General features: G+C 42.3%; 3 protein-coding genes and 1 pseudogene across 3 annotated transcripts; 2 read left to right on the plus strand and 2 right to left on the minus strand.

Moving 5' to 3' along the window:
• Positions 1–1,172: 1,172 nt before the first annotated feature.
• LOC115798329 (arf-GAP with dual PH domain-containing protein 1) lies at positions 1,173–30,632 on the minus strand. Its single transcript, XM_030755148.1, has 11 exons — positions 30,304–30,632; positions 17,135–17,262; positions 11,667–11,758; positions 8,284–8,366; positions 5,380–5,492; positions 5,135–5,281; positions 3,556–3,639; positions 3,319–3,381; positions 1,846–1,917; positions 1,542–1,770; positions 1,173–1,360 (listed from the first exon to the last, which is right to left on the minus strand). Exons 1-11 carry the CDS (start codon positions 30,392–30,394, stop codon positions 1,332–1,334), a joined length of 1,131 nt encoding a protein of 376 aa, XP_030611008.1. The 5' UTR covers positions 30,395–30,632; the 3' UTR covers positions 1,173–1,331.
• Positions 30,633–31,593: 961 nt separating this feature from the next.
• On the plus strand, positions 31,594–32,876 carry cox19 (cytochrome c oxidase assembly factor COX19). Its single transcript, XM_030755669.1, has 3 exons — positions 31,594–31,753; positions 32,371–32,482; positions 32,564–32,876. The coding sequence occupies exons 1-3, from the start codon at positions 31,672–31,674 to the stop codon at positions 32,655–32,657; spliced, it is 288 nt and encodes a 95-aa protein (XP_030611529.1). The 5' UTR covers positions 31,594–31,671; the 3' UTR covers positions 32,658–32,876.
• A 3,773-nt stretch (positions 32,877–36,649) lies between these two features.
• On the minus strand, positions 36,650–41,340 carry LOC115798653 (RNA-binding protein with serine-rich domain 1-like). The gene is made up of 7 exons (XM_030755576.1): positions 41,300–41,340; positions 39,869–40,015; positions 39,559–39,741; positions 39,284–39,386; positions 37,214–37,367; positions 36,973–37,114; positions 36,650–36,853 (listed from the first exon to the last, which is right to left on the minus strand). Coding segments are annotated over exons 1-7 (831 nt in total). The 5' UTR covers positions 41,302–41,340; the 3' UTR covers positions 36,650–36,753.
• Positions 41,341–41,431: 91 nt separating this feature from the next.
• LOC115798556 (solute carrier family 2, facilitated glucose transporter member 11 pseudogene) lies at positions 41,432–44,093 on the plus strand (annotated as a pseudogene).
• The last annotated feature ends 27,996 nt before the right edge of the window (positions 44,094–72,089 follow it).

Genomic DNA, 72,089 nt, shown 5'->3' on the forward strand with positions numbered 1-72,089 from the left:
ATTTACCATCTGTTTGTACAAACTGCTTCAGTTTATATTAATGTCCTTATTCTGCTTCAAGGACGGCACGCTGTCCCCAGCAGATTCACATCACCCTGTGAGCAGAGGCAGAGGTGATTAAAGTGCTCCATCTGCTGGAAAAATTGGGGATGACTCAAAAAGACTGAGTACTCTCAGCAGCTATATTTGTGTACAAATGGAAAATATTAATGTCAAAAATGGTTTAGTTTTGACTTATGTGCACCAATCAGGATTCAAGATCTACTGAAAGTGACAGTGACTGGGTCCGTGTGTGGAAAACTGTTCAAAGACCACAGAGAAGAGTCGATTTTAGGATCATCTGTATTGATTTTTATAATGAAACAAACTATCACCGTGATTTCAGGATCAACACAACAATGTGTCTTCGAAACAAGATGCGAAAAGTAAACCAAACAGTTGTAGAAGTGTTATATAAATTACAATCCCGTCACATTACAATCCTGGAAAGCAGCAGTAACCATCTACGATGACTCAGTACGTTCAACAGTACAAATAAATAAGAGAACATCTGTCAGATTGAGGTTTGAAAAATAACCCTGCCTGGATGCAGATATGCCACCTCCTGCTGCTTTAACAGCAGGGGTGTTCACTGAGAGATTGTGTATGTGTGTGTGTTTCGTATGCATATTTGTTGTTAACAGCACTTTGCAGATTCAGGTTTACCAGGGTTTTAGTGCCAGAGGTTCAACCTCACAGTGTCCTCAATGAAAACATCACGACTCCATACACGCACACGGACGCGCGCACACACACACACACACACACGCACAGAATAAGCCACTGTCATCAAAACTGTACATTCAATAAATTAACAATGCATTGTCTTTGTTAAGCAACCAGTGAAATGACTCTAAATTACATAATTACATTAAATTACAGGCAGAATGAACCATTCACAAGACAAAAATCCTGGGGGGGGGGGAGCTTGTTGTAGGGGTAGGGTCCACATGGCTGAGGAGAGGAAAGCGTTTCTGGTGTGATAATGTGCAACACAAGGTTGGTAGGCGCAATAGTGGTGACATCATCTACCCTTTGGCCTTGGATCACCCCACGAGGGGCCTCGAGTCCCGTTAGAGTTTTAAGCTTTCTACACAAGGACAGACAGAAGTCCCTCCGTCGTTTTCTTTCTCTTCTTCGTGTTTTCTCATCTTGGCTCATCTCTAAAACCCCTTGTGACCCATAAGACCCACCCCACCTCTTCTCGCCATGGTCGTTGGTCGCGTGCTGGGGCCGTCTCTGATCTGAATGAGACTGGGCTGGTCCAGTTGAGCTCTGGTTTCCTGCAGACTTCAAGGCTTGTGTTTGAAATGGGCCTCCACTGCATGGACACACACATAAACGATGTACAGCAACATAAAATCAATCTATCTTCTTGTTTTAGCTATAGTTGGCAGATTATGGTAAGATTTTCATGTTTTACACACACACACCCCAACAAAATGCTTCAGTATTTAGAAAAAAAAAAAAAAAATTATGGCTCAAATATTCTAAATAATGACCTGCATATTCCTGTGGCCTCATTGGTCGATTGATGACTCGCTGGAAAGCGGCTATCCAGTCCTGTTGCTCGGCCTCAGTCTCACAGGCAAAGAGGAACTTCCTCTCTGGCGTGACGATGGTGATGCCGTGGTTCCAGTGGTAGCCCTGTGTGGATGGGGGCAAGCCGGCCAGGACAGTGTAGCTGTTCTCCTTGCTGCCGATGAACACCTCGCCACGGGCATAGGCATCCTGGGGGACAGAAAGACTAAGTGACCAACAAATCAAGTGAATCAGAAGGTCAGGACGGTGCAGGACTCTTCTTACCAAAGGGTCTTTGAAATACATGAGCCGCCTGTCATCCATAGTAAACCACCTCTTCTTGAAGCCCTCTGTGTGCTGATGCAGAGTAAGACACGGTACATTTGTCAAGAGATGGAACAATAAAGGCAGGCAGACAAATGCACATTTAGTCATTTATAATAACAGAGGAAGTATAACTTTTAATAATGCAACAGTCATTCCTCCTTAAACTCTTCCAAAAATGACTTCAAACAGCTTAAAAAATATCATACATAAGTCTGGAACTCATAGACTGTATACAAAGGATGGATGGAGATTCCAGGTCTGAAAAGTGAAGTCAATGTGGAAGAGCCTTAAACTGCCATTCTTTCTAATGGCCAGCAGGAGGTGACTATTACAAACTGGGTTTGGAAACATGGAATAAGCACAGCAAAGCCAAATACTGATTTATTTATTTCAATAAAATAAATACTGGAGAGGAACTTAACCCTAAAAAGCTGGGCGATCACCGCTGAAGCACCCGTTACCTACCCCTAATATATCAGCATATCGTGGCTGAGGCGGCTGATCAAAGAAACTTGGAATTATCGTAATTCCGCGAGCGTTTGTCCTATTGGAAAAATTCAAACAGTTTCTGAAAGCTGAGAAATTGCGCTTCACACCCAACAGGGTTATTATGGTAATTGCTGCCAGAAGTCCGCTATGGGGTTAAACCAACAGGTGTAGTCAGTCAGGTTCAGTGACATGAGAGAGTTTATTTTTGGATAGTTCGAAAACAAAACCAAACAGCAACCTAAATCCAAATGGGAGAGCCAGTCAGCAATGGATACAACATGAGGTTCATTTCGTAAATAATGGTCCCCATTAGAGCCAAAATGGAGGACTAAGCAGGTTTTGTTTTCGGGTAAATCCCTAGCCTATAAATGTGCAGTGTCCCTAACCTTCTTAGCCTCATCCGCCCCTTGATTGTCAGGTCGGGTTTAAAAACTTTACGATGGCAAAAGCCAAAACGCTCAGCTTCACAACAGGACTTCATTAATAATGTCTTTTATTTGCTGTCTATGTTGCAACCAGATGAGTCGCCCCCTGCTGGTCCTTAGAAAGAATGCAGCTTTAAGTCACTTTAATTTTCAGACTCAGCAAAATATACCCATGTTTTATCTATAGTCTATGAAAGCTCCATTTGTTCTCTTTCAGTTTGATCTCACAGGTATTCTTAAATCATTCATTACAAATTAGCACACAGCCAACCTTGGCTTTACTCAGACTTCATTAGGTCAATGAGGCTCTTGGCTGTAATGTTTCACAGAATAGGAAAGAAGAACAGTTGTTAGAAGACATTTTAAGGGGTTGGGAGGCTAAAAGATTAGGGACCAATGCACTAGTCTGAACCTGGACACAGTTTGGTTACATTTAGGTCAATTTAACACCAAAGCTGAGGTGTAATTGATACTATCAATCCTTATTTCACTTTAGAGGGGCGAGTACAGCACAAACCTTTGGACCTGTTTTCTCCATGAAGCCCTCCTTCATAAAGTTTCGGGTCAGTTTGGGCACCAGCTGGAGAAGCAAAAAAAAGACAAAGGAGAACCATGGCATCACAGGCGTCAAGACTGTCGTGCAGGTTTAGAAAAGCATCACGAACAGACATCTCTGAGAATGCTGCTTTTTTTTTAACAATACAACAGCTAACAATAATCTCAGTAACAGCGAGCTGCATCACACCATCCTCACCTCTTCATCACTTGCTCCAGGGAAGGCAACCTGCAGATAGTGGAACCTGGCCGCTCTGATAGCATTGAACCAGTCAACCATCTCCTGTAAGGGACAAAACACTCTCAATAGCAACATTTCCAGCTGGACTTCATATCTTATTTATTATAATCTATCATTTTTGTTCTGAGTAAATAAAGAGATTTTGGATTCCAATAAAAGCACCTTTTACACACAGTAGAATGCAGTCGAAACCATGTGTGCTGCCTGGATGCTGCAGAGCTGTCAATAAATCCACCACAAAACAGAGAGTGGCAGCGACGCTGAATGAACCCAGTGAACCCTTCCTGTGAACGCTGTCAGGAACACTAATCCACCAGCAGAGGGGGCAGTGCTCCCTCCTGCGCTCACTCTTACTCACTCCACTAAATGGCTATTAAAATCTGTCTCTTCTTCTCTTTAATCTGCTCAGTTTTAATTAAGTCTCCCTCTACTTCTATTTTACCCCAAATCCCTGTAATGTAGCAACGTTGTGAGGCTCAGCGCTATAAAAACCTCAGCAACACACACTGTAAATTTAGATGTTATACTTGTTTCACACAACATCCAGGGAAATTAAACAGAAACAGTAAAATGATGTGTTGCCAGGCTGGTCGTGGTGGTGTAATGGCACATTTTGGGTCCCTTGCTACCAACTAAGCATCGTTTAAGCGTCACAATCCACCTGAGCATTTTTGATAACCATCTCCATCCCTTTATGTCCACAGTGTGCCCATCTTCTGATTGCTGCTTCCAGCAGGATAACGCACCACATGACAACGCTCAGATCATCTCAAATTGGTTTCCCGAACGTGCCAGTGAGTTCACTCCACTCAGATGGCCTCCACGGTCATCAGATCTCAATCCGGTCGAGCACTTTTGGGATGTGGTGGAACAGGAGAGCTGCGTCCTGAACGTGCAGCGGAGAGATGCGCAGCAACTGCGTGATGCTGTGATGTCATTATGAAACTAAATTTTTTCAGCACCTTGAATCTGTGGCGTGAAGACTTAAAGCAGCTCTGAATGCAAAAGGGATCCAATTGAGTACTAGCAAACTGTACCTAATAAAATGACCGGCGAATGTATATGATATAAAATAAGGTAAACCTTAAAGGTCTGCTGTTGGCCTACAAACTACTTTACCCACCGTATAAGCGTAGATAGAGGAATAAAGCTAAGAGTTAAAGAATGATGTGCTTTATGACCACTGAGCAGGACTGCTGCCTCAGGATCAACTGGTTAGTTGTTACGCTGTCATCCAGCCAGCTTCTCATTGGCTGTTACAATCACTGATTTTACTTTCATAGGATGAAAAGTGCCTCATCAGTGGTTTTCTTGTACTGATCCCATCACCCTTGGCAGCAGGAGGGCTGGACTACCTGTGAAGGCATTCTGCATTTCTCCTAACCTAACAGAGCCTGCTAACACTGTCCAACGCATGTCCTTAATATTAATCAGAATCAGCTCCAAACTTAAAAACACATAATCTGCTTCCATTTCTTTAGGTGGAAAATATGAAAAATGCCAAAGGCCAAGAAGTTTGACAAACATGAAAGCGTACCTTGGCATCATTGTGGTAAACAAAGATGTTCCTTGTGCTGTTGTCTTTCAGGTAGGTGATCTGCAGTCCGCAGGGGTTGCCAATCTTGGCCGGCTGGAAGGTGGCGTTGAGGGTTTCTATTTTCATTACTGCCTTGGGATCTCTGGCCTTGACAGGAGCAGGCATAAACAATAAATTGTAAAAGTGTCAAACTGTTTGGAGCTGCTGGTGAGAAATTCTGCTATCGACCGCATCGTGTTTCTTACATCCTGTTTGTTGAAGTATTTCAGCGCTCCCTCCCTCTCTGACAGGACGAACTTTCTGCTGAGGAACTGACCGTTGTCTCGTCCTCGTTTCCATAGAAACCCCTCTCGGTACCCTGGGTAGAAAGAAAAAAAATCAAGCGTGTGCGCGCGCGCGCACGTGTGTGTGTGTGTGTGTGTGTGTGTGGTAGGGAAGCTGGTACCACAAAGCCTTCAGAGGAGACAGGAGATCAAACAGAGGAGACGTTTACAGCAGTGATGGTGAGACGTTGTAACTGGTTGTGTCAGATGATGCTTCAGTTAAGCTCAGATCAAAGATCGTTTGAAATCTCGTTTATAAGAGGAGCGAGAAAAGAGAGACGACGTGTGAGAGTACGAAAACACGGCAGAGTGGGAAGAAACAAACAAGGGGGGGGGGGGGAATTCTCCAGAAATGCAGCATGAGTCAGCGCAGACATTTTTATTGTTTCTGTACATAGGACATCCTTTCCCATGTTAGCAATATGCTGCTCTATTTATAGCCTGTTATGTCTTCTTCTTCTCCTTTAGTCTATTTCAGTAGAGCGCTCTACCCGCACTACCTCTTTTTTGGCTTTTATCTTCCATTTCTGTCGAGCTATGAAGTGTTTTCTGTATAATCTGGATCTATTTTTGTGACTTAAATTATAAGAAGCATAATCAGGTAGTCCTCCAAAAAAAGTAGCCAATCTGCATTCAAGATGCTGAATCTAATGACTGATGTCAGACAAACTGATGTTCCTACACTGGAAATGACAAATAAGGAGAATAAGTGGGATTAATGTGTCATGAACGACAACAAAGGAAAAATATTTTTCTCACATATCTGTGGAGTCAAAGAATCCATGAGTTTTATTTGTTACGCTATGAAGACATGAGTGAAAACATGACATTGTGTCAAAAATATCACCAGAGACAGCATCACAGATTCTGTGGGTAACTCGAGGGCCTCGATATCAACTGAATATCGAATATCATTTAAATGAAATTTAAAAGGACTAATCAGGGTGAACTAAAACGATACGTTTAAGGGCGATAAATAAAACCAAATACTACTGCTGATATAGAAAGTTAAGTTCAAGTTAATATAAAAATATCAACTGCAGCCTTAAAGTCAGATTTAAAGAGCTTAAAGGGTCATTTTCATGTTCACTCAGATTTCTTTACTCTCCGCTCTCTTTTCATTCTCTTTATTCACAGCCATGGATTACCTCTCTTCTATCCTTTCATCTTCTGAACTCATTCTGCTCCATTTATGTGTGTGTGTGTGTGTGTGTGTGTGTGTGTGTGTGTGTGTGTGTGTGTGTGTGTGTGTGTGTGTGTGTGTGTGTGTGTGTTCATCTTTGTGTCTGTGACTTTCCTGCATGGAACATTCACCTGCACTGGCATTACCTCATCAATCAATAGCCCTCCTTGTCCCCACCCTCGCCTCCTGCTCTGACCCTCTTTTTCCTCCTTCTGTTCTCTGCATATCAGATCAATGTTGGCTGGTTACTGCATATAATCAATCTCACAATCTCAGCCACACACACACACACACACACACACACACACACACACACACACACACACACACACACACACACACACACACACACACCAGATAAATTATATGTACATGCACCTCACAATGAGTGATGAAGTTACCACAAAGGCACAAATAGAGATGACAGAATGACTCGTATCATTACAGTCTGTTTGCATGTGTGTGCATGTGTGTGTGTGTGTGCGTGCGTGTGCGTGTGTGTGTGTGTGTGTGTGCGTGTGTGTGTGTGTGTGTGTGTGTGTGTGTGTGTGTGCACGATTCCTCACCGTAACAATAAACGAGTGAGGTCAGTGCAAGCCAATCAGAAAGCACCCTCTTCATCAAGATGTGAAATGTATACCGGTAAGCACACAAGTACTGCACCCCCAGCCTCCACACACACACACACACACACACACACACACACACACACACACACACACACACACACACACACACACACACAAACACACACATACACACAACCACACTCCCTTTAATGGCAGTTCCATTCACCAGCAGTGACAATTACAATGTCATTGCCTGAATATGCTTTTAACCGCAAACATATACCACAGCCACTTAGGAGGAGAAGAATGAAAATGAATGTCTGAGAGTCGTCAATGGATGTTTGAGGGTAATTGAATTTGCGCTGCTGGCATCTGCGGGGAAATGTTTATCCAAGGAGTTTTCAAGGTTTTGCTTATCGAAGGGTAAACAGTGCAAGCCTGGCACCACAGCAGACCGGCCACTTTGCAGGAGCATAGATATGTTCATCTTCCATACTTTTAGCTCGTGCAGCACATTTACTGCTACAAAAGCCTAAAAGCAGCCATATAAATTTGAATTTGAAGACATTAGAAGTAACTGGTAATGCTGCAGATTCAGGGCACACAAAGTGCTGTAACCCCCCCACCCAAGAACTTGTCCCAGCCAGAGTGCACAACCCATGAGAGCAATTTTTTTTGAAAGACGTGTTAAAGGAATATTTTGATATGATTTGCCCATCTCCGTGAGGTTTCCAGGCAACCAGTGATGTGCAGATTAAACGAACAGGATATCTTGATTGATGCTGATTAATGATTAATGTTGATACCTATCAACAATTATTCCTGGTTCTTACATTGGTGAGATAAAACCGCTGCAGTGCCCAGCCGATCTTATTTTGCTCTGGTTTTCAGGCGTTACCAGGTCAAAAGATTCGAACTGAGGTCAGTTATTAAGTTTCTGTTTCTGACTATGGAATATTGGAAGTGTCTGCAGTTTTCACAGGAAAAAAAAAAACAGCAGTTAGAGTGATGTGTAGGAACATCTGGACCGATGAGGACTTTTACACAAAGCCTTCCTTATCAGTATGCACGTACCTGCGGAGTATGGCTCCTGCTTCTCGATAAACTCAAACTCGTTCCTTTCATACTTGGCTCTGATCCACTGCTCTCTCAGCAGCCTGGAGAAATGATGAAAACACACAGTTAGCTTTTATGTGAATTGCACACTCATCATCAATTGCCCTGATCTACACACACTTCAAATGATTTTTTTTCTTTGTCAGTAAGATACACTCACTGTTACTTTTTACTGCTCAGAAATAATGGACCAGTCTCACTTTGTGTGCTTTCAGCTTGTGCCTATAGAGTATGACCTTCGAAGCAAGAGGTGCCATGACCTTTGACCACCAAAATCGAATTATTTCATACCTGACTCCAAATGGACGTTTCTGCCAAAGAAATTCTCACAATGTGGATGAATGGATAGACATGAAAAATGTAACTGTAGCCAGCACAAAGGCTAACAACAAGCTGGGGTATTATCAGGGTTTAATATTTGAGATTTTAAAGAACATTTTAAACCCAATTTCAAATAAACTTAAGACCAAACTTAAGTTGGAATTACACATCCATCTATCCATTTTTTTATTAGAGCCCGACCGATATTATTGGCCAGTATTAACTATCTGCCTATCTATCTGCAGCGGCATTTAAAAGGTAAAGAAATGAAACACCCTTCAACCATGTTTTGAGTGTTGACATACTTTGTCCACCAGAGGGCACTCTGCAAATTTCCTTGCTAGCAACACTGATCCGAGCAGACATGAGGAGAGCATAAATGAGTAAATAAATAACTACATATAAAAACTGTTACAGAAACCTGTTTATATTTCGTGTGTCTGAAAGCAGACAAAATATTGGCCTATGTATCGGAATATAATATTTTTAAATCACCAATATCAGTATTGGTTATCTAATTCAAGGCTGCGGGGAGCTGGAGCCTAGTTGTTATTGGATAAGAGGTGGGGTACACGGCAGACCTATCACCAGTCCATCACAGGGCTAAAGCTGCATCCATTTTATTGTTGCTCTGAAGCATACGGCTGGTTGCTTGTGGATAAACCAATCTCCGGTTGTCTAGGCAACCCTCTAATATATTTACTGCCAGGTCATATGTCAATCAACGGTCTCCTGCAGTCTCATTGGTATTTGTTTCAACTGCTTGCCTGGAAGCAGAGAAACCTTTCACCTCCAAGATAAACTGCTAACCTGAAGCCACTTGGGTCACTCCATGCTAAACTATACAGCTGGAGCCTGTGTGAAATATAATATTTACTTAATCAAAAGCAGCACAACTTTTTTCATACTCAATTTTAAATTCATACTAGTCAAAGCTATGCATAAGATAAAATCAGCTTTAACAATTTTAATATAACCAAGGCAGAAAAGTGTCCGTTCAGATTTGCAATTCCGGGCGAAAACGGGAAGAAATGAGCATGAAGTTTATTAGGAAAGGCATAAAAAAAGATGTATTTAAACTTGCATCTTCTTATTTTCTAACAAGCAAAGCTGGCTACCAAAGGCCTTCTCTATTACTGGCAGTTCACAGGCAGTCAAAAGCATTACTCCTGGCTTCTGAGTTCAAGTGCTGATTGGAGTGCCTACTATTGTAAAAAATAGCACTGTCTAGGTTAAATCCAGCCAGTAGAGAAAAATATGTATTCCACAACTGATTGGTGAGTGGTTGTGAGAAGCCGTTTGCTGTTGCTAGGTGAAACTGGTCAAAAACAGGTATATGGTGCACCAAAAACCTCCTTGCAATTTCTCTAGTTGCAATTATAGTTTGAATGAAAGATGCCAACTGGTCTGCAAGCACTCACAAACTACTTGCTAAGCATTTGTGAAACTGTGCGACCTAAACCGGAAACAGAGAGCATCCGCCTTCAGAGTAAAAGCTGTTCCGGTTGAAATGTGTTTGTTTCAGTGATAAGACACAACTCTTACTGTGGTTAGTTAGCAAGTATTTGCTGAGGAGTCTGCGTTGTCTTTGCTAACAACCAAAGCAGGGAGGTTTTTGGTGCAGCACCCTCTTTGCAACTTATTTCACCCAGCAAAAGCCAGCAGCTTCCTCCAACCGCTCACCATCCAGTTGGGGAATCCTTAGTTTTACAATGGCAGCACTTCTTAAACTTCTTAATTCATCCCTGCTGCCTCTTTACATTTGTTACTTAATCCTCAATATACAGAATAATGGAATATCCCTTGAGCTTATGCTCTCATAACACTCATAGATAAGTATTGCAATACAACACAGCAGCAGCCTTCTCCTAAAGCACCATGTAAAGGTAGCAGCTCATCAACATGCCAACAATCTTTCCTTCTCTGCCTCTCCTCTGCAGGCTCTAAACAGCTTTCACCGCCTCTTTTTCTGCACAGAGGAAATAAATTAACCATTCTATCAGCATTTAAACATTCTTAGCAAATGTTCCTTTAAATAACACCCAATTGTGATGCCGACTCTTAAACACTAAACCCTGAGTTTCTCAGGGGAGTAGGGTGTGTGAGCACAACCACACAACCGACACCGAGAAAGATATTTCTCTCAGTTCTGGGTTTTCTGTCAATCTCTTGGTTCTGGATGTCTATTTTCACTGAATTTATTGGGAGGCAGAGACAAACAGAACAACAGTTCTAAAACGCCAAAAAAAGCAAAGAAAAAGGCTTGATACCTCAAAATGCAATAATTCTTTGAGGCTGATTCAAAAGTACATGTTAGTGTAGTGTGTACTAGACAGCAGCCTCAAAGTGAGGTTTCCTAATACACACAATCAGAGATGTTAATCACAATATAACACCTCAATTTCCTCTTGCACAGTGCACGATCAGCACTAAGCAAACAGATCCAGGAATGAGCAGCACTAATGCATGACATACAATCTACAACTGTTTCCTGAACAAGAGCACAGCTGTTTTTAGCTCAGAAGCTATAAAAGCTGGCTGCAGATCGCTGTTCTGGGGAAGAGGGGAACAAAATGGGGTTGGTTCCCTCCTCCTGCCATGTGGGCTAACTAAATGGCAATAAATTGTCAATAGAAATATTAGAAATAATACTGGTGGTCACAGAGGACAGAAATTACAGTTGTTGCTTCTGTTGTTTTCTCTGGGTATAAGCCTTGTCAGTAGTCTTCCAAAACAGCCCTGGAAGAGCTCCTAAATAGTGGTTCCTGCAGGTCCATAAAAGGCCCATAACTTTGAGCACACATAAAGATGTGGGCTCCTGTAAAAATGAGTTTCTTGAACAGGAAATGTCCTGACCTTAGCTCACTTAGTCTTAGCACACAGTCACCAACTAGCTAACATGCAACATTTTTTCAATAAACATAAACTGCTTATACAAAAACTACCATTAAAATTATTTTATAAACATAAGGCTGAGCTTTGTAGTGTTTGTGTTTTGAAAGGCAATTAAAAGAACTTACTTGCAGTCAGTGTGTGTTGGTCTATAGTAGAAAGCAGGAACCTTCTGCTCATATTTGGCCTTGGCCGCACCGTTTCCCATTGCAGCCATTAACTGAAAGGAAAACAAACAGAACCTGGTCATCAAAACACTGTCCACAGCTGAATATTCAATTCAGAGTCATTTGTTCAGTGGTGCATTTCAAGTATGAATGGAAAACCAGATAAATTTAATCTAACAGCATATTAAACGAGCTGTTAGTGAGCCATATTTTGACTATAATTTATTTGGAAAACCCATTTATTGTAGTCCATATGGGGACATACCAGCATTAAACACTATAAAGATTATTATAAAAACATTATGATTAGTAGTACTAACAGAGGCTTTAATATTATCACTATCATTAGCAATAATAATAGGAAGAAAAATGACACATTTGGATTTATATGAGATTAAACACAATGGGCTGTAGCACAGAAAACCTTAAATATGTCACAATTTGTTCACTTGACAATAAGGCCCTGGCTTTCTTATGGGATTAAGGGTGGAAATGGCAACTCTGCGCTGGGACACAACTTCCTCCCGCTCTTGTTCCCTCCATCGTACATTTCATCCAGGGATAATCCCTTATAGCTCAATCCAGCTGGCAGAATCCCTCAGTACGCTTCTTCTTATCCTTTAGGGGATTCTGGGGACTGATGCAGCACTGTGGCATTTTATTTTGAAGGTCAAAGAGCAGCAGAAAGCGTACAGTTCCAAAGAAAGCCGCTGAAATTTATATGTGACATGATGTGATGAATTTGACACCTCGAATGAAAACGAAATCAATCAGCATCAAAAGAACCATTTCTGTCATTTAGTATAACACCTCTGCTCCACAGCCACTTCACTGTGCACCTTCTACAGAGCATGACATTTAGTTACTGTTGGACCTAATCTTCATGATATGATTTACATGGCAATAACATATGTGGCTGTATGACTTTTCCTTATCTATAATCTAATTTATTATACATCCATCTGCTTAAGCACATACATATCCATCTAAATGGGAAACCTGATTCAATTTATTAACTGATAAATAAGCAGCGGTGTATCATGTGGTCTGGGTAAGGATAAAAAAATGTAGACTAATGCAAAGTGTAACTGAGACTGGGATTAGAATGCAAATGAATCAGCCGGACGAAGCAAGCTGAAAGGTCCCTGGTAACTTATGAGATGCCCAGTTAATAGTAGTGATGATAAGAGCCCATAAAGCAGGATAGCGTCCTTGACCTGGGACACTGCATGTTTTCCCCTCACTTTTTTCGATTAGATGTAAAACAGTAAGAATTAATAATATCTGGGTTTCTGTTCTGCCACTTCCCATTTTATTTTGTAATCTTTAGTGTTCATGCATCCTTGTTCCCCACCAGTTTTCACCAGTTAAACAGTCTCCCAGTCTACATAATAATTATTGATCTCCTGCTGAATCTGTAAGTTGTCTCTAATTTCAAATCAATTCATAACGTTTATGTATTTTTTTCTGGACTTTTGGTTTTTATTCTGTCTCTCTCCATTAAAGTGAAGCTACCATAAAAACTGGAGACTGTTCATTTCTTTGTAAGTGAGCAAAACTCAAGCAAACTTACAAATTCATCAGGGGATCAATTATTTCCCCACTATATACTCCAGTTTCTCTCTGTCACATGCCAGATAGTTTTCTAGCTATATTCCTAGAGAGGTATTCCCCATGCTTCTTGTTAATATCCTCATCATTATCCTTCAGGATTCTTTTATCTTTTGTCTGGTCTTCTCCTGGTTTGTTTGCCCTGCCCTTGTATGAGCAGCCTCAGATTTAAAATGAGATTTCTGGAGTATCATGTGGTCTCTTGTGTCATGTTTCTGAGTCTACTCATTTGCACCATTATGACCAAGGTTAAGATAATGTGTCCAGATACAGATTACACATTAGAACATGGTCTAAATGGTATTATGTTTTTAAAGCAACACGAAGCAATATCCATGCAGGAGGTTCGTGGCACCTAGCTGAATACAAACCTCTGACGCATTTGTACTGATCCTTCTGTTAGCCATGTTCAGCTAATAAAGCGAGTACTGCTGTGGCTCCTCCGATCACTGACGTTTTATTGGAATGGGACCAAAAACGCTCCAGAGGTCTCAACAGTAATCTCAAATTGATCCTTAAAAACTCCCAATTACACTGACACAAATGCACATCACAAAGCCCTCACGTATTCCAGCACCTCAATCAAATGCTTCCCCATCCTCCAATAAATGTGCTTCCATTCAGCTTTTATCTCCACTCAGTCCTCCTCCTCCGTATTGTTCTTCCATTTTCCTTGCTAACACCTCCACTGCTCACCCCTTAAGTCAAATCCCCTTAACATCCCAATTACTGTCCTCCCACATCTTCAACCTTCCCTGTGACTCACATCACCTCCCCCTAAGTCCCTTTCTGTCACAGACTGACGGCCTTTCACTGCAACACTCTTTCATTAAGGGACAACTTTATTTATTCTCAGCAGAGGCTCAGAAAAGTCCAAACGTGTATTTTTGTGTTTACACATTTCCACAGGAGGTATTCATATTTCTGGCAGATTCTGATCAGGAATCTCAAGGCACAACAGGGAAAAGTGTAAAGTATTATTACTAATAACCCTTATTGATCCAGAAGTCGGAGTGAGCCTGAAGGTCAGAGCTGTGGAGTTGGTTCGAATTCAGATATCTAGGCACAGGCATCACAGCAAATCTAAGTATTATTGGAAAATCAATACTGGCTGTATCAAGCCACATGAGACTCTGATCCTGATCATGCACCCTTTTGTTCTGTGCTATATCTATCTATATCTATATCTATATCTATCTATCTATCTATCTATCTATCTATCTATCTATCTATCTATCTATCTATCTATCTATCTATCTATCTATCTATCTATATATATCTCTCTCTCTCTCTCTCTCTATATATATATATATATATATATATATATATATATATATATATATATATATATATATATATATATATATATATATATATATATATATAAATAAATAAAGAATGTGTCAGCAAGCAGAGCTACTTCGGGTTTCCAAAACCCACCACTTTTCTTGTAAGTGACATCTTTCCTCTTCCTTTTTTAAATTCTGTCATACTATTAAGCAAATGCCCATTGACTGGGTTGTTTCCATAGAAACAATGGTGATGCTTCAGCTTCAGTTACCATGGTCTTTTTGCCTGAATGCATGCAGTACAGTCACATATGAAATATGATGAAATCTGCACACTTATATGGCACATGCTGGGCTTTGCAAACATTTAATTAAGAATTCAGACAGAGTTAGAATATTAACATTTTAATTAATTCACTTCTGATTTAAAGAATTCATATTTCATTAACTTGTCTGAGTCTCTGCTGTTTTGGTTTTATGAAAAGTGATCATAGATACTGTGACATCATCCACTGATTTGTGAAGTCTTGTTTTGAAGCCTTGAGATTAACATTTTCACTGCTGCCATCTTGGTTCAAAGAAACTGGATGTGGCGAACAGGCACAGGTCCATCACCCACAATGAGTGACTGAGCCCATAAATTCCTAAGGAAAGTTTTTCCAGAGGTCAAGACAGAAAGCTGCTTTCCCACAGACTTCTACTCAGGTTTCTTGTGTGCTAGCGACCAAAGCAATCGCAAGGAGGTTTTTGCTAACTGGTTGAGAATACATATTTTCCAGTCACTGACTGGTCTGTAGGCCTGTGTGAAGCGGGCTTTACCAGTCATGTTGCCATCAACCTCCAGCAATTATTGGCAACTAGTTGGGGAATACTCCTTTTTCCCTGTGGTCATGGAGCGGTCTGTACGCCTGTGAGACTTGTGCTTCATTCACTTGACCCTACATTGTCACCATGATTGTCACATGTCCAAAATGGCAAGTTATCATCACGTGGTTAGTGGTCAAATGTCAGCAAAACCTCAATAGGAACAGAAATATCACCATCAGCTGGCCTTTAGACAGAATCCATGTTTGAGGTACTTTGCACTGGCTTACTTTCCTGACACGGCAGATATGTGTATCTTTATACTGTCCATGGTTTTGCTGAAAAAATAGCCTGAGTCAGAGTGTCGCCCACCTAAAAACCAAATGCTAGTGTTAAAAAGTGGACTTTTAAGGTATGTGCAAGTTTGGAAGTGACACATTTCAGACCACACTTATAAAATGTAAAACACTAGAAGTCATTTTACTAAAACAACTACAAGAGCGATTAAAAAAAAAAAAAAAAGCTAACAAAGGGGACTGTTTGCTACAACTGTCAACCATTTTAGCCTTAATGTTAAAACTAGCTAACAACAACAACACCACGCAGCAGTCTCTGGTGCTGAAACACGAAGCCACAAGTACGAAAAACTGAAGTTCCCCAAACGGTCATTAATTTCAAAAGTGAGTCAGTCAGATATTAAAAGCACAGCCTGTTACATAAAGGGTTTTGGTCTCTATAGCTACGATCCACTTTTTTGACAACAGAGATGATTAATAATATAAGTCACCCATTTAGATTGTATTAATGTGTATTTATGATTATGCAATACTGCAGCTGTAGCTGCCTTGAGTTACGGGTGTGTGATTAAAAAAAAGCAGCTACAACCATTAGCATTCAGCCAGCTGTTAGCTAGTCAGCTAATCTGAGTAGCTCACTTTAACATCTTGACCATGTTTGTGGTTGTTGCCTTCTGGAGCTGATTGTATAGTATTTGTATTCACTATTTTATTGACATTTTATAGTTTTTTTCCAACAGGGCTGTAAAATGAATAGAAATCTTTTGCCATATTGTAAAGTTAAGACAATTAAGACTTAAATTTTACACGAACTGTTTAAAGACTTTTTAAGAAGCAGCAGATATCCCGGTTCCAAAGTTGCTGGCCATTAGATTTCAGACCATGATGGCTCAGCTGATACAACCAATAAATCACATATACTGTGCAGCGCTTTAGCAGGCCCACAGTTTCTGCACCTTTGCGAGACACTTTGAAGGCCTCCTCCAACACAGAGGAGGTGGAAGTGGGTTGAATCTGATGTTAAAATTAAAAGCTCTGTTCACCACATTATCATCATTGTAATTAAATATAAAGTTGGCTCTATTTCCATATTTGATGCTGTCCCGATGAACAGTGTGTGTTGCACCTGATCATGTTACATCTCCCCCTGCATTCTCTTGAGAATATCCACGGCTGCCGCTTCCCTGTGACCCCAACCCATCTAACGCTGTGGAGGCGTAGTGCGAGCAGCATGTTAGCACAACAGCGGCTTCAGTCCTCGCTACACAAAATGTAGGAGTGTAGGAATTCAATACTGTGGAACACTTGTCTCACATTGATTTTATTGTTCAAATTAGGTGGGCAAAATGATACGAGTCAAATATCTGTCAAATGTCAGCAGCCGTCTGAGGTTAAAGGGATGTGGAGATTTTTGACATTCCCACTCTACCTCCACCTCGGTGGCATCCCACGTATCCTGGACAGACTTGACCCGGCTGATGTGCGGGATGCTCCGGTGAAGGAGCGAGCAGGCCTGGCAAACAAACACACCCAAAGTCAGCGACGCCCAGTCTGGTTCTGCAGGAGATACAGAGGAAGGGAAGGGGGGGAGAACCAAGGGGAAGAGAATTAGAGAAATGACGAAGGTAAAAGGGAGGCAGAGGATAAGGAGGAAATGAAATTGGTGAACGCAGTACAGGAGCGTGATAGAGAGAGATCAGGACAAAGAAAGAGGAAGGGGTGAGAAAGTCGTGTTATAAAGATGCTTTAACAAAGAGAACAGCAGCTCAAGGTTCAGACTATAAATACTGAAGGTGCTGATGCCAGCGCTGTTAAGGGGTTACAGAGGCAGAGTAAATGAAGCGAACATTACATCGAACTGTGGTCGAGTGTGTTCCTGCTCATAAAGGAGAGCAGGGCAGCAAAATATGATTTTGGGGAAATCCTATTTAGCCTATTGACAGGAAGCAGACCACCGGAGACCTGATCAGAACTCAGCCAAGGTAGTTATCAGGTTAGCTGCATCACACACACACACACACACACACACACACACACACACACACACACACACACACACACACACACACACACACACACACACACACACACACACAACATCTCATAAAAGACTTTCCTTTCTGCAACGCGGCACAGTAGCAGCATCTGTGGGTGATCAGCAAGGGTACATCTGAGCCACTGTATCACACAGGCTGATTCTAAGTGTTTAAAGTAAAGAGGCGTGATGTGTGACAGAAACAGGAAGACAGAGTGAAGTGAGAAACTGAGTGTTATATATGAGAAAGGGAGACAAAGAGGGTCGCACATATGAATACCATAGATGGGCTGATTGGTGGATACTGAAAGTAAAACAAGCACAATGCAAGTCAGTTAACTGGTAAGACTAAATGACAAGCAACCCTGGCAACCACGGTTAGTCACTTTGAAATGATCATCCTTCTTGTTCCATTTTCTCAGCTGAAAGTTTGGTATTTTTAGCTGTAGATGTGACAGTGTACATTGGTGCACTATTTTCTACTCGGTGGTAAAATATCTCAGCTTTTGGGTTGATTTCTAAATTTGACGATAACATGACGTTTACTCTCCAGCCGTGCTGTGGCTGGAGAGTAAAAGAGTGTAAAAGATACTTACAAAAAGCACAACATGTTTTATTTTAAAGGGCCTGAACCTTGTGACTCAGACCATAAACTCCTTAAACAAAGTAGGGTCATTTTTTTCATAGACTTCTGTCTGATTTTATTGCAGACACTTGAGTTGCCCCTACAGGCCATTAAGAAGAATGCAGCTTTAATGCACTTCCCCAATGGCTTCAGTTTTCAGAGTAAGTTGCTACAGTCACCATTTTTAAGCAGTCTCACAGCCTAAAAACGGCCTTACAAACCTGACAGTGTCACTCCAGACCCTTAGCCTAATAACTGCTTCAAAGCTGTTGATAGATTCTGTCAATTATGGCCTTTAATAACAGCTAATTATAGGTCAGTACTTTTATCAGTCCATATTTTTTAAACACAGTTCTGAGAAATACTGTGTTAAGAATCTGTTTTATGAGGCCATGACTCATTTACTTTGGGACCTTTTGTACTTGAGAATTGCACTCTAATCTACAGTATCGTATAGCTCAAATAGTTTTATGACATTACTACTGACCACAGACTGTATATAAAAAATGAACATAGCTTTCAGGTCTGAAAAATGAAGCTAATTCAAACTTTAAACCTTCATTCTTTCTCATGGCCAGCAGGGGGCGAATCTTGCAAAAAATAAGTCCGGTTGTATTGAAGGAGGAAATTACGCTGCTTCTGGCTTGATTTATGACCACATAGTAACCATAGTAACCAGTAAAGCAGGGTGAGCTTTATGACACAAACAACTTGCAAGCAGCGAGTCCACGACCATTCTCTTAGATTCACCCCAAACAATGGGTGACATCAACATGGCTATCTCTATCTTTTATATACAGTCAATGATATTAATAGATATATTTCTTAAGCTCAAATAAGTGATAATATTGGCCAATGGTAGCATGCCAGGGCATCATTTAGGCTTTGTTGGTGATGCTGGATTCATAGGTATGTGTGCGTATACTACAGTATGTATCTCTATGCTAACATACTTATGTGAGCAGCTACAAACGACTGAAAGTACTGAGGGAGCCCTGACTCTCTCTGTGCAGCTGCCATTTCTTAAATAAAGAGGCCCTCAGCATGGCGCACCACAGCCAGCACACACACAAAGACACACACAGACACACAGAGTGACAGCGGTGTGTAATACTCAAGGGAGCCATGAGAGTCAACGGAGAGAAAAAGGTTGAAGGAGGCAAAAAAAAACACCTCCAACACCATTCCTGTATTTTTGTCTTCCTGAGGCTGAGGAGGAAAGGTTCAGAGATCTGGAAATGATGGAGGCGGAAAGCAGAGGAGGAGTGGAAGAAGCAGAGGGATGATGCGAGTTCCCCTGAGAGTGTTAGCTCGCATCCATGATAATCCTCCTTCATTTCATCTCTTTTAACCCACGACAAGCAGGCGATGCTCTCATAAATGTCCACTCCTCCTTTAATCATTCTGGACTGTGATGAAGCTTCAAGCAGCAGCACTTTGATGTTAAGGAATCAAACCTTTTCCTTTTTAGGTCTTCTCACCCACAATTCACAAACGGACAGACACACACACACACACACAAAAACATACAACCAGCCATTCAGTGGTGAGGTCATCTCTGTCTGAGTCAGGCCTTATGGAGAAACAAGCAGCACTCAGGGAGATTACTGTGGTCGCATGACTGACTAACAACACACACACACACACACACACACACACACACACACACACACACACACACACACACACACACACACACACACACACACACACACACACACACACAGAAACGCAGGGCTTTCTCTTCCACATGTACGTGGATGATGTTTCTCACCAGGATAGCTGTGAACAACAGATGCACAGTCGTAGTGAACAGGAGGCAGAAGATTCCTGATGTAGTGTGACTTTTTTTCTCACAGTGCATATGCTGTTTGAGACATGATTTTTTTGAAATGCTGCTGCACCGTGCTGCATCTCTGAGGAACTGTTTTAAGGGAAGAAAAAAAGGCTTTGCAGGGGAGCTTATTGGGCTCCCCTCAAAGAGAGACACCAGCGCTTTTAATTTGACCTGTGGTGTGACTGCAGGGCAGATGTAGGATGAATGAGTGAGGGGCATTTATATTCGTACAATGGCAGTCCCTGTGCCCATGAGTGTCTGCAAGAACTTTTAATGCATCTGCAGCAGTTCATTTGTATGTCTGGATTCGTACGCATCAGTCAGTGGCTGCATGGTGGTGGAGGTTAACGGTTGGACAGTAGGACCAGTTGAGGTTGCGACTCTTTCATGTTTGGGTGAAAACACCCAGACACTACCACAAGGTTTAATTTCTACTGTCTTTTTAAAAAAAATATGGTTTAAATACCTCCCCTTGAATCCACTGAATTTGATGTGTGCAAATCAGTAATTTGTGTTTATTACTTGCTACCATGGAGAGAGAGCTAAAGGCAATCATTATTTGGTAAGTCCTCATATTTTTCTCTGATGTGGGCTAATGTGGTCTCTGTGTGTACCCTGGTTCTTTGAAATACATGCCTCTAGCTTTCAAGTGCAAAACGCAGGTTCGCTTGATGTACTGTTTAAACGTATTTGAGAAAGGCACCCATCTTTGTTATTGATGGATTACTAGCTCATTAGCTTAGGCTGCTCTGGAGCTGCACTTGCTTTTGTTGACTATTTATGTGCCAAATGTATGAAAAAAATTTGTTTTAAGTAAGAAATACATCGTGATCAAAGACTTTCTAGAAGCAGGTATCTTGGCAGCACTTTTGAGCAGTTAATTGGACAAGTGGGAACGAGCCATTTCATGGTCACGTGGACATAAAAACTGCATGCATAGAACAAAAAGTTACAGTCCCAGTATGCATGCACAATGTTACACAGTATTACGATTTAACGACTCAATCCTGAGTGCCAGCATGATAACAGTCCCTAGCTTATCCTGAAGCACTTAAAAATGTCACGATAGTTCACTTTACAGTAAACCAAGAAAACCACTAAATACACTTAACTACCTATATTTTTACTGTGGTAATAAGTAGATATGCCTGTCACTGCACAGCTGAAACTACACTGTTCACATATGTCAGGGCAACAATACAGCCGGCTCACACATGCATGTTTCCAGGTTTGGGTGCTGGTTGGTTCGTCTGTTCGGGATGCTTTGAGTGCCATGTCTCTCTGTCACATTATTTTTGATATGATTAGGCAGAACCTGGAGGAAAGCAACAAGACCTTTGTACCAGAATCTTTCTGGCTTTCATTTGTACTCCCAGTACTACTGACTAATCGCATTTAAGCAGGTTTCGGCTGCATGCAGGTAAAAAGTCCACGTATAGAACAAGCGAGGAATTTGCTTTAGTGCAATCTTACCACCATCTGTTCTAAATCCAAAGCCAATTTATCTTTTCATTAGCTTTTTAATATTGAAAAATGATTGGTGCAAAGAAAATGAAATGTTGGGGTTTCTGCCAGCTACATTGGAAGCCCTGAAACACTGGCTGCTGTCCCCACAGTGACCCAAAACCAAGCAGCAACCTCCAGGGTTGAAAGATGACGCCCATGCATTATGGGACATTATGTAGTTTGCTGTTACAGCCTCACCAAGGTACATTTATATAGACAAAAATATTGGGCCACACCTCTTAATTTGGGTGTTTTCAGTCCCGTTGCCACATCTGTATAAACCAAGTGTAAAAGTGGCATTGGTTTCCATGGCCGAGGAGATCCTTTGCTCAGTACTTTTGCCAGCTTGAGCTGATAACTTGGACCATCTCGTCCAAATATGGTAACTTCTGGCTCCAATAGACCAACATGGTAACAATGCAAGCCGTGTTGCCTGATCAGATCCATAGCGACACACGTTCCTGACAGGTAACTTTGTAATGTTTCTACTGTCACCTCACAATCATTAGGCCAAAATAGTTGTCCTAACAGCTTTCTAGAGTGTAAAATGCTGTAAGGCAGGGTGTTCTTTGTGCTTGACTGAATCCCTGAGGGAAACCCCACCCCAAAATTTTTTTGGCTGCCTGGATTCTCTGAGAAGTTCCTAAAAAAGAGAACTGGTTAAATCCTTGACAATGAAATGTCTGAAAAAGGTCAGTTATGTGTGTCTTGCGTAGGCTTGTTGTTATGAGGTCATTTGCTAGAGTCTTGGAACGTTAGCGTGTGGGTTAACCTCAGCTTCCTTGAATCAAATGCTGCACTTGATTTCACATATAATCCACGAGTTGTGAAACTGTGTTATTCATATAATGTTTTGTTTATCTGCAGTATGTTCTCGTTTAGTGACCTAATCAATAGCTTGAGCGCCTTTAAAAAGCTGGATGAAATTTCATTACAATGTTAAAACACCATAAGGACCATTTTGACATTTATGTGAACTTTAAAAGGTTCTTCATGTTATGACCGTGGTGTAAATTTCAAGAACCTGATAATAAAACCACTACTTTGCCTTTTTATTTTGTACCACTGTAGGAAGAAGTAGACTGTCCTTGAACTTAGTGAATACTCAAATCACAGCTTTTTGTAGCTCCTTCACCTGTCTATTATAATGGCCATTTCTTTCACTCTGCATTTAAACTCATTCAAAATACAGCTGCTTGGATTCTCCAAGCATCTGTCTTCCCATCCATTTTCAGACTGACTTTAAATTGCCCCTTATTATGCATCAAGGCCTTGTACCGTCAAGTTTATTAGAAACCTGAATCACTCCAGTAGAGTTGCCTGCTGGATGATGGTAAAAAACTGTAATTTTATTCAGTCAGCCCTGGTTATGAACACATCTGTAGAGTTATAAAGCAAGGCACTGCTGAGACAGACTATAAGCTAACAAGCAGGAAGCGTTCCTCACGTCTAAAGACTCTGACACATTTTATCATCAAGAGCACCTGATTCTGTCTGACAGAATTTTGTCTATAATTTAAAGTCATTTTTCATGTTTGTTAACTGCCAAATTCTTTACTTTATAAGTTGAAGAAAACCTTGCAAATGTACCAAATGTAAGCAAGAACGCAAATGTTGTCAACGTGGAAGTGTGACAGTCTTTAGTCTGCCAGCTCCTTAAAGCTAAGCTGGAATGTCATAGGAGCAAAGTGTGAATAGAGCAGGTAACTGAGATTTACCTCGAAGAGAGTGCCCTTCATGCACCCGGCTTCCTGCAAGCTCTAACCAAAATGGCGACCCTTGCTTAAACCAAACTATTTCAAGTAGCGAGTGTGCATTAGACGTGGAAAACCTCCTGCTGCTTCTGAAAACGGCAACTGCAAAGAGTGAGCGTATTCAGTTTGATGTAAAAACATTTGTTTAGGATTGTGTCCTACAAAGAAAAGCTCAAAACACCTTAAAATTAAAGCCCCTGTGAACGTGAACTGTATAACGGTTCAGTCACACTAGAGTAAAAATAGGACAGCGACTTCCTTGCGAATAGGAGAAATCAATGGTTGCCCAGTAATTTTTTCGCATCCAGAAACCAACTGTGAGCAGTTGCAGCGTCCCACTGATCATGCAGAGGTTAAGTTGTGCACAAGTGTAACTCATCTGCAATGCACCGGTTGGAAATAGGGGACTCAGCTTAGGTGGCTGGCAGCTGGTTGTATTCTGATTATGTTCTTATATAAAAGCTTCCCAAGGGCCTGGGTCATTTTGGGGTTAAATTGCCGTCCAGTGGCAACTGTGTCACTATTTGTGGAGGAATTCCTGAAACTCTGCTTCATATCTAAGAAGTTCTGGCTAGATTCTGAATATAAGTAGTTAACGTGAATTTCTGTTTAATGTGAATTTCTGTGTATATGTCAACAGATCTGCAATTTCTGCCAATTTGTCACAGTTGATTGCAATATTATTACAAAAGATTGCATGTATTTTTCAACTTGACCCCATTCAACTGCAGACTGTTAGCAGACTGAGTCTGCCTTATTGCTGTTTTGATGCAGTGTTTTGGTCAGACCTGGCCTGTCTCTTAAAGCAACTATTTCAGAGGTGATGAGATCACAAATTCATTGCACATAGTCACAATATTTTTGGTTATGTCGTGGGCTCCAACCATTATTTCCGTAGTGTGGCTGTAGCAGAAGTGGTTGAGACAGACAGATGGATGGTCGTCTGGAGCTATATTTCCAATTCACAAGTTTTTAGCGCAATGCTAAGCTGTTATAGGTCATGAAAAAAGTTTTCTCCAACCTTTTATGGCAAACTTAAAAAAAACCCAGAAAGTTATGAGCAGTGCTGCAAAAGGAACCTAAACCTCCTCATATCTCATCTAAGACCTGCTGATTTGCGGTTCTACAAATGCCTTCTGCACGCCTCACGGGAGTGCTGAGGCTTCTCTCTGGAGGGAAAAACTCGTTTGTGTGTCCTTAGCAGAGGGCAGAACCACAATGCTGCTGAGCTACAGAGAAACCCTGCAGTACAGGCGCCCAGCTCAGCTTCTCTGCGGTCTCATCAAAGCACACCAGCAGAGTGAAGATAGGGGAAGAAACGCAAAGGTAAGGAAGGGCAAGGTAAGAATGACTAAGCATAAATCCACAAGCTATGTGTGTTTTCAGACCAATTCCAGCAGGCTTTCTCCCGGCTTAATGGATGCTGTATCTGTGATGGGGAGATAAGACACAGATGAGGAAGGACAGCCAGGTCACTGCTGATGATGCGACGTGATGTGTTTCACCTCGTAAGTCTGCAAATTCACGAACAATAGAAGGATTTAATGTGATGGAGCGCAGCAGACACAATGAAGGGCCTCATCTTTCATGCTAAGCTGGTTCATTTATGTACAGCTTTTGACATCGGACTAAATTTGTGTCTCAATGCCATCTTTATAGCAAAGTGAAGCTAAACTGTTTTTTTCCTGACATATTTGATTCTTCACCTACAGCTGAAAGAGGATGTCGGTAAGGATCCTTCTGTTTGGATGGGTTTCCTCCCACAGACCAAAGGTCTGCTTGTTAGGTTAACTGGTGATTCTAAACTGGCTGTACTGTATGTGTGAAATCGAGAGAGGGGGAGAGCCAGACAACCACACAATATCGTCTGGAATAGGCTCCAAAATTATTTTGTCTAGCACAATTTATGTTTTTCTTCTTTCCTAATCCCATTTGAATTATCATGTGACTCACTGTAGAGACCTATATATTTCTGGAGAAGACCTTTTCAGAGTGTAAATGTTTTCTTGTGAAACTGCTGAAATCCCGCACACCCACATAACAGTCACTTCTCTCGGTCTGAGTCTTTTAAATTTAGCAACCATTTGCATGCAGATGCTTTAACAAATGCACCGCCATGATTAACGCAATCAGATTTTAACAAAGCTAAATGTCTGTACTCAACTTCAAGAAGAACAGCATGAACTGTAACATCTGACCCTCAAACGAGATAAATTGAGATAAAATAAGCGCATTTGTATAGAAGTCTATGAGAAAACAACCCTTCAGCTCCCATAATCTATGACATTAACAACCAGTTTCCTGATGAAATTATGGTCTCAATCGTTAAATTCAAGTCTTGTTGTTCATTTTGTTGACTGTGGCCCCATTAAAGGAAAAGAGGAGGATAAAGTAGGGTCTCCTTTAGGGAAGGGCCACCTTCTGACTGACAAGTGGCTACCTTAGTGTGCAGTGTCCCCCACTTTCTCAGTCAGATTTTTTCATGCGATTGTGTGTTTTTTTAAATTATTATTATTATTATTTATATAAAATTATGGCTCCAGAAAGGGTGGTGTGGTGGTTTGCACAGTTGCCTCATAGCAAGGTCATGGGTTCAAATCCAGCCTGGGGTTTTTCTGTGTGGAGTTCGCATGTTCTCCCCATGGTTGTGTGGGTTCTTTCCAAGTTCTACAGTGTGAGAGGGAATGGCTGCCTGCCTCTGTGTGTTAGCCCTGTGACAGAATGGTAACCTGTCCAAGGTGTACCCCACCTCTTGCCCTATTATACTCCCCAATAACCCTGAAGCAGATGGATGGCACTCTTTTAAAGACAATCACATTTTTGCTCCACTAAACATGTCAAAACAATTTTCAATTTTGTACTTACCTTTTTGTACCTCTTCACAGACTATAAATGTATCTGTTACATCACAACTACTCCTGCACAACCTATGTTTGCCTTCTTTTCTGTATTGAGGTGATTTGTGTTGTTTTTCACTGTACTGAAACTATATTTTTCTAAAAAAAAAAAAGGCCACTGAGATTCAATCCTGTACCCATCATGGGACTGAGCCACTAAACCACCATAAAAAATTCATATCTTAGTGAGACATGAATTATAAGCCTGGGAATTCCTGGTTCCTGCTAACAGGGGAAGTGGGTGGGGTGTGGTTTTCATCTGTGCCACTTGGACTCTTGTGAAACTTCATGAAATAAACACGGGGATTAGGAAGAAAGAGCAATTATATTCAAGTCAACTGTAGTTCCAGAGTGCAGGTTTACCAGCATTTGTGTTCATGCATTTGTTGAGTGCCATGCTGAAGGAAATTTCATCACCTGTTGAGGAATAACAGAGCGCACGACTCGGCCGATCAGATTATCCAGCGCCTTCACCTAAACTGTTGTATTACAGCCCAGATACACTTGGCACTGCTGTACAGGACAGAACACCTGCACGTCAGAGGCTCCATTCGATTGTGCAATCACTGCAAAGGTGACAGTGGTGTACTTGCTCGGGAAAACAGCTTAACAGTTTCAGCTCAGGAACATTCAATGCCAGTTTTTCCGAGGCACAGCGAAGTGTTGCAGAACAGTGAACAAAAAAACTTCATCCCAAGAGACCAATAATGCTTGATGAGTGTAAATCATTGTGCCAGTTTTCCCCAAGCAGCCTGCAGTCATGCTAGCTGGCCTGTGAGTCTACTAAATGCTTATGCTAACACAGCCACACACTCACAGTAACAATGCTAATGCCAACCATCTATAACCGTGGCCGAGTTCAGCATCTTACAGAGAGTATACTTCACAAGAATGCTTGTTGGATACTTAAAACGCCGTTAGCAGTCACAACCTTTCCAACTTTCCAAAACAATCTGATTTTTACCACCATTTCACACAGTTTTTGGCTAGGTGTCTTACACAGTAAGGCATTCATAAAAACATTCATTCATTCATCTGTATATGCACATATATACATGTACGCATTTATTAAATCTCCCTCCTGTCTTTGTGGTAACAGGCAGTGTTTCAATTTCATTTCAGGAATAACTATGGACAGCTGCTTTCCAATATTAGTAACACATGCAAAGTATTTTCTTTCCTCACGTATGCTAACATTTGCCAATTAACTGTAAATGTAAAGTACAGCTCTGGCTAATGTGATTGCCTATCAGTACTCTACTCTCTACAGCTAATATAGGATAAAGCCTTAAAATGCTAAAGAAAGATGATTTACTAACAACATGGGTACTGAAACTGCAAATTTCAACAGATGTGCTACAACTGTCTCGCATCCTCTGAACACCACCAATATCCAGGATTTCCACCAAACCCAGCACCCCACTTGGACAAATGTGACCCCCCCCCCCCCCCCCCCGCCCCCCCGTTAATTTATAATTTATAAATATAAAACAGATAAAGGATAAATAGCAGATAAAAACAGATAAAGGAGTAAAAAAAAAAAATAGAATAAAGAAGCAGGCAAATATTCTACCTTAACATTACTTATTTTACCCACTCAGCTGACATCCTTTCCATTATGTTCACTGGGTAAGGCAGGCTAAATGATTAATGATGACATGATAAGGTTAAATATTATTCAGTGCACTCCCTCTGGTATTTATACACACTCCCCACCCATACTTGCTAGTACTGGGTTGGACACCCCCCACCCCCACCCCCTCTTGGCATGGATTCAACAAGGTGCTGGAAACACGCCTCAAAGATTTTGGTCCATATAGCGTCACACAGTTGCTGCAGAATTGTTGGCTGCACATCGACCACCACCACCACCAGCCTGAACCACAGGCAGGATGGATCCTTTTTTTTTTTTTCATCAAAATTCTGGCCATCAATCAAGTGGACAGTATCTATTACTTTCTCCTAATGGTGGAAGGCTTCTCCGTTTGCAGCCCTGTTGTTCTTGCTGCCACACAAATAGCAGTTCGCTTTATAGTAGATGGACAGTGCTACATGAATCAAGCGCAACATTAATTTGAATAGGACTGGGTCTACCGCTGAGATTCAGCCACTGATTTCAGTCAGTGTAAAAGAGCTGCACCAACCAAACAGCTGACCAAATATTAATTGCTATTGCTAAAGCTAAAAATTAGCCAACATCACAAGGATTTAGTTCTTCTGTAAAGTCCTGATTTAAAGTGGACTGAAATGATGCAGAATAGAATACTGGGACATTTAACCAATAAGTTAATAAATATTAATGACAGCATCACACATCACGTGAAACCGGTTCATTTTTCATATGCTGAAGCCTTGGTGTTCCTTTCAGCTTTCATCAACATACCCAACAAATACAGGAAGTTTTAAAAAAAACTTGTGGCAGCTGTTTTATTGTCTTGCTAGCTACCATTAACATCAGTGAGGGTTAACTTCACTCAGTATAGATAAGGACATGCAGAGGAAGATGACTGATTATTTCCAAAAGTAAGGCCTGCTCAGTAAATGAGATAAAGTGGAACTGTATGTAAACCTTGCTTACATCACTCATGTCATTTGGCCTGGTGGAAGACCGGCTGTGGTATCCATGCACGCTTTTAGATCATGGCTTTGGACTCAAGCTACAGGTTGCTGTTTAATATGCTGTTTTTGTTGTTGTTGTTGTTTTGTTTTAATCAGCTGGCCAAATTCTGCTTTCATGCTATGATTTGGCAGTCCATAACCTCTTTCAAAATGCAGTTGGCTACATCCACAAAGAGCAGTAAACTTCAGAGCTGCAGCAGCACCTCCCACAGCCACAGTCGAAACACGGGTCAGCTGATCACGTATGTCCACTAAGATACAGGCCAGCTGGAGCTCACAGTACAGATCAATCTGGGAGTTATTTTGAGGTGAGTCATTGTTCCCTGCTGCACCACTACACCAGATCTCAGTGTTCCTCCACCTGCCAAATCTCACTTTAACCACTGTGTAAAAGCTGTTATGAACTGACTAAAGGCTGAGCTGTTGCTATGTAGGTTGGTGACAGGAAAAAAAAAAAAGTAAAATGTTTCTGCTAATTCAAAGGTGCACCATCCACAAAAAAGAGTCAATCTCTCCTTATTTCTCCAACCACAGTGAAATCCCTCCTTAAGTGTCCACCGCTCAGACAAAGCTATCTCATTTCACAAAAGTGCTGCTGGCTCCAAAAAGCTGCTCTGCTACAACCAGTTCTCAGAGGAGCCGTAACCAGGGCCAAGGAACAGGCGTCCTGGGCAGGCTCGGCTCCAAGCACTGGGCGTTCGGCCCGTACTGGAGCCTCGGCGTCCACACACTGGTTTACTGCCATTTCAGTGAGGAGAAAGGAGGGGTGCAGTAAGACTGAGATAAAGGGAGGATTTGGGGGAAGGGAGGGAGAGGATGGAGAGATGAAGAAAGAGACTCAAAAATGATTTGGCTGCACAGGAATAAGGTGAAATATGTTTGTCTTCATTTAGAATGAAACTGCACACTTACACAAGTCATAACTGAGCTTTATGGAGGTTGCTGACAGTGTAGAACATAATGATCCAAACTATACACACACACACACACACACACACAGTTAGGAACAACAATGTGGAGGAGTGTCGGCATGTCTTCACAGACACTGTTTAATGGGTTTATGGCTCAGACTTAAGTCCAGAGTCCACTTCAGGCCTTGGTCTACCTGCAAAAAGAGAGTGTCTTCAGGCAGCCAGGCCTTTGTCATCATATGAGGACCAGATTCATTCAGACTTGTTTGGTTCTGAAGTGCCAGCTGGCTCATCTACCCCTCCTGGTGCACAGCGGCTTGAATGCATCCGTGCAGCAGCAGCAGCAGCAGCATGCGCTGGCTCCATCGGGCGCCGGTTTCGAGAACTGGGTGTGAGAGGGAATTGTTGCCTTACCTGGATTGCCGCAGTCCGCGCACTTTTCGTTGCCCGGTCTCGCCAGAACGTCTTGCAGCTGCAGCTTGTTCCCCTCCGGTTCCAGCGCCATGGTGAGTTTATCCGTCCAGCCTCACCGCGGTGGGAAGAAGGCGCCCAAGAACATCCACTGCTGGGTCCCGACAGACAGACAGACAGAGCGGCCGGTCACCTGGCTCCTCCGATCTGAAGTGGGTTCGTGAAGAAAAGAGCCGAGAGACGAAACTGAGCGATCCGCGTCGAGAGCCGTCTCTCTCTGCCTCCCTCTCACTCACTGATGGCTCTATTACCGAGTCTCGCTGGCTGCATAATAATCAAGCCTGCACGTTACCGTCACCTCCTCCTCCCCTCCGCTCTGTCTGCCTTCTTTCCCTTCCGTCTTATAGCTTGTAAAAGTGAGACATCCAGCGGTGGACTACGTGAAGTTGCACATTTAAAGAATTTAAATGAAACTGATAGCCTAATAACAAAATAAATAACCCCACCAAAATATGTTGAATGTGCATGCAGCATTTTACTGCTGTAGTGGGTCAGGTGGAGGACAACAGGCCGCTGATAACTGATAAAGTCTGACATGCAGCACAAATCTTCCCTTTTTGCTTTCAGCATTTTAGAATTGAAAGAAATATTCTGTCATATCTCCATCTCCCTCTGTGTATGTGTTCCTCAACCTCATAGTCTTAACCTGAAAAGATGAATAGTAGAAACTATAATACTTTGCTACAATTTGACCCAAACTTTTTTATTTTGTAATCTTTTCAAACAGCAGTTATGATTTTCAATTTCATTCAGTATCTAAGAGAAAAATATTAAAAAAAATGATTGTTCCATAAGAGCCAATAACTTTGATTAAGCTGTAGGTACAGTTACAAAGTTTTACAAAGATGCATAAATGATTAATAAACATTGTCCATGGAAAAATAACGCATGGCATGTAAACTTTTTGAATTATGAAATAGCTTTGTAGTTTTCGGCAGAAGCGGCTGAACGTATTACACAAAGTCACGTGTTTATAATGGGGTGGAATCCTGATCAATAAGATTATTAACTCTACATTATCAGTGGGAACATGTACGTTATACGTTTATTTTGAGCAGACCAGTTACCAATGTCATTTTTATCGATTTTTTCCTCAATTGTTTAAAAATAAAGTTATACTGTTCGCTTGAATATGTTCTTCATGAAATTATTGGGACGGAATCGACAATCTCCTGGACCATCACTCGATTAGTAATGCCTGTCTGCTGAGGCTGCAAAACAAAACGTCATATTTCTGCGACAGCAGGGTTAAGAACGGTGATCGTTGTTAGTGTCCGAACACTTTTAAAAGCCTCTTTAAGCTCAGAGAACATGTCTACTGCTATGAATTTCGGGTCGAAGAGTTTTAAACCTCGGCCTCCGGACAAAGGCGCGTTCCCTCTGGATCATTTCGGTAAGTTCAAGCCGAGCATGGCTGCCTGGTTGTTAAATAACACGGTTCTCCTCAGTGCAGACAGCAGCTGCAGAGGAGGAACAGTCCACGGTTTTAAAAAGAGCCACATTAGTGACTCTGTTACACTGAGCTACAGTTTATAGCAGGAATGCCGCAGGAATGTGTACAAACCAGACACTTTTGGGAGCCACCAACAAGCTGCTGGCATAATTCTGGCTGGATATTTGACTGCTCTTCTTGGCAGGATTGTAGAGTTCAGTTAAACTGGTTGGTTTCCTGCCTTTTAAGCATATAGTCCACAAATGTTCAGCAGGGTTGAGGTCAGGACTTTGGGAAGGCTCACTGTCACAGCTTTTTGGGACACATGTTGAAACGGAACCATCGTAACAAACTGGTAAATTATTATATTTTCATATAAAGTGAATAAACCTCCTTTTAGCTGAGCATTAGTGTGAAGGTTATTTTGTCCACATACATTCTAAACACTGAAATTTACCTCCCACGTCTAACATGAATGGATGAATGAGAAGAAATAGTCTTATTATCGTGTGGTTACAAACAACAGTAGAAATGCACAAATCCTGATTGAGACTGATTGTGACTCGTTGTTGTTGCAGGAGAGTGTAAAGCCTTCAAAGAAAAGTTCATGAAATGTCTCAGAGAGAGCAACTATGACAACTCCAAGTGCCGACTGCAGTCCAAAGACTACCTGGAGTGCCGAATGGACCAGTAAGCAAGTCAATTAAAAGAGCCCCCCCCCACTGACTCAGCAAAGGTATAATCATGTATAATCATCTTGCTTTTTTCCAGTCAGCTGATGGCCAAGGAACCTCTGGAGAAGCTGGGATTTAAGGACCTGATGGATCCTCCTCCCAGCCAAGCAGACAAAGACAGCAAACCCTGATTTATGACTCCACATCTGCTGTTTCCAAAGTGCAGAAGCAAAGAGAAGGCAAAGCGTGCTGTGAGCGAGAGCCGAGAAGGATGATTGCAAAGACTCTGAAAATGCAGCTCCTGCAGGAGGACTTTGTGCTTTGTGTGAATACGAATTAATATTGTACATAAGATGAATTTGTATATAGAGATGCTGTTTTGGCATGTCAATAAATGTTTTGTATCTAAACAATGGTGTTTTAGTGTTCGATACAGTTGCACAGTGGTATTCTCTGACCAGTCCTCGGATATTGATGAGACAGTCAGAAACAAATAAGCTCATCTGAAATACACCACGTGCTTCAGTTCATTGTGGTTTTTATCATTATTTTATGCACTGCTCTCTTAAAGTCCTGCCACAGCATTTCAATCAAATTGCAGTCTGGGCTTTGGCCAGTTCAACACCTTGATTCTTTGTCAGCCATTCTGTTGTAGATTTGCTGCTGTGCTTGGGATCATCCTCCTGTTGCATGACCCAACTTGAACCAAGCTGTAGCTGTTGGAGAGACGGCCTCACTCTGAACACTTTGGTATATGGAGGAGTTCATGGTTGACTCAGTGACTGCAGGGTGCCCAGGTCCTGTGGCTGAAAAACAAGCCCAAATCATCACCACCGTGCTTGACTGTAGGCAGGTGATGCTTGGTGAAAACCAAACACAGCATATCAGCACAAACAAGACCAAACATCTCCACTTTGGTCTCATCTGTCCAAAGGACATTGTACCAGAAGTCTTGTGGTTTGCTGCATTGCTCACTGCCTGCAATCTACATACTATCTGCATATGGCCACATTCCCATTTCTTCACAGTTACCTGGAGGCTGAGAGAGTGCTGATGATGTCAGAGAGAAGCCAACACCACTAAGGCCAAAAGGAGCAAGTCTGACTGGAGAAAGTTAAATAAGAATAATAAGAAGGAATCCAGAAGAGGGGCGGCTTACCAAAGTGTTTCCATGATAGTGATGACCATTCAAAAATAAGTAAATAAAAATAACTATTATTATTAGTAGTAGTAGTTTTAAAGATTTGTGTTTAAATTTCCCAAGACAGCCAAGCATTCGTGTGCACACATGGTCAGAGAGACATGAATTTGTTAAATCTGTCTTGAATGCTTTCCACTTGTGAATACTTTTACCTGAATGCTCCAGACCAGAGAACCGCTAAAATGTTTGCTTTCATAAAGGTGATCGCTCTTACTTACCAGGCTGTTACTTACCCTCTGAATTCCTCTGGAAACAGTAAATAATGGCACGTCATTTGTTGTTCCTGACAGCAGGACTGGGAGACGCGTCCTGGGCTCCTGGGAAAAGGATGAATACACTAAAATGCAGACGCACACAGACAACATTAGAAACAGGTCGTTTTATTGCAGGCGAAATGTTTCCATACAGAGGATCCAGGTTTCTTCAGTGTACAATCATGGAAATGATTGGAAGGTGGCACATTGCTCAAATGACAGCTTGGATACTTTGATTCCTCTGCACAGATGTCCAAATTGGACTGATCACATTTGTGGGCCGTTGACCTGAGCTGACCTTCGTGGGTGCAGCCAATCACAGTTGGTCGATTATCTTTTTGGATTTCCATACAGTAACTAACTGGCCTCGTGTCAACATTTACAGGAAACGTGAAAGAAAGGCAGGAATCTACTGATAGCAACATTAGCATCAGAAAGCTTAACACCAGTACAGCTCTGAGCCCTTCATTTCTGCGTCTTACATCATTATCCACCTTTTGGCTTTTTCTTCATTTTTGTGAAGCGGTTCCAGAAAGTCCACAGATTCACTCACATCCATCTCTCAAGCTCGCCACACACAGATCAAAGGTACTTTTGTATCTACGTCTCCCCAGATGAATGTGTGCGCTCGCGTCTAAAATTATCTGAACACACAAGTTCCTCAGAGACTGAAGTTTCATGTTTTACCTCCAAGTTCAAAGGAGGAAAAAAAGAAAAAAAGCTCCTCTTCTCGTCTCTTCTGTTCTGCATCTTTTTCACTGTTTAGTGTGAAAATATTAAGATTCTACAAAAACTTCTCACGCTTCCATCTGCAGCTGTTTTTATTTGCATCAAAGCCTTTAAGATTTGAAAATCTGCATTTTGGTAATACTGAGATACACACACATAATCACAGAATGAAAGCATTGTGTGCACAAAGTGCTTTTGTGTGTGCCTTTATATGATGTCATTTCATGTCATTTACTGAACTATTTAAATGAAACAATATGAAAACATCCAAAGAATTTCACACAACTTAAACCGAAGTCGCCATTGGTGTTAAACTCAAGCTGTGCCTCAGCACAGGTTACTATCATATTCTTAGTTACACAAAACACACTTCCTGTATCCGCGGAGGATCAGCAGCACGGTAAAATACATGAGACCAGTCCGGGGTCCAGATTTCACTTTGAGTTTCTGACTCTGAAAGAATAAACTGCTGCTGTTTGTTGAATCGTGTGTATGAAGAAGTTGAACACACAGACCACAATCATCCAGCAAGCGATTGGCTCCATGACATCACGACTGTAAAAAGCTGTTTATTACATGGCTCCGTGTGATTACATTTTAACCTCATACTGCTGTCATAACCAGATATAAACAGTTGCGGACAAACAGCAGCGCCACAATCATTTTACAAAAAGCAACCAAGCAACTGATGTTGGTATTAAATTACAAGGAGGCTCTAAAGTAATTTAAAATCTAACACTATCATTGTGGCTACTGCATTCATTGCTGTAGGCTCTGGCACACACGCTGACAGCAGCTAACACTGCTAATCAGTTTGCCTATAAGTGAACATACGACCCGTGGGTCTGCTCCAATAACCGCTCCAAACAAGCAGTTTTTGGGATTTATGTGAGCTGATTTACAACCCAGAGTCCAAAGAAGTTAGAGCGCTGTGTCAAATGCAAATAAAAACAGAATGCAATGATTTGCAAATCTCATAAACACACATTTCATTCACAGTAGAAAAAGAAAACACACCCACTATTTAAACTGAGAAAGTCTCCAGCAGCTGCTCTCCTGCGTTCACGTTTGCAGACTGTTGTTGAAAGAAGGCTGCGATGCTGCACAGCTCTTATGTGTAGCATCACAACCTTTCTGAGACGTGTTGCTGCCATCAAATTCAAAAGGAGCAGGTTTTTTTTTTTTTTTTTCATGAAACTGTAACATTTGATGTTTTCTGTGTTCTACAGTGAACAGAATGTGAGATCAGCAGGTGAACACACCGTTTAAATCTGACAGCATCAGCGTTTTTGGTATTTGGGTTGTATGTTATGTGCGGTACACTATCAAAACCTACAGACTGCTCTAACGACTTTTTTTATAATTATGGTGACGTTTTATTCAGTTTTTAGTCACATGACTGCCACAATGACACGGAGAGAACACGGAGAGAATGTGAGGGCCGTTAGCCAATGTTAGCCACTCATCTAATGTTGATCACTAATTTTAGATGACTGGCATCACTTTTCTGCAGCAGTAGTGCAAGAAAATAATATTTTAGTTTATATGAAATATATGTGGGGGGGGAAACCAAACCAACCAGTTTAAAAGAGCAGAGTAAACCTGAGCTACTGTGGAAAAGGAAGGATCAATGTGAGAGTCTGTGCTTCGCTAACAGCTGTCAGCTAGCTGATGTGCAGCCACGGCCACGTGAGCAACAAACTGACAACATGAGAAGAAAACATCGTTTTGGTGGGAGGTCCAGTTATGAAGTGAAAACTAGGAACTGGCTGCATTACACGTTTTTCAGCCGGCTTTTATCCTCACCAAGATCTGCCTTTTAGGCCCATTTTCAAATACACGAATATAACCAAAAATATAAAAGTCCAACATTATTCTCATGTCTTATCCAAGAGAACGTGTGTTGGCATAAAAACCACCTAAACTTAGTTATTGGGTTATGCAGTAATGGTTTTGGTGCCTCTGTTCTCATCACTTAACGAGGTAACAACACAAAAACATTTTTCTTTCTCATTTTTTTTTTTTTTTTGTTGCACTGATCAAAAGGACAAAACAAAGGAGCAAATTCAGAGGAGGGGAGGAAGGGGACAGGTTTCACAATCCTTAGCGCGAAGAGTTGGAACTGGATCGCGACCGATGACGACGGCGGCCGGGAGATCGAGACCGGCGCCGTACCGGAGAGCGTCGGCGTGGAGACCGAGACCTAAAAAAAACAGAAAGAGGGAGCAAGAAAAAAAAAAAACAAAGAACAGAGAGAAAAAATAAATGATCAGAAAACTTTTACATGTATAATAGTAAATGTGAGAATGTGTTGCTGATTACCTTCTCCTCATACGAGGAGGAGTCCGGCGCCACATCGGGGGCGGAGGAGGCATCCTGCGGGGAGGGGAGAGCCTGCGAGGAGGAGGACGCACTGCGGGAGCCAGCACAGCTGTGACTGTGATTTCCTGACCGTCAATCTGACCTGAAAGGCATCAGCGTGAGTGTCGGTCTGCTTTCAGCTCCACTGTTTAGCGCATGACTCAGAATGTGGCTCTCAAACAATCTCTTCAGTCCTTCTTACCTCCATCCATGTGTTTTAGGGCCTTCTCTGCCTCCTCGGAGGTCTCGTACTCCACGTAGGCGTAGCCCTTGGACAGGTGAGGGTGCATGCGATTCATGGGCATGTCAATCATCTTGATCTTGCCATATGTGGAGAAAATCTCCTGGATGTGTTCCTTCAAAGACCCAACAGAAAACGCCTGAAATGCTTACTCTGTTTTAACTGCAAGTAAATTTGAGCTCCTAAAATAAAGATAATTTGCTCATTTCTGCTAGAACTGATTCTAGCATTGATTCCTTGCCCATCTCTGGATTGAGTCTTTAGCCTAGCCCATCACTCGACCCATTACAATCTGCATATCAACCAAACGGTTCCACTGAAGAGGCTACATCCACTGGTCTCCCCTAAACCCTGGAACACCCAGAGAAGGAAAATGCATAGGTCTGGGTACCCTTTGTTGATTTCAGCTTGGCCTTCAACACAATAATCCCTTAGTGTCTGATCACCAAACTCAGCCCGCTTGGACTGAACACCCGTCTGCAAAATTGTTAACTGGACAAAGTTCAGTATTAACTACATCACAAAGTACGTAATGACAAGGACTACAGAGAGGAGGTGAAACCTGTTGCAGAACGGTGCAGCAACAACAACCTGATTCTGAATGTGGGGAAAAAAGAAAGAACTTATATTTGACTTGAGGTGAAACCGGCCCATTCACACCCTGATCTAAATCAAGGACAATGCTGTGGAGATTATGCAGCATATAAGATTCCTGGGGCAGCATGAGACCAACAATCTGACCTGGACCCTGCACATCTCCTCCATTGTCAAAAAAAAAAGCTAACCTGTGCTTGCACTTCCTGTGCAGGCTACAAAGGGCTCATCTTAACCAGTCTGTCCTCACCACTTTCTACAGAGGCACCACAGAAAGTGTGCTAACAAGCAGCATCTTTCTGTGGCATGAGTGTAACAGTGTCTCAGACAGAAAGGCACCGGGGAGAGTGGTGATGGCAGCTGAGAAGATTACTGGGGCCTTGCTGCCACCTGTTGGGGGGCCTGGCCCAACAATGTTGCCTGTCAAGGGCAAAAAGGATCACGAGGAACATCACTCACAGCCCCGTCACAGCTGTTCTCCCTCCTGCCTTCAGGCAAAAGGTGTCACAGCCTGAAGTGCAGGACAGTAAGGTTCTGTGACAGCTTACAGCTGAGCGCCATTAGACTGTCAAATTCAAATGCATCATAAATGGATGCAGTACAATAACAAAAGGCCTGCAGCCCATTACACCCTAGTGAGCCCTTATGCTGAACCGATTCATCTGGGATTTTTAGTTATTGATTTTTTCCTTTTAAAACAAAAGCTATTATAACTATTTTCTCTCTCACTCACGCACACACAGCTCAGATTTCTTTTTTTTTTAAGTGTTTCCCAAGTGCTGTTGAACAGAGCAAGAAATTTTAACACAGTTTTTCCAAACATCCCAGTTTTAAATTATTTCACAAAAACAGCACCTGGAGAAACAGCAGAAACTGGATGAGTGGCAAAGTCAACTAAAATGATCAAAGCTTTTGCTAAAACTGACATGTGGCCATTATGCTAACTAGCTACTGTAGCTAACATGCTGCCAACTGAAACTCCAAAACAAAAGCTCTGTGAACACCCCCCCCCCCCCCCGCTATCCCTTCGATTCGCTTCTTCAATCAGATCAACAAAACATTTTAAAACAAACTGTTAAGAAATATTTATTCAGCAAACTGACTTGAAACTTTTCATGACCTCTAAAAATAAACTCAACTCAACCCAACAAGCTTCTATAAAAATCTACTCACAGTTTAAAGCTGTGACTAAGCAATGTGTTTATTTTTATTCTGTACGCTGCACTGACCTCAAGTCCCTAATGAGCTGTCATATACACATATCAAGAGAAATAAGATGTGAAAGAAAATCTCTGCTGCCGAGTAAAAGCAAAGATAAATGTCAGATTTATGGTCATATATGTCACACAAATATTCTATTTTTTTTTTTTAAGACTTAAACAGAAAAGAGCCAATGCAACCCTCAATCTTTTTAAGCACTTCTAGTTAAGAATTTACCTTGATGACGTTTCTGGTCAGCCGACCCAGGTAGACCTTGGTAGGCTTGGGTGTGGGGCTTCGACGTCGTCGATCCCGGTCATCCTTCTTTGCTGATTTTGACCTACAGCGACATTTGACTTTCATTTAACAAAACTCTTCAAATTAACCCACAGTGCCACAGTTCCTTTTGTTAAAACATCACAATAATCACTGAGGTTTACTCATGCACAATCTCCCATTAATCTCTTACTACATTCAACTTTTTAAATGCTTCCTAGTAACCGGTTCCATACTTTGAGCGTGAGCGTCGTCTGTTGTTGTGGCGTTGGCGGCTGGGGCTCGGTGAGGACGATGAGGATGAGGAGGAAGAGGAGCGCGAGCTGGAGGAGCCCGAGTGGCTGGAAGCGGAGGAGCTGGAGCCGCTGGAGGAGCCGGAGCTGGAACCCGAACTGCTGCTGCTGGAGCTGGAGCTTGACCTAAACAGTACATCACAATTTTTTTTAAAAATGGGATGACCTGCTGAGAGGAGCAGCAGAAGGGTTTGATACCAAAACTGAACTAATTGGCATTCAAACCAGAATACAAACGATCTTGTGGTCTGACCTGCTGCTCCTGCTGGAAGCACTGCGTCGTGTACGGTTCTTGTCTCGGCCCCGGCCTTTGTCAGCTCCTTCTTTTGTGGCTCCTGACTTGTCCTTCCCACGTTGTTTGCTCTTGTCATCATCCTTCCTCTTTGTTGGAGAAGGCGCCCTGTTGAAGAAGAAGAAAACAACAAAAAAAAGATTAAATTTAAGGCACCAGACATCACTCTGAGGCCTTACAGTGTGCAAAAATACAGCATATTGTACACAGTAACATCAAACCATTCAAGCTAGCTGTTAAGCTGACATCTGAGACTGAAAGCAAAGGCAGCTGGGTAAATTCAGGTAACAGCAGTTACTGAATGAAAAGGTCAGCAACAATGACTGCATTTTCACTGATTTTGGAGTCTGTTTGGAGTCCAAGTCTGTTATTCTTCTCAGCTTCTTCCCACAGGCTGTGAGAGCAGCAAATTCGTGTTTTGCATAATCTTAATTGCACAGTACAGCATATGCACTTCAACACATGGGTTCTCACTACTCAGTATGAATGCTGGTTGCTCTTTTTATATCTTAGTAAATTTATATTTTGGTTATTGTTTTTTACTTTATTTGCAGCGTTTTGTTTGCAGGTGAAACACCATTTCATTTCTTTTGTTCCCTCCAACTGCAGAAATGACAAAGAATCTTGTTCTCATCTTACTCCATTATGCCCTGGATTAAATCTACTTCACTGCTCTTAAAATCATAATTTGCTACCACTTTGCTTTGAATTAACTGCCAAATCTTCTGTCTGAACTTACTGTACCATAGCCAATAATATACAATGACAAAGGTTTACATTGGCCGAAAAAGAAAATAGCTGTAAAGTGTGTGTTTTTACACACATGAAGAATGCTTCAGAGCCACAAGTAAAATTCACGGTATTTTGGTGGGAAAATTACTGCTAGTTGTTTATAATATTATCTTCAGCCATCCACTGCAAGCAAAATTCTTTACATTTTCTTTACTGTACAGCCATATTCCTGGCTTTATAAACCTTACTGTAATATAACTATATTTCTGGTACTTTAACTAGATTTTCCCCCTTTATGATTGTTTTAATGGTTAAATTAAACTCCCAAACCTCTGGCTAATCTTTTATGATCACTAGAGAACGGCATTTTGATTTTTATAAGACTGTGCTGAATACCGTCATTATCTCTCCATTTTCAGCTGAATGCTACAGATGCTGCGTGACCAGTTTATGTGCCCGCACCGAAAGCAATGCTAAATCAAGCTAGCTCGATAGTTAGCAAGCTTACTATTACTTTAAAAATTAAGTAATAACGCTGCTTATAGTGTTTGCGTGTTCACACATGCGTGCAAAACCAAAAACACCACTCTCGTTAACGCCGCAGCGCACTTATTCCCTCTTTATCAAGAGAAACAAACTAAAACGACGGCGTTTACTCACATATTCCCTCGCCACAGTAGTAATCGCAGAGAAATGACGTAATAAGCTTGAACCAATCAGGAGCCTGTACGCGCCTCACACAGGCGGAAACACCCGTTTGCTTTATGAATTTTATTCCCTCAGTTTAGACTGGCAGAATATTATATCGGCATTAAGACTCGTTATGTATCACTGGTTACCTCGTCTGATTGATAATATTTTAAACACTCTATGTAATGTGATAATATTACAGTTTAAAGTTTAGTAGTAGCACAGTTGAACTCGTGCGGGTAAGAAGTTTCCTGGGATGTTATACTCAGGAAAAATTTGCATCACGTTTAAACACATGTAAGACCGGCTTTAACTGAAGAATCACTTTGCTTTTCACTCGAAGCGCCTTAGAGGACACATGTAGCTTCATAACAGCAGAAATCGCCTCCCTTAAGGTTTGTACTGGTTTAACTACTGTAGGAAACCAAAGCAGCGGCACACGTTTGGTCATCCACTGGGATCGCCTGCTTTTAGAGGAACTCCATGGATAACGTGCCAGAAGAAGCCAGGAAAAGCTCAGGCAGTGGCAGGACTCTTGCTCTGACTGTGCTCTGTGCTGCCATTGGAGGAACATTTCAGTATGGCTACAACATCTCCATCATCAACGCTCCTACCAGCTACATCCAGAGGTTCATTAATGACACCTACATGGAGCGCTGGGGTACAGGCCTGGATGGCACTCAGGTGACCCTGGCGTGGACTCTGATAGTGTCAGCCTTCTCACTGGGTGGTCTCCTTGGGGCTCTGTTGGCGGGGCCTATGTCGGTTCGCTTTGGGAGGAAGAAATCCCTGCTTTTGAACAATTCCTTCCTCTTTGTTTCCACGGTGCTGGTGCTAACATGCAGGCTGGCAAAATCATTTGAGATGATCATCATTGCCCGCTTTCTGGTGGGGATGAATTCGGGTGTCAGTATGAATGTCCAGCCTATGTATTTTGGGGAAAGTGCTCCCAAACACCTCAGAGGTGCTGTGGCTTTTTCCTCTGCTGTCTTCACTGCATTCGGGATCTTCTTGGGTCAGGTTGTGGGACTTACTGAACTGCTGGGTACTGAGACTCTTTGGCCCTATTTACTAGCTAGTAACGCTTTACCAGCATTGATCCAGCTTGTTACCCTTCCCTGGTTCCCTGAAAGCCCCAGATACCTTCTCATCGACAGGGGAGACAAGGAAGCATGTGTCCAGGCTCTTGGGAGGCTCCGTGGCGGGGAGGCTCCTGTCTTGGAGATGGAGGAGTTGCTTCAGGAGCAGCAAATGTCCGTAGCCATAAATTCTGGATCTGCACCTTCTGCTAAGACGCTCTGGTCCCTGTTTAAGGATCGTGATTTACGATCTCAACTCAGAACAGTCATGACTGCCAGTAGTGCCATGATGCTCTGCGGAATTGATTCTATTTATTTCTATGCTTCCTACATCTTTCAGGAAGCAGGGATCCCACCAGAGAAAATTCAGTATGCCGCCATCGGGACAGGTGCATCTGAGTTAACAGCTTCTATTCTGAGTAATCTCCTCATTGAACGTGTGGGCCGTAGGTACCTTCTCGTTGGGGGCTACAGTCTTATGTCTTGTTGGACTATAGTCTTCACTGTAGCTCTTTCACTCCAGAGCCACGGGGTGGCAGGGATGACATACCTCAGCATGGTGTGCGTTTTTGCTTACATCCTCAGCTTTGGCTTGGGCCCAGCCGGGGTCACGGGGATCTTACCAGCTGAGATCTTTGATCAGATGGCTCGTCCGGCGGCCTACATGATCGCCGGCTCTCTAATGTGGATTAGCCTGTTCCTAGTGGGCATGTTGTTCCCTTTCATCGTCAGCGGCCTGGGGAACTTCTGCTTCCTGCCTTTCCTGGGCGTGTGTTTGGTATCTGCTGTATTTCTGGGGCTCACCTTGCCAGAGACAAAGGGTAAGACGCTGGCTCAGATTACTGCAGAGTTTGATAAGAAGAACAGAGGAGAAATGAAAGAAGTTCCAGACATGCTGGGGGACAAGATGCCGCCTGAAATTTGACCCGTGGAACTAAAACAAGTCGTCCCTTTGTGGTATCTTTAAGTCCGAGGAGACTACTGTGTAGATTAAATCCTATGTGCCGTTTATGAGATATGATCTCATTAAAACTGATGCTTCAACTAAGTTCTTAATTTACAATTCAGTCTATGTCCTTAATTAAACCGAGCATTGACTATAATCCTACCCCAAACTCTACCTAACAGATATTTGCATTTACAGGTTGCAAACCGATATAAAGCTTCTAAAATGTCTGGTAGCTCCTCATTGAGAACGATGGTGCTGAACCCTTTTGTATGGTTCCAAAACCAAAGACGTCCTCCTCACTCATAATTATACAGATTAAAACTCTCTCAAGGTCTTGCCAAAAATGACATGTGTTTGCAGTAGATTGGGTAATCATTTGAACAGCATGTGTTGTAAGGATTACCCTCTTTAGTTCAACACTTCTGAGCTGGGTAGATAACAGTTCATGTTTATTGTGTAATCTGATTACATTGTCTGTCTATCCAGCTCAGTGAACCGTGCATGTGTATGTTTTCCCTCAGCGACCTTCCTGGGAATACCGGCTCTGTGAAATTCTGGGTTGTTTTTCCAGTCATTTATGCAGCAACTGGACTGTATCTGGGATTTAACTATATTAGTTCATCTTCTCCATCGCTTTAAGGTGGATGATGTACCACAAAATATTTATTTATTTATTAACTGTTTAAAAAAAAAAAAAAAAAAAAAGACTTCTCTGTTCACCAGAGCTTCAAATCCATGAATGCAACTCTGCAAAATGGCCAGTAGATGTGGCCATTGTGTCTGCTGTCGTTGGTGCAGCACTGAAAAGCAGGATGTCATGAAAATGAATCACACAGTCAAGGTTAACGCTTTTAAATTCACCAGCTTTTAAATTCAACACGGCCCTTCTGAGCCTTCTGCGGACCATCTGTCACAGCGTCTGCATGTTCTTTAATCACCCTGTGTTGCTTTGTCATGTGCTGGAATGAATCCCAAATGCAGACATCAGTCTATTCTTGCACTATTGTAGCATGTAGTATGACGGTGGTAGTAGTAGTAGTAGTATGCACTGTGCACTTACTGAATGATGCTGTCTTTCCATAGCATCTCAGGACAATCCTGATTTACTATGAAAAAAAAAATCTGATTCTCAGGCTATATTTTGTAGGCATTGAATATTTTTTTTATGTTTCTCTGTCTAAAATTATGGCAGAATTTATTTAATAATATTTATTCAAAGCAAAATACAACTGTGTGTACTCCAAATAAAGAAAAAGTGGTGACCCGCATCCTCGTCGTCTTTGCAATTTGGTTGGTGAGATTTATTCCTCCTGCTTTTTAAATTGCATTTAATCACTTAACTTTGGCTCTCCTCCCTCCTGCCCACTCTTATTAAAGTGGATGGCATAATACTGTTTATTTATGGAAACAAGAGCTGGGTGAGAACATCTCACTCTCAGGTGCTGAAAGGTTTAATTGTGCATTTTCATTGGACTTTATTACACAGGTTCTGCAAAGTCTAGATGACAGAAAAAAGTCGATTTCGTGTGAGGCAGAACGTTTTTATAATCCCAACAGCTAACAAATATTTCTTCTCTCACTGGCGTTCAAGTTAGCCTACAGAATCAGTTAAAGCAAACTACACTGCTAAAACTAGCATTACAGAGGTAGAAACATTCAGAAATAAGCAAGTCATAAGAGGTTCTCTGACAGCAAATCCAGCCTACACTGAGAGATTAGTTCTTAAAGGAGGTCCTGACAAATACTGAAGTGCTCTTCAGCACATTCATCAGCAGCAGTTCATCTGTGAACACACTGCTGTGCTTTGGGAAATGGCTAATGATTTCAGGGATTCTGTGAGTTTAACAGGCCTTAGGGCAGAAGGACGTCCTCAGATTCAAATACTCAGGCACTCACACTTACCAGGAAAAAGATAAATGACATTTACTGCTTCTGCCCTTTTCCCAGTTATAATTTCTTTGGCTCCTTGGGGGCAAGGGTGTCAAAGTTACAGAAGAAATGTGATTTTTGTTTGTTGGAGAGTTCGATGAGAAGATTAGTAGAATTTCTCATGTGAGTTAAAGATAGCCAGGAGGTTTGTTTAGCTTTGCCCGCTGAATTCTTCTTTCTTTTTAAATAAATTTAAAGCTCTTTCAACTGTTTTCAGTCTTCATGCTAAACTAATATTAGGTTCCCTTGCTCATTAATGCACATATCTAATCAGCCAATCACATGGCAGCAACTCACTATATTTGGACTGCCGAAGCCTGCTGAATTTCAGACCGAGCATCAGAATGGAGAAAAAAATATGAATAAAGTGACTCTGAACATGGCGGGGTTGTTGATGCCAGTATCTCAGAAGCTGCTGGTGATCTCCTGGGATTTTCCTACACGACCATCTCTGGGGTTTAAAGAGAATGATCTGAAAAAGAGAAAAAATCCAGGGAGCAGCAGTTCTCTGGGCCAGAATGCCTTTTTGATGTTAGAGGCCAGAGGCAATTCAATTCAATTCAATTCGCACCAAAATCCCAACAAACAGTCACCTCAAGGTGCTTTATATTGTAAGGAACAGACCCTACAATTATACAGAGAAAACTCCCAACGATCAAAACAACCCCTTATGAGCAAGAACCTGGCAAAAGTGGGAAGAAAAAAACTCTCTTTTAACAGGAAGAAACCTCTGGGAGAACCAGGCTCAGTGGGTTCTTGTGGGTGAGGGGAAGGAGACAGGACATGCTGTGGAAGATCAGCTGTTAGGAAGGTAACAGTAACTCAAATAACTACTCATTATAACCAAGGTATGCAGAGGAGCATGTCTGAATGTACAGCATGTCAGATCATGAAGCAGATGGACTACAGCAGCAGAAGACCACACCGGATGCTGCTCCTGTCAGCTAAGAGCAGAAAACTGAGGCTATAAATTGCACAGGCTCACCAAAAATTGAACAAAGGAAGATTGGTAAAATGTTGCCCGGTCTGCTGAGTCTTGATTTCTGCTGTGACGTTCGGATGGTAGGGTTAGATTTCGGCATTAACGACATGAAAGCGTGGATCCATCCTGCCTTGCATCAACAGTTCCACCTGGTAGTGTTGGTGTAATGGTGTGGGAAATACTTTCTTGGTACACTTTAGGCCACTTGGTATCAATTAATCTGCAGCAAATGTGTGATGCTATCAGGCAGTTCTTAAGGCAAAAGGGCATCTAACCTGGTATTATCAAGGTGAACTTAAAAATGGCAGCTGATTGTATAAGATGTCTTTATTGTCACTAAATACAATGATACACTGAAGTTTTGGTGTTCTTGGAGTGACATTTGAAATCCATTACATGCATTACATGTATCCATACATGCACCCAAACATGCAACATAGAAAAACAGAACAATGAGGGTGAAATACAGTGATGTGAGATCAAGTGTCACACTGACTGGAAAACTATTACACACATAGCGGTGTGAAGTTGGAAAGTGTGTTACAGAATCACTGAGGGCAGAAGGTCAAAAGGGTAATGACCAGGGTGAGGAATGTCCTTCATGATGATCTTTGCTCCGGAGAGGAAGCAGGTGTCAGCAATGTCCTCGAGTGAGAGAAGAAGGCAGTCGATGATCTTTTGCACTGACTTAATGACCCTCTGTAGGGCTTTTTGATCAGCTGCACACCGTAAGTCAAGATGCTCTCTATTACAGAGTGGTAGAAAGTAATCAACTTCTTTAGGAGTCACAGGAAATGCAGATGCTGGTGTGCAGGGATTACACTTTCATCTGCAAATCTGCTTGGGTCCCAGTGACATAAATTTTGTCATCAGATGGTTAGCGTGAGGTTCTGTGCGGACAGTCACGGGTCTGCCTGTTTTTTGTGACCATGCAGACTTGTGTGCAGAGAATTTATGTCTATGCACCAACTATGCATGCTCCCCAGGTGGCAGACTTCAAGCGGACCAAAGACGTATAACAGAAATGACTTCTCGGCTGTCGGGTCTCCAGCTGTCTGTGTCCACAGTGGAGTATAATGTAGACTTTACAGTAGCAGCGGTGTGACAGACTGAGTTCAGTTCGAATGGAAGTCCATTCTTCAGGTGGGAGGAGAGGCCCAGAGGTGAGAGGTGACACAGTTTCCTGTTGAGTGTGTATTGAAAGCAGAGGTGCAATCAATGACAAGCATCTGGACATAGGACCTACTGTGTTCTGCATGGTTCAGGTGTAAAATACTGCAGGTGCTAAACAACCTGAAGTCTAGACCCAGTGAAACATGACAGAGGAGGTCCTGAAATGCTAAAAACTCATCTATAAAGCAAGGATGGGAAATAATTTCACTTCACAATGATGGCAATTTGTCATGTCAGCTCACAAAGAGTTAAAAGTGTTGAGAAAAGACAAGGTCACGTAACACAGAGGTAAACATGCCTCTGTACTGGCAACAAATTTAAAATGAGCATATAAATCTCACATTTGCTACATTTAATATCTTCTTTGTATTTTTTTCGATTGGAAACAAAAACTTTATTAACTTGCAAAACCTCCCAGCTTCAGAAAACAGGTTGTAAGCAGCATGACATTCATCAAGTCTATTTTTTAAATGGATGAATGGTTTTGTCACAATGTAGAAATGTCGTACAGCTTGATCTGAGGTTCATAAATGGAGCAGATACACGATGAATATGAATTTGATGTATTCAGAGTACACCTGTCTTTGCTTTGATCTTTACCAAGTGGGGTCTTTTTGAGCGGGTTGAGTGAAGCGGTTGGCAAATGTAAGCAACAATGAGGGACAGAGTGTCTCTCAGTCTGCTGCATTTGTTTCCATGTTCCTCCTCAGCTGGAGGATGCACGTTTCCTTTGGCAACCAGAAGTAGAGTGCTTAAACAGTGGGGGAGTTAAGAGCTTTACCTTTAAATGGACTTCCTGTTTGTTACTATGAAGACATTAGAAGATGTTGCCAGGCACCTGAGACAGTAGGAAATTGGGCAGTGATATGATTGCTTAAGGCAAAAAGCAATGCTAAAATAAAGAAAACATTACTTTTAGTGCAATCTCGCCTCCAGAGTGTATGCACCTACATGCGCGTACAATGGACAAGAAGAATTTGAATAATAACAGCTGTCTAAGAGGTGCAGCCTCTGCGTGCGCACTTCGCAACAACGCAGGCTCATGATATTATTAGGAAGCAGACGGCAGCTCACAATGAACCCGTGAGAGAGCCTCATCATTATCCCTATTGTCTTTCATGCAGGTTGGCCTGTACCTCCAGCATGAGCAGATAGCACTGAGAGATTGTGCCATTATTACAGTTTGACCTTTTGTCTGGGGAAGGCGAACACAGAGAAAGACAGTGTTATTAAACAGCACCGAGGACACACAATAAAGCAGTGTTAGACTGTCTGGTGTTTATCAGAAAGTGCGTCCCACCTCATGGATGGATTCACTTTAGTTTATTACATTTTGATTGTGGAACAGTTTCTAAGGGCATGTTACTAGTTTGACACTGGATGGTCCTGGATGCAAAAGGTGAGATTTAGTCATATGTGCAGATTCCTGACAACTGTGAAAACGGTTTTTGAAGCTGGAAAAATGAAGTACAGATTAAGTGAAATGGATCATTTGTGGCAATAAATCCACAGAGTTCTCAGCAGGCTCTGCAGATGCCCATTATTTGGGTTTTATGGTCTGTTTTATGGCCTGTGACCCTTTTAGTTCACACTGAATGCATTATTCACCTTCATTTACAGACGATCAACAAACAAAATTTAACAACATGCCGTTTACCAACTACGCAATGTTGACATTTGAGTTATTGAGCAGAACTCCAAATGCATGCCAGTGCTCCTGTCTTCACTTCTTAACAAGTGTGAGGGAGCGTAGGTAAAGGAAGCCACCCCCCCCTCAAAATTATTTGACTTTATTATAAATGTTGTAGGAGAACAGATGTTGGGTCTCTTGGCTGTATACAAACAAACTGTGTTCCAGCATCAGACATGGTACGACGCAAGCAGCTATTCTCCTGCTGTGCCACAAGGGGGAGCATCCTCATGGCGAGCAAGTTACGCAGGGGAAAGAGGGCTGGGCCACTCCATGTAGGCAGTACGCCTAGAGTGAACCCAGAGGGAATGTGAGCTGCAAGTAACTGTGCTGTGTCTGTGTGTTTACAGGTAAATCTGTACAAGTCAATGTAGTTTTATTGTGTTGTTATGTTTGTCCATAAAATTGCGTAAAAGGTGGGAATGTTGGCCGTGGTATCCCCGAATGTATATCTATGGATCGAGGCGAGTAATGGTGTAAAGCGGCCGTGGAGCTAACGATTAGCTGCATCTGCTACTTCACCACCTCGCCGACTTAGATAGAGGCCTGAGGGCACGGTAATGATCTTGTACGAGTACCTGACTGTGATTACAGCAAACTGAGAGAATTGCAGTGATGATTTGTGTACAATTGTTCTTGTGTTTTTGGTTATCTGATGTTTGAGGGTAAAGAGGGCTGGGCCACTCCATGTAGGCAGTACGCCTAGAGTGAACCCAGAGGGAATGTGAGCTGCAAGTAACTGTGCTGTGTCTGTGTGTTTACAGCATTAAAGATGGGCGTACTACAAAACACACTGTTTTATGGACTTTAATTCAAGTGTGCAACAAAATTTGGTGGCAGCGGTGGGATCAGCGGTGCTGTTTTGAAGCAGTGTGAGATTGCAGAACCAACATACGCAAGATGGAGCTGGAGCAACTGCAGGATCAGTTGAGTGAGATACTGCTGCAGCTGAAGTCAGACCAGCTACGGGAAGTGTGTTCGGAGGCTAAGATCTCAACGGGAAAACAGACAAAGAAGCACACGCTGATCCGGTCTATAAGTGAAGCAGTTGAAACAGTTATTGAAGTGGAAGAAGAGGAGGTGGCATATGCATTCCTGGACAGATTAATCAAAAGTGCTAAAGGAATGAAAGAAAAAGATGAACTGACACAGGAAGGTGAAGGGAGTGCGAGTAGGGATGCAGTTGCATTGGCCAGCCTACAGGAACAATATGCTGCATTACAGCTAAGTTTTCAAACCTCTGTAAAAGGGCTAGAGCAAGAAATAGCGAGGCTGACAGACAAAATGGCTTCCCAAGGACGCAGTCAGCACCCAGACTCCCAGTTATCTCCTCTGCCAGCATCATCAACTGTTTCCCCAACAGCTCAACCCCCGGAAGTGACTATACGCAGAGAGTTTCGAATTAGTGGCCAGATTGGTGAATGGGGCCAGAAAGATAAACTTTCATACTCTAACCTCATGCATCAAATTGAAATGGGACTCAAAAGAAACCACAGTGAGGCGGAAATTATTGAAGCTGTAGTTAGAGCAGTCAGCCCAGGTCTAAGTCTTCGTGATATGTTGGAGATCAAAACAGACCTCACCCTCTCACAGCTTCGAACGATATTGAAGGGACACTACAAAGAGGATGGCTCCACAGACCTCTATCATCGGTTGGTAAACATTACTCAAGGAAGCACTGAGTCTCCACAGAACTTCCTCTTCAGAGCCATAGAGCTGAAAGAAAGACTTTTCGCGTCAGCCAGAGAGCCAGGTGCAGATGCACAGTACAGCGTAGAACTGATACAGAAAAAGTTTCTAAGAGCTATTGGTACAGGTTTGATTAGTGACAATGTGAAATACCAAATTAAAAGCTACCTGGATGATCCCAATGTCACTGATGATGTGCTGATTGCAAAGACAAATGAAGCAGCCAGCCTGGAATGGGAGAGGCAACAAAAACTCAGGAAACACACCAGAGAACTGAGGGTGAAAGAAATAAATGCCGAGACACAAAGAGTTCAAGAGACAGTAATTGGGGCAGTGGGTGGACCAGAACCACAATTTCCCACCTCCACAAGGGTGAAAACTGTTAAAACACCACCAACCAGTGACCCGCAAGGAAACAGAGCTTCTCGACATCATCAACCAGCTAAAAGGTGAAATAGCTGGAATTAAGGAAGTGATTCGTGAGTCACACCGACCTGTTTCCCCACGCCGTTCAACTGCTAAAAAGGGTTGCCGGGACTGTCAGAACAATAATGGGGGAGAATTTTGTGACCATTGTTTCAAATGCGGACAACGAGGACACCTGTCCAGGGGGTGCAGAGTCCAGAGAAAACCCACTGGCCGGCCAGAGCAGATCGATATGTCAGCAAACACAGTAACGTCAGTTCCCTCACCCTCTGTCAGTGCAACAAACCAGAGTGGACCGCAACAAGATGTTCATGAACTCCTTACAAATAGTATTAAACATCTGGAGACAAAATTGGCAGCCAGCACACAAGATCAAAGAAAAGAAGCAGTTTCTGTCAGCCTTCTCTCCCAACGCGAAGAGCGCAGCTTTTGAGCTTGATTGGGAGGAAACACATGATTAACTGCCTGCTGGATGGAGTGAAAACCACAGCGCTGTGGGATACCGGATCACAGGTTTGTCTTATTAATGAAAAATGGAGACAACTAAACATCCCACACACCAGAGTGAGAAATTTGACTGAGATCTTGGGGCCAGGCATACTAGATGGAAGAGCTGTCAATCAGACACCTATTCCATTTGCCGGGTGGGTTGAAATTACATTTAGTTTACCCACAGAAGGAGCTGCTCAGCCAGAGCTCCTAGTGCCAGTATTAGTAGCTAAAGAAGATGGGGTGGCAGAGGAGCCAATCATTGGCTTCAACGTAATTGAATACATGTTAGAGAAGGGAATAGAACCACCTCGGGCTGTGGCAGATGCTGTTAGTATGGCATTCTCCATCGACTGTAAAAAAGCTGAGGTTTTTGTAAAAGTAATGAAGAGTGGGGATGACGGACTGGGTGAGGGCACAGTGAAAACTGGGAGAGAAGTGTTGAGCATTCCAGCCGGCCAGACAAGGGTTATTAAGTGTAGTGTGAGAGCAGGACCACTTCCAGAAGGCCAGGATGTTCTATTCGAGCCAAATCTATACCCACAGTTGCCGGAGGGGTTAGAGGTGCAAGAGAGTGTAACCCATTTACAGCAAGGCACTAGGTCCCGTATCACCCTTCCCGTCACTAATAACACAGCTTATGAGATCAGACTACTACCAAGAACAGTGCTAGGACAGACTCAGAGGATTCGAACCATTTACCCAGCCAACATGAGACCGCTGGAGTTAAGACATGTTGAAACCAGACCACCCACTGAAAAAACAGCGGCCCCACTCACAGAGCAGGTGCTAGGGCAGGAAAACAAAACAGATCGTGGTCATGCAGGTGCATGGGACCCGCCAGTCCCCCTGGATCACCATTCTCCAGCACAGCAGCAGCAGGTCAAACAGCTGCTAAGGGAGGAGAGTAATGCTTTCGCTCAGGATGAAAAGGATGTGGGTACCATTCCCTCACTGCAACTCAAGATCCGCCTGAGCGATCCCACACCTGTAAAAAGGACCTACATATCCATTCCAAAACCACTGCATAAAGAAGTAAAGGAGTATCTGGAGGATTTGTTGAATAGAGGGTGGATAAAAAAATCTTCTTACTCCAGCCCAATTGTATGTGTGCGAAAAAAAGATGGCAGTCTCCGCCTGTGTTGCGACTACAGAGAGCTGAATATGAAGTCAATTCCGGACCGCCATCCCATACCCCGCATACAGGATATGCTCAACACCCTGAAAGGCAGCTCCTGGTTTTCTGTTTTAGATCAAGGGAAAGCATATCACCAGGGCTTCCTGGAAGAGTCAAGCCGCCCTCTCACGGCCTTCATCACGCCATGGGGTCTGTATGAGTGGGTAAGAATTCCTTTTGGATTATCGTCTGCACCTGCGGAATTTCAGAGGTCCATGGAAGAATGTCTGATGGGGCTGCGAGATGAGGTATGTCTGCCATACCTGGATGATAACTTGGTGCGCTCGGGAACGTTTGAGGACCATCTGAGGGACCTGAGGTGTGTACTGCAGCGTTATCAGAGCCACGGAGTGAAATTAACACCCAGAAAATGTGAACTTTTTAAAAACCAGGTGAGATTCTTGGGGAAGTTAGTCACCAAGGATGGCCACACTATGGACCCTGCTGACATTGCCCCTGTGCAAGCTTTAAAACAAAGGAACCCCACCACCATTGGAGAAGTGAGGAAGCTGTTGGGATTCATCTCATACTACCGTAACTACATTCCCAACTTCTCGCGTATAGCAAAGCCGCTGTATGACCTTCTCTCCACAGGAAAGGCTGTTTCCAATGAAAAACACCCAAAAACTAAAGCTAACAAGAAGACACAAAGCAAAGGGGGTCAGTTGCCATCATCTCACGCAGTGGAGTGGTCAGCCAAACATCAAGAAGTGCTATGCCAGTTGGTAGACTTTCTGATTCAGCCTCCAGTCTTAGGTTATCCTGATTTTGAGCAACCATTCATCCTGCATTGTGATGCTTCTCAGGAGGGGCTCGGGGCTGTGCTCTACCAGAGACAAAATGGAAAGTTGGTGGTAATAGCGTATGGATCCAGAACGTTAACTGCCCCAGAGAAAAATTACCACCTTCATTCAGGGAAGTTGGAGTTCCTCGCCATGAAATGGGCCATATGTGAGAGGTTCAGAGACTATCTCTACCATTCACCACCTTTCATGGTTTATACCGACAATAACCCTCTCACATATGTGCTGACAACAGCCAAGCTGAATGCCACTACCCACAGGTGGGTAGCTGAGCTGGCCGACTTCCAGTTTTGTATTAAGTATCGACCTGGCAGAGCTAACAGGGACGCGGATGGCCTCTCGCGCATGCCTTTGGATATGGAACAGTATATGCAAACCTGCACTGAGGTGGTGACATCGGAGGCCCAGAACAGTGTGACTCAGGCTCTGACAGTGCAGATGCAGGCAGATGAGCCCTGGCTTTGTCCCCTGACTATTTCAACCTCTATAGCTGGACAAAGTAAGGAGGTGGGGACCCCGGGAGTGGAAATCCCAAAACACACGCTGAGAGAGGCTCAGAAAGAGGATCCTGTAATTGGGGAAGTGCTGGAATATGTTATCTCTAACAAATGGCCAAAAGTTGGAAAGCGGACACACAGTAAGGATATGGCTGCTCTGATAAGGGAAAAACAGAAACTGCATCTTGATGAGGAGGGGTTACTGTACAGGAAAACTTCCAGCCGAACACAGCTACTGCTGCCCAAGAGGTTCCACAAGCTGGTGTATAGAGAACTTCATGAGGAGATGGGTCATCTGGGAGTAGAGAGAGTCCTGGCCCTCATCCGGGATCGCTTTTACTGGCCTCATATGCAGAGGGACGTGGAACACTACATAACACAGGTGTGTAGCTGTCTGAAAAACAAGCGCCCTAACAAGCCAACCAGAGCACCCCTGACCAACATCGTTACAACTTACCCGTTTGAGCTGGTCTCCATCGATTTCTTGCATTTGGAGAAATGTAAGGGGGGATATGAATATATCCTGGTAGCAATGGACCACTTTACACGGTTTGCTCAAGCTTATCCATGCAGAGATAAAAGTGCCAAAACAGCCGCAGAAAAGATATTTGGAGATTTTGTTTTGAAGTTTGGGTTTCCAACGCGGCTCCACCATGACCAGGGGAGGGAGTTTGAAAACAAACTGTTTGCTAAACTTGAAGAATATAGTGGAGTTAAAAGGTCCAGGACCACCCCATATCACCCCCAGGGAAACGGCCAGGTGGAAAGATTTAACAGGACACTGCTGGCTATGCTCCGAAACCTGCCGGAGGGAGCAAAAGCAGACTGGAAGGCATCCTTGGCTAAAGTGGTTCATGCTTACAATTGTACGCGCAGTGAAGCCACGGGGTATGCACCTTATTTTCTGTTGTTTGGGAGACACTCCAGACTCCCTATTGACCTGATGTTTGGTCTCACAGCAAAGGATCAAGGCTCATCTCACAAAGATTATGCAGAGAAGTGGAAGGCTCGCATGGAGGATGCTTATAGGCTGGCTTCAGCAACAGCCCAAAAGGAGAGAAAAAGGGGGAAAGTGCTTTATGACAGGAAAGTTCATGGGGCAGAGCTACACCCGGGATGCAGAGTGCTGGTCCGAAATTTCAGTGAAAAGGGAGGACCAGGGAAGCTGAGGTCATTTTGGGAGGATCAAGTGTTTGTGGTGACACAAAGAAAGCAAAATGACAGCCCAGTGTATGAAATTAAGCCAGAGAATGCTCAGGGGAGGGTCAGGATCGTCCACAGGAACCTCCTGCTACCATGCAACTTCTTGCCGGTGGAAAAGGACAACTTACCTGCAAAACTGAGAAAGAAAAAACGGACACACAACAAAGACAGTCACGAGCAACCAGCACGAGAGTACAGTTCGGAGGATGAGAGTGAATGGAGAGGAATCGTTGGACTACCAGTGGAGCAGAGAGAGCAGGGAGAACAGCGTTGGGGGACAGAGACACCAGAGGTCGACTCAGAAAGAGGAGCAGGGGCTGTAGAGAATCTCAGTGAGGAGTATCAGAGTGATCAAGAGGGGGAGATGACAGCGACCGTGGAGAAAAACAAAGATGCTCAACACACTCCTCTACTTGAAAATGAAGGCAGTGACCAGGAGGATGCTGAACAGTCACATGTCAACGTGAGAAAGTATCCTTCTAGAATGAGAAAACAAAAGTTAACATTCACCTACCATAAGTTAGGACAGCCGATGATGGCGCAGGAATAGGTAGTTCAGGCAAAATTACCACAAAACTAAAGTTAAGTATGACATTTAAGTTGTTTACAAGTAAAGGAAAAGTTTAGAAATGTTATTGTTATTTGTTAAATGGGTAGAAATTCTGTTGGAAATGTTGTTCCTAATAGGGTGGAAAACACATAATTGGGGATGGTAACCTGTCATGTAGATTGCAGTCTTTGTTGTTTAGTTAAGAGGCTACGTCTAAGTGGTAATGCCTTACTCAGAAAAGATGCAGATGCCCATCATAACGATGGAAGAGGGCAGTGGACTGTTATCGTGCACAATGACACCTACTGCAAGTATATGGCATGAAAGGGAGATATATGTCATGTATTTCACTGTGATCAGCAGCGATGCAACTTCATGGACTTTACCAGACTCTGACTCCTGTAGAGATGTAACCTTTCTAGATGCAATGTTGTATTGCCATACAGAGACTGACAGTATTATACTGGCGGGACGCCATTACAATTTGGAGGGGAGAGTGTGAGGGAGCGTAGGTAAAGGAAGCCACCCCCCCCTCAAAATTATTTGACTTTATTATAAATGTTGTAGGAGAACAGATGTTGGGTCTCTTGGCTGTATACAAACAAACTGTGTTCCAGCATCAGACATGGTACGACGCAAGCAGCTATTCTCCTGCTGTGCCACAAGGGGGAGCATCCTCATGGCGAGCAAGTTACGCAGGGGAAAGAGGGCTGGGCCACTCCATGTAGGCAGTACGCCTAGAGTGAACCCAGAGGGAATGTGAGCTGCAAGTAACTGTGCTGTGTCTGTGTGTTTACAGGTAAATCTGTACAAGTCAATGTAGTTTTATTGTGTTGTTATGTTTGTCCATAAAATTGCGTAAAAGGTGGGAATGTTGGCCGTGGTATCCCCGAATGTATATCTATGGATCGAGGCGAGTAATGGTGTAAAGCGGCCGTGGAGCTAACGATTAGCTGCATCTGCTACTTCACCACCTCGCCGACTTAGATAGAGGCCTGAGGGCACGGTAATGATCTTGTACGAGTACCTGACTGTGATTACAGCAAACTGAGAGAATTGCAGTGATGATTTGTGTACAATTGTTCTTGTGTTTTTGGTTATCTGATGTTTGAGGGTAAAGAGGGCTGGGCCACTCCATGTAGGCAGTACGCCTAGAGTGAACCCAGAGGGAATGTGAGCTGCAAGTAACTGTGCTGTGTCTGTGTGTTTACAGCATTAAAGATGGGCGTACTACAAAACACACTGTTTTATGGACTTTAATTCAAGTGTGCAACACAAGGCAGGCCAGGCTTATTGTCAGGAAACAGGACGACAAGGTTCTTCCCATTTCACACGTCAAAGAAAACAAGTAAGCACAGTTTTCACAAATATTAAATATTGTACGCACCAACGTGACATGTTGGGCTGATTATGTTTATGAAAAATGGAAATTCAAAGACGTGTTGATTGTATCCAAAACTGCCTGCCTAAGATTGCCTATCTTGCCTATTCTGAATATCTGTTTCAAACCTATGAAATTCTGGTTGGACTGTCAATGTAAGTAGTTAATCCAAATTTCTGAGAATGCATGCAATTGCTAACTCAACCCATTCAGTCGAACTGATGTATCCATAAAAAAAAATGATGCAGCAGGCTAGTCCATTTTGCTGAAATTTCATTGCAGCAACTCAAAATAGTCCTCAGCAGTTTGTGTGGCCCCCACGTGCTTGTATGCATGCCTGAGAACATCAGGGCATGCTCCTAATGAGATGATGGATGGTGTCCTACTGGATCTCCTCCCAGATTTGGACGAGGGCATCATTGAACTCCTGGACAGTCTGAGGTGCAATGTGGCCATATCGGACCAAAACATAATGTCCCAGAAATGTTCTATTGGATTTAGGTCAGGCGAGCATGCGAACCAGTCAGTGGTATCAATTCCTTCATCCTCCAGGAACTGCCTGCATACTCTCACCACATGAGGCCAGTGGTGGACCTGCCAATTCTGGTATTCTATAGCAATTGTCAGTCGGGCTCCACGGTGCTGGGCAGTGAGCACAGGGCCCACTAGAGGACGTCGAGCCCTCAGGCCACCCTCATGAAGTATTTTTCTGATAGTTTGGTCAGAGACATCCACACCAGTGGCTGCTGCAGGTCATTTTATAGCTCTGGCAGTGCTCATCCTGTTCATCCTTTCACAAACAGGTACCGGTCCTGCTGATGGGTTAACGGCCTTCCATGCTTTTGAGCAGTGTGTATTCCTAATATAGTCATCTCAGGAATACTATTCTGGCTGTGAACGCCAAAGTCCCGCCCACCTGCTGTTCAAACCTTCAGTTTGTGAGGTGAAGCCAATCAAAAGAAAAGCAGCTAAGGGGGGGGGGGGGGGGGGGGGGGGGGGGGGGGTAGCTAAATATTATGGAGGACTACAAACAGGCAAACAGCAGACCACACTGATGGTATAAAAATCACTGGTGGAAGGGGAAAGGCCCAGGGGTTGCCAGCAGGCATGAGAAAGCCACAAGGGGTGGCTATGCTGATAGCTCAGAGCCTAAAGACTGAGTATGTAGGAGCTGGAGACAGATGCTGCAGCCAGAGTAGATGAAACTAGAAAAAAAAGAGACGAAAAGACTGATCCAGGCCAGCAGGCAAAGACTAAAAATAAAAGCTCAAACCCTGGCTGTAACACAGACTATGATCTGGCCAACATGGCAGAGCAAAGTTGATTACAGATTGGTTGCAGCTGCTGATGCTCTGCTATGACTTCAACACACAGCAGCTACAACCATCACACAAAGGGAGAGAGAGGGAGATGAGTGAGAGAAAGCCACTGTCAACAGGTCAAACTGACAGACAATTAATGAATGCAAGTCACTGGTAGTCTGAAGCAAACTGTTTTAGTGTCAGGCCAGTGGGGTACTTACTGTGGGTGCTGCGGTTTGGGAAATAGTTATATAGACTAAAAATATGGAGCTAAAAATGAGCATAACGGGTCCTCTTTAACAATTATAAAATGTATTAATGTTAGAAGACTAAAAAAATGATGCCAGTGTTCACTGTTCATTTTTTTTTTGTGCAGAACATCTTGGTCAATTGTTATTTAACCAAATCACTGATTCACAGATGGATGTATTGATCTCTGACAAGATGAAAGTAGATGAACAGAGAAGATAAAAGAAAATTATGAACAATGACAACAAAACTGAAAAAAAAAGAAGTGTAAATTACACCTGTACCTCAATACCATCGAGGATCTATGTAATCAATGCATATATATTCTCATGCCATGACTCATACTCAGTGAAGGCCCAGGCCTTATTATATGATATAACTGATGTTCTTCAGTCGGTGAGAAGGCGGTTATAACAGGTGTCTAGCTTCTACATTATCCCCCCATCGCAGGTCCCTCTGGATATCATGACAGGGTGATGGAGAGAAATCATCTCATCTCTCGCCTTCATCACCCATCACTGCATTTAGCAGCCATTGCAAACATAATGAGGCACCTGGCAAGCACTCTAACAGCAGATTTTCATCCAATTTGGGCATCAGCTCAACATAATGGAGAGCTGGCCCATATGCTTAGAGTGAAAGAGGTGTTTGCTGATGCTGCCTATGTGTTTGTGTCAGTGCTTTGATAATTGTAAATGGATACAGGTCATATTTAGCATTTACACATGTTAATCATGTAATTAATGTTTCAGCACTGGAGAAAAGCTGTCAGTTGTTGTTTATAATCCTTAAAAACAAAACATTGTATATATCTATATATGTGTGTGTTTGTGTGTGTATTTATACACTGATCAAGCAGAACATTATGACCACTGACTGGTGAAGTGAATAACACTGATTATCTCTTCATCATGGAACCTGTTAGTGGGTAGGATATATTAGGGAGCAAGTGAACATTTTGTCCTTAAAGTTGACGTGTTAGAAGCAGAAAAAATGGAGTAAGGATTTGAGCGAGTTGCGATGGCTAGAAGACTGGGTAGGAGCATCTTCAAAACTACAGCTCTTGTGGGGTGTTCCCGGTCTGCAGAGGTCAATATCTATTAAAAGTGGTCCAAGGAAGAAACAATAGCAACAGAAGAGCAAAACACCAGGTACTGGTAGTTAGAGCAGTCACTCAAGACCAAGACCAGACTGACCAACCTGAGCACTGCCTGGACTGACCACAAGAAAGTCTATGACTCAGTGCCTCACACGTGGATCATTGAATTCCTAGAACTATACAAAATCAACAGGAACCTAAGAGCCTTCGTCAGGAATTTAGGGGAAATGCGGAGAACAACACTAGAGACCAACTTCAAGCCAATTGCACAAATCACCATCAAGTACAGGATTTACCAAGAAGATGCTCTGTCCCCACTGCTCTCCATAAGCCTGAACCCCCTCAGCCAGATCATCAACAAGACTGGCTACGGATATCTACTATGGAATGGAGCAAACATCAGCCAACTCTTCTACATGGATGACATTAAGCTGTATGCCAGGAATGAACTAGACATTGATTCACTGATCCACACCACTAGGATCTATAGCAACTCCAATCTCATTGTACATCCTGTATAATGACAATAAAGGCATTCTATTCTATTCTATTCTAACATCGGAAAGCCATTTGGAAGAATGGAGAAGTGTAGTCAGATGGTAACAAAGAGAGGGAAGGTAGTCAGAACTGATGGGATTGCACTACCAGAAGGCAATATTGCAGACATTGAAGATAGCAACACTATAAATACCTTGGAATCCCACAGGCAAATGTGAAGAGGCCACATGAATCCAGCAGGAATACCATCTGTATCTGTAACATCTCTATCTAGAACAGCGCAGTCCTAGGAACAGCTAAGATACTGCGCAAGATCCTCAAGCTCCCAGGCCTCTACGCATCTTCAACTGTGATCATCCAGTCTACAAGAAGGTCCACAGCACTAGATTTATTTCAGCTGTGCCAAAGATGAACGTAGCAACAGGAACGTTGCCCGTTGGTTTCTGAACTCCCTTTTTGAGGCCTCGAGGTGAGCGTTGCCACCATTGCTGTCTTGATTGCGAAAGCCTGGATGTGATGAGGAAAGGTGGGACTGACTCAAACTGCACGCTCATTAACGACTTGTGATTGACAACTTGTTAGCCAATGAGCCAATGAGTATGAGGTTTCATACTCAAAGTAATCCTTTTGAAACATAGTAGGATGAAGATTTGAAAAACAACTTTTAACCATTTTTTAAAAATCAAATATGACCCAAAATGAATGACTGAGCCCGTAAACTAAGCAGAAAAGTGTTTACAGAGATCAAGTCAGAAGGCCATTTTCCTATAAGACCAGAAGTCTTTTTGTAACCACCGCCATCTGCTGGCCTTCATTTTTCTGACCCAGAGGCCACATCCATATTTTTTATACTGTCTCAGAAGTGAGTTAGAAGTTCCTGTACTTGGATAAAGGTCATAAATTTAAAGCCAGCACTAGCTAGCTTGTTAACGTACACATAACCCCCCCCCCCCTCCCCCCCCCCCCCCTCCCCCATCTAATTAGTTCTAAGTACCATACAAATACAATACTTGAATTTCACTAACTAGAAGTGGTGCACAGACTTTCTGGATGGGCAATAAGCTGCATGGCAACCAATGTTAGGAGTCAGCTTTAATTGCATTAAAGTGCTCCAGAAGCACCAATAGCACAAATACAGTTCAGAGGTCCAGTTCAGTGACTTAAATTAGGAGAGGTAAAGGCTCATCAGCTGTATCTATATGTAAACTGAAGCGACCACACTCCTAATAATTCAAAATTTAAGCCCTAATACAGTGTAGATGGGTGAGTTATATATGTCTGCTCTAAAGTTCAATATTTTAGTCTATGGGGACTGACTCGCTGTTGGAACCAGCCTCAAGTGGTCATTTGAGGAAATGTAGTTTCTAGTACTACCTCACTGACTTGATTCTTAAGCCTCTCTGGGTTTATGCTTGTACACATGATGTTTATCCATGTGCATGGGGCTCATGGCTTCCACTTACATGATGATTATCATATTGTTACATCAGTTTAACATAATGCTAAATATTTCAAAACATCATCCCTTCATAATTTTTCCTATCTAGCAATGAGCTGTCTCATTATTCAACAATTGTCATGAACTCCACTACTGTATCACAGAAAATTGACCCAGGATCTCCTATTAAAGAGCCATTCAAAGCACTGCTGATATTTTTATGTTTTTTTTTAAATATCCACTGTTATTATGCATAACTCGTTAAAACTGTATACTGAAAGCGTCTTCTGTGTGGGTATTCTTGGGTTTACCTTGACTCAGATTAGTTTTGAATGAAATATAAATCTGGAATCTTAATTGATCTGATGAGACTCTGGTAAATGCAACTTTTACCCTTATCCATGCTTGTGAAATCTGAACTCCTTACAGCTTGTCTACCAAGGCCGACAATAATTTCACACTACATCATTTTGTCAGGTTACAGGTTCTGTTTACACTCCAGTAACCGCAAATGAGCTACCCGAGATAGCTTTCCCCAAACACATTAGCTACCCCTTTTCCAAAATGCATTTTCTCCCAAACATAATGAAGTGCATAATAAACACCTTGTTTACTGGACACTCAGTAAATCAGATGCAAACATTAAAAGATCAGCAAGAGACACTTTGCAACCAGATCCTGATGCTAGCATTAGCGTAATTATCTAGAGTACTGTTAATTGAGCTGACAAATCAGTGGGTGCAGGCTAGAAATTAGAAGCCTGTTTCTGCTCTATCCCATTGAAATCCAAGACCCAATGTTTTGTAGATTTTGAGTGATGGGGTGGATGGAAAAGTGGAAAACTCGATAGCCCTTTGAGGAAAGAATTTTTTTTTTTAGTTCCTCCCTTCTGGAATGATTAAATGCCTGAAAATTCATCTCTGTTGTGTTTCTAGTGTTAGAACGACCTTGTTGCAGAAAGTAAGGCCAAAATGTCAAGTTTCAGTTACATACGAAACCCTGGATGTCTGAATACTTGAGCCTGAGTCATTGTTACACTACAGTTTCATGGTGCTGGCTGATTATTTTGCTTATACCTTTGTGGTGGGGGGTAGCTACAAGAGAACTGGAGGGAAGAAGATCAACAATGCCTCCTGGGGATTTGCACCACAGGAATTAGTAATCTAATGATCCTTAATTATATTATGAGTTGTTAGTAAAAAGCACACAGACTCATTACTGGCAAGTGACAGATCAATTTCAATACTTTGACAAATCAATAAAAGATTGGAGCTGCAACAGAAAGAAAACAAGTTAAAATCCAAAGAAAACCCACAGAATTTGTTAATATATTACTTAAATATATTTCTAAAAGTAGAGCTCTATGGTCACAATACTAAAATAGTTAAAATAGGAGCAAAACCAAGCTAACAAATTAATACAACTAGCTGGGGGCCACTTGGGGAGGCAATCTACACTGAGGCGTGACCAGCGGTACTACTCACTAATGCATACCTGTCAAGTTTTGCATTTAAAAATACAGGAAATTTTCCCTGAAAATAGGTTAGTATATGACGTCATCACCTAATTTGCATAATTGTTCATTGTACTGTAGTTGCAATCGAGGCTGCAGAAGAGAGGAAAAACATCTTTGGAGAGACAAAAAGTGAAGAAAAAAACCACCATAAATATATTTAGAACTACAAATAAACTTTATGAAATAACTTTATAACTTTAATGCGTTTCTTAGACCCACATTACCTTTTTGTGCTGTATTGTTTAATATGGGATTGTTCCAGCTGTCGGCACTAACCTAGTGATAGTAACTATTCAGTTTGGAGTGGCACATGAATGCTTTAAAAAAATTGAAAATGAAAACTGAAAATACGGGAAACTAAAAATACGGGATGACGCCGGGACAAAGGGGTAAAATATGGGAATTTCCCGGCCAAAACCGGAAACTTGACAGGTATGCTAATGCATCTTTTCCATTAGTACCTACTCAGCTCGACTCGACTCGACTTGACTCGACTGGGTTTAATTCGTTTTCCATTACAATTGAGTACCGCCTCAGCAAGACGGCTCAAAAGTCATTTGTATGCATGCATATGTTTGTATACGCAAACATAAACTCTGTCTAGTGTCTTCTGGATTCTGCCGTCAGTCTCCAAGCACAAAAATGTCTGTGTTGGTTAGTGTGCTGCCATGGCCCTCCTTCATTCTTGAGAAGGAGTCACTCTCATGACTCATCTAGTGACTGCCTGGCCAATCAGTGGGATGCATTCTCTTGACATCACATTTTCGGCTCGGCTCAGCTTACTTGGGACCCCGGCTGAGTAGGTACTAAAAACGTACCTGGTACCAGGTACTACCACCTAATGGAAAATCCTGAAAGCCGAGTTGAGTCAAGTCAGGCGGAGTAGTCTAAACTAGATGCTTGATGCTGTGATTGTTTGATTGTAAATGGCACGGTCAAACACTGAGCAGTTAAACCACCGGGGAGTTACCGGGGGATAGAAGAGATCACCCACAAACACCAGGATCCAAATACAACTGAAAGAGCTGCTAAACTGTTAGCCTAAATGCATTAAATCCATTTTTGACATACCTGCAACCTTCTTTGCGATCTGCAAACAGAATGAGACCAAAAAGCTAAGACAGACTGGACAATGGGCCACAGGTGCCCCTTACAAAGTCATGCTCTGATTGGAGAGTCGGGGTTAATGCTGCCTTCAAGAGTACCACTCAGGTGAGGAACATTCCCTTCAAACTTATATATAAAAACACAATAGGCATGTTAAAGTGAAAAACTTGATTTTTACTGGATAGCGTCAGTTTTGCGCTTGCAGTGCATTTTTATATGATGATAAGCATTAATAAACCTTGCAAAAACACCACATTTGCATTTTGTTTGCTTAGCTTTTGAAACATTACAATACATGGGATATTGCCATTGGACAATATGAAATTAGTGTTTTGAGATTTGGTTGAGACAGAAACTGTAAATGAATTGCTTTAAGCCAGCAACACAGTGGTATTTTTCCTAAATCTTATTTCTTTCTGAGGGTTTCTTTCACTTCTGCAATCCACTTTATGGTGGCAGGAAGAAGCAATTCCACTAGAAATTGACCCATTATCATCGAAAACACGATTATTTCCCACTGTTGTTATTTCCATAACAGAAAATGATTCAGTAATAAACAGGATGGATGGAGTGAGTTTATCATTATGCTCACAGGCTCAGTGGCACCAGTATTTAAAAACCAGTGGAAGACTTTCACCAGTGGAAACAGCTCATCTTTTTCATCCGTCTCAATCAGCTGCAATCCTGATTCCATTCACTATCTTGGCAGTCCCAGCCAATGGGAACCTAGACATGATCCCAATAACACAACTGGAGGCACTGTGGGAAAGGAGTGGTACAATCAGCCGAGGCCAAGGTAAGCACACATAGTTTGGTGAATTATGCTGGTCGGGGGCTTACGAGGGTTTACCGGTCAACGGGCAGGTTTCCAAGTAGCCAAGCAGAGCAAAGAGGGGAGAGTGGGCGGGCAGGTGGGGTTTCCTTCTCTTCGTAAGTTTGAGAGTCCAGACGTGAAAACAAATCGTAGCTGGTGGTGTGCACCAAACTTGCCTGGACGTCCTTTTCAGACTTTGTAGCAAGAGAAAGTTTGTGTTCAGGAATTGGCTTCTATCTTTTTGTTGATTAGAAGAAAATGAAACTAAATATTCTCAATCTAGCAGGCGATGGTTCTGAGAGTCCAGACAGTCTTATGTTCACCATGCAAAAAAGAGAGAGAATATACAAATGGCTTAAAAGTGTAATACTAGCATGTACTCGATGAAGTATGTATGTACTATAAAATGGACATTGTGTCATGATCCACTGTCGAAATCAGCTGTCAATCAAAAGAAAGACATGCAGTTATTTCTTCAGTGCAATAATCTGATAGATATTTCCTATTTTGTCTGACTAGGCCTCTATTGTACACGGGAACAACATCAACATGTGTTTGCTGCAGTTTCTGGCATCATACCTTGACCAGTTTTGACCCAGGAGATAAGATTGTTGCTTCAGCCATGTTTGCTGAGTTCTTCCATCTCTCCAGAGAACTTCTGAAGCTCAGCGAGAGTGACTGCTTAGTTCTTGAAGGACCCAGTTTAGATTTAGGAAATTCACACATTAAATACTAGTAAATATGCTGAAAGTTCCACGTTATTGGGCTGAATGCGAAGGTTTGAATTTTAGTGTTTGTTTGATGAAAAAAACAAAACAATACTGTACAGGTCAGAGACATGAGATTCAAAATTGAAATGCTGGTCAAAAATAATACCCAGATTCTAAGCAGACGACTTGATTTTGCCAGGAAGAGGGCCAGTATAATGACTAATCTCCTTAATGAAGCCATTAGGACTGAAGAAAAGGTAAAACATCTACTGGGAACAGAATTGGAAAAAGGACTGAGCCTTGAGGGACCCTGCATAGATTCTCTTATGGGAATCTCAGATAAACTCAGAAAGGATGAGTAAACTGGTCAGGCTGAGAAGCTCCAGGGCTGAAGATCAATCTGACCCCATTGATTTTGCTAAGAAAGGAATTTGGAAACTTGCCACAGTCATCAGGAGAACCAGACTGAGTGGACTTGAGGAGCTGGTTGATGGTAAAGCGTAGTTATTAATTCTGTCATGTGAAGATAGTAAACAGAGTGCTTTGTTTTCTTCCATCTCCATTCAGCCTTCTTACGCTCTCTTCTGTAGCAACAAATATAATCACTAAGCCAAGAGAAAGGATTGACAGTCTGGGCCAATCTGTATTTTAATGGGGCAATTTTAATGAGCAGAGACTACAGTATTAAACCAATTACTCAAGTCAGTTAAAACCAGAAAACTTGCTGATGTGAATATATTAGAAAAGAGAGCAGAAAAGCTAGCTGTCGATGGTTCATCAAAGATGAACGACAATACTGGATGTAAAACTGTGTCAAACACTAAATCAGACATACGCAGGGAGCTTACAGAAAGGCCAAGACTAAAACCAAGATTCAGGATGTGGCCATGGTTATGTGTGAGACTTCAACATCTTGATTAAATGCAGTGCAGATTCTGTGGCATTCTTATGAAATTTAAAGTGCTCTACCAAAATAATCTGCTCAAATTTGACAACAGACAGGAGTAAAGTGGAGAATTCACTGAAATCAGTACTGGATTTAAGTGGAAAATTGAGGTAGCAGCAGAACTTTAGGTTAGGTAGAGGCATAATAAAATCAAACTGATGAAAAACTATTAGTTAATAAGCAGAGTTTTCTTGCTGTCATAGTGTAAAACCTTACATGAGGGTGTTTTGTTAATGAGATTTGTGCTTTTCAGATTTCTGGAGCAATTCTCCACAAAGCATGCTTTGGCTTTGTCACTGTGGGTTATAAAGTATGGATCTGATTGGGAAATGCCAGAATTATTCATAATGCAATTAAGTGTACAAACACTTGAGGGCTCTGAGTACTTTCGAAATAATGATACACACCTAATTGGGATACCTACTGAGGCACTTGCAAGCTTGCAAACTCTCACAAAGTTGCGTGAATTGGTCGAGTTAAAAAACAAACAAACTGACTTAGAGGTTGATTTTAGTAGCAGCTGATTATACTGTACCAGGGTTACTGGGATTGTGTACAAATAGCACACCACTTCAAGCACTTTTGGCATGTCGTGTGTGGTTTTACAGTCTTAAATGTCACTCAGAAATTAAGGGTAAAGATAAGGCTTAGGGTGTGGGTCAAGGTATTGAATGACTTGGCATTATTCACACTGTGACTTTAGCTAACATTCACTATTAACAGTAACAGATTTTTTTTTTTTTATACTTCCAAATGAATCAGAAATACTTTATTATCTCAGAGGAAATTTTCTGGTGTTACAGCAGCAACAAATTATAAAGGAATTTTACAGGTAAATAAAATGCTATTGTTATACTAAACAGAAGCCACTCTCTCTGCTCCTCTCTTTCCCTCGACTACTTTGCAAAGCCTAACAAGGCTGTTCGAAGTGGCCTAACAACTGACAGCTGCTGGAGTCCTTTGGGTTCACTCCATGGAAACGTGCCTCAGACCTCAAAGAGAAAATAATTAGTGGTGTGAAAAATCAAAACACGACATAACAAAAATAAATTCCCACATTCTCTAGTCTTGCACATCCACCTCTGCAAAGCCGCCGTGTGTTTGCTTCTTTTTTTTTTTTTTTTCACCTTAGTGAGGCGGATGCTCCTCAGCTCCCCCACAGGTCATAGACACTTAATAATAATGATGAGAATAAGGAAGAGTTGCCTGTGTTGGCTCACTGCACAGCCCCTCCTAATTTATATTAATTGGTGAATATGCACAGGAGAGTTGGCCGCTTGCTAAAAGTTAACCAACTGTTATTGCTTGTTACAAACTGTGACTGTGATACAAATAGAGTAGAAGCTTTCTCCAACACTTCAGATTCTGGCTCTAACACGGTGTTTTGCCCCTGCTTTACTTGCCTGTCTGCCTGTCTGTGATTTGGAGATGTGAGCCACTCAAGCGTGCATGATGGATTCAGAGAGCAGTGGGACTGGATACTATTTTCCTCTGGATATTATTTTGCCCCTTCCTTTGTTCTTTTTTTTTTTTAACCTTTTAATCAAATCATATCATGAATCTGCATCTCAACAGAAACCTGGTTGAAGTGCACAAAAGCAAACTGGGTTATTGCTGAGGCCAACGGTCAGAAGACTAAGTTACTACAATGAATCACAGCCTAGCCTTGTAGCTCACCCCTTCATCAGGTTTCACAAAGATATCACAGCTACAAGAGTATAACTAACTTTGTAATGACACAATACAAACTAGGGCTGTGTAGGTCTGTTTGCTGTGACGCTGGGTTGAAAAATGCAGGACTAAGGTGATATTGTATGATTATACACTCACTGGTCACTTTGTTAACTATACCTGTTCAACTCCTCATTAATGGAAATATCTAATCAGCCAATCACAGCGAATCAGTGCATTTAGGCACTCGGTCCATGGGTGTCGCTGTGGTGCAGTGGTTGGCACTGTTGCCTCACAACAAGAAGGGCCTAGGCTCGAATCCACCTTGGCCAGGGCCTTTCTGGGTGGAGTTTGCACGAGCATCAGAACACGTATGTAACAACTCTTGTTGTTAAAAATGTGTGTTGACCCACCTCAGATACTTCACGTCAAGCTTTTTAAAACATGAAAGCCAAAACTGACAAAGCAAATTAACAGTAGTAGCAGAGCTGTTTTCTGGCTCCTGGAGGGGGATCCTGATGCATTCACAAGCCAGAAGAGATGCAAAGAATGGAAAGAAGGCTGGTTAATTGAAAGCCTAGGCCAGCCTGTACTGCACAACACAGCACTAATTGAATGAAAGTGGCCAGATTCTCACTCCACTCCACACACATAACTAGTAAAAACAAGTATAATGTGTACAAAAAGTGGTTGCGCTTGTCAAGTTTGCATCTCCAAAATGTTAACTTGTTGGTGATTTGCATTAATTTCTTGTGATGGATTTTATAGATTTATATACAGCCCATTTGGTTTCAAACTCCCGCTCTTTCCTGCCCTGTTGGTTTCGTGTAATACGGTGGCCCTTATGCAATCCTTCATACGTAGGACACTGGCCATCTGGTCACACCGTCATTGGTATGCATTAACAGTGACCTCCTAGGGAAACACGATGAGTCATTCTCCACCCTTTGAAAACATGTATGCTGGGTATGGTGAAACCACCAGTGATGTGGAGGTAAAAAGTAATGACTAGGAAAGGCTGGGGATGAGAAATTAGCCTGTTCTGTTGACCGTCTATGTAGAAACCAGAGAGTGGACAAGACAGATAAGGGAGCATATCACTCCTGGAGTTCTGGGATGAGTCACCAAAAAGCCCTTTGCTGCCTTTGGCTGTTGTCATCCTTTGGAAATACTGTAAATGCCGTAAGAAATCTGATAGAAATAATGGGGGAAAAAAACTAGATCTGTCATGTACAATATATCTGAAGACTCAAATATGAAACAGATGTGCCGCAGCAATGAAAAAAAACAAGAGGGCAACTGAAAGAAAAAAAAAAAACCAATCACTTTAGCAAGGAAGCTCAATTCTGAATAACTTTATTATAGCTGTAAACAGGATCACAAAGGTGTGGCAAATGAGGGTGAATTACCAATTAGCAGCATGTGTCAGCGGAGTCAGAGACACTTATGTGAAGGAATCGACCAATTATAGCAACAATTATGTGGTTAAATTGGGCAGAAAAAAGGCTTTGCTTTCCACAGGACCTCACAAAAAAAATTCAAGTGGCATTAAAAATTCTGTTGAGAGTTAATTGCCTGTTAATGTCAAGACATGGATGAAAGTTAACCCTCTGAGGTCTAAGGGATCATCAGTCACAACCCCAAACCTAACCTTAACCCCAACTCTAACCATGAAATCAGAATATGACTTTTTTTTTTGGCGTTTATTAAATGGTTCTTCATGTTTTCCGTGTGGAGTTTGCATGTTCTTCCTGTGTCTGCATGGGTTCTCTCCAGGTACTCTGGCTTCCACCCACAGTCCAAAGACATGCTAGTTAGTGGGGTTAGGTTAATTGGTGATTCTAAATTGTCCATAGGTGTGAATGGTTGTTTCTTTGTGTAGGAACTGTGACAGACTGGCGACCTGCCCTGGGTGTACCCTCCCTCACGGCCTGTGGTAGCTGGGACAGGCTCCAGCCTCCCCATGACCATAAATTAAATAAGTGGAAGAGGATGGATGGATGGTTGGTTTGTGGGCGATTGTTCATACACAGCTCTCTTAAGATCCTGCTGCAACATTTCAAATGAGTTGCGGTCTGGACTTAGATACATACATGTATTATGGGCAAACACTGGGCCTCATTACTATGGGTGTGGAAATGTTTTCATCCTGCACAAAAAAATGAGTTTGCACACAAAATCACCATCAAATTTATGACATGTGCAACCACATCCCCATTTCTCTATATAAGGAAGCAAACTTACCTGGAGCTTTATGTATATGCACTGTTAGTAAATGAGAGAAGAGGCTTTCTCGAGGCAACCCTTCCAAACAAGCCAAACTCATTTAGTCTTTTTCTAATTATATTTTCATGAACTTTAACATTTAACATGCTAACTCAGACTTGTAGAGTCTGAGATGTAGCTCTTGAGGGGGTGAATTTGCTGGGACACCCACTCCTGGGAAGATTGTGGCATTGTGTTGACACACAGCTGAATGCCACAGAGCAGAAACCGCCCAAACCTCTGCTTTTATAGAGGTGCTCACACTTGCTGTTGATCACTTATCCAAGTGTATTTGATTATCTGCACCTAGCTGCTACTTACCCTCTTAATTCCTCTGGAAGCAGTCTTTAATTCCTCTGGAAGCAGTCAGCGTGCGCTTGTGAAGACTTTCTTTTTCGCATGAGTGCCAAACCAGACAGAAATAATTTGCAAATCAGTTACGACTATATATAAATGAAATATTGCAAACACAACTTGCAGAATGTACTAATGTAAATCTTTTTATTTTAAAAAAAGAAATGCTCATTTTGAATTGAATGCCAGGAGCACATATATAAAAAACTAGGGCAGGGGTATGTTTCCCACTCAAGGGACCAGCTGCTATAGTTTTAAAAGGTAAATGATTTCTCCTTCTTCCTGAATATGGAATTTTCATTGCAAAGCAGTTTATAAGCTTCCTTTGTCTTATTCTTCCTGTGATACGTTTGCATATACTATGTACATATATAATGTCATACAAAATGATTTCAGTCAGTGCCCTGCATGTAGGCCACTCAAGCAGCCTTCCTGCTTGACTCTTTCTATGAAGCTATGCTGATGTGGTCTTGCTGAAATAAGCAAGCTCTTTCCTGGGAAACATCATTTGTATGGTAGCATGCCTTCCACCAAAGCCTCTGTAATTATTATACAATACAAGGCAAAAGTTTGGACACACTCTGGTGCTGTATATGGAATAATAAAGAAAAATCAAAAGCTGATTTAAATTTTGCCAAGATTCCAATCATTCATCTGGATTCCAGCTTTATTTACACTTAATGCTTGACAGCCGAGTGATGTGATTGGGTGCTACTAGCCGTCTGATTTCTTAAATGGAAAGTGCTGATGGCGAAGCATGGATGATTCTGATCAG

This window comes from Archocentrus centrarchus, chromosome 19 (genome assembly GCF_007364275.1).
Source record: "Archocentrus centrarchus isolate MPI-CPG fArcCen1 chromosome 19, fArcCen1, whole genome shotgun sequence".
NCBI lineage: Eukaryota > Metazoa > Chordata > Actinopteri > Cichliformes > Cichlidae > Archocentrus > Archocentrus centrarchus.

Bases quoted from the DNA above. Each gene is read 5' to 3' on its own strand.
- LOC115798329 (XM_030755148.1), bottom strand. From the start codon at position 30,394: ATGGCGCTGGAACCGGAGGGGAACAAGCTGCAGCTGCAAGACGTTCTG. The intron at 8,367-11,666 runs GTAAGTTCTTTT...TCATTTCTCCAG, and splicing joins CCAACACACACTGACTGCAA to GCTGCTGAGAGAGCAGTGGA. The intron at 3,640-5,134 runs GTACGCTTTCAT...TGTCCCTTACAG, and splicing joins TTTACCACAATGATGCCAAG to GAGATGGTTGACTGGTTCAA.
- cox19 (XM_030755669.1), top strand. From the start codon at position 31,672: ATGTCTACTGCTATGAATTTCGGGTCGAAGAGTTTTAAACCTCGGCCT. The intron at 31,754-32,370 runs GTAAGTTCAAGC...TTGTTGTTGCAG, and splicing joins GTTCCCTCTGGATCATTTCG to GAGAGTGTAAAGCCTTCAAA. The intron at 32,483-32,563 runs GTAAGCAAGTCA...GCTTTTTTCCAG, and splicing joins CTGGAGTGCCGAATGGACCA to TCAGCTGATGGCCAAGGAAC.
- LOC115798653 (XM_030755576.1), bottom strand. The intron at 39,387-39,558 runs GTATGGAACCGG...ATGTCGCTGTAG, and splicing joins AGACGACGCTCACGCTCAAA to GTCAAAATCAGCAAAGAAGG. The intron at 37,115-37,213 runs GTAAGAAGGACT...GATGCCTTTCAG, and splicing joins CCTAAAACACATGGATGGAG to GTCAGATTGACGGTCAGGAA.